Source organism: Castor canadensis, chromosome 12 (genome assembly GCF_047511655.1).
Source record: "Castor canadensis chromosome 12, mCasCan1.hap1v2, whole genome shotgun sequence".
NCBI classification, from domain to species: Eukaryota; Metazoa; Chordata; class Mammalia; order Rodentia; family Castoridae; genus Castor; species Castor canadensis.
In genome coordinates, this window is record NC_133397.1 from 56,240,274 (window position 1) to 56,312,362 (window position 72,089).

At 43.2% G+C, this 72,089-nt stretch overlaps 1 protein-coding gene and 1 non-coding gene across 2 annotated transcripts; one reads left to right on the forward strand and one right to left on the reverse strand.

Annotated features, from left to right (window-relative positions):
- Window positions 1-19,671: 19,671 nt before the first annotated feature.
- LOC141415117 (U1 spliceosomal RNA) lies at window positions 19,672-19,833 on the reverse strand. The gene has a single exon (XR_012440142.1). It is a non-coding gene; the product is annotated as a U1 spliceosomal RNA (small nuclear RNA).
- A 1,705-nt stretch (window positions 19,834-21,538) lies between these two features.
- Window positions 21,539-49,765, forward strand: Slc1a4 (solute carrier family 1 member 4). Its single transcript, XM_020161668.2, has 8 exons — window positions 21,539-22,335; window positions 32,244-32,286; window positions 34,014-34,076; window positions 38,649-38,815; window positions 43,707-43,940; window positions 44,340-44,534; window positions 45,096-45,230; window positions 47,078-49,765. Exons 1-8 carry the CDS (start codon window positions 21,815-21,817, stop codon window positions 47,310-47,312), a joined length of 1,593 nt encoding a protein of 530 aa, XP_020017257.2. The 5' UTR covers window positions 21,539-21,814; the 3' UTR covers window positions 47,313-49,765.
- The last annotated feature ends 22,324 nt before the right edge of the window (window positions 49,766-72,089 follow it).

Here is a 72,089-nt window from a genome sequence, read left to right on the forward strand (position 1 = left end):
CCCAAGCCCAGCACTGCCTTGTTTTCTCTCATTTGGAGAAGGGATGTGATGTGCAATGTAATTTGTAAAACTGAGGTTTACTTTTTCTTAAAGTCCTAAAACTTAACAAGAAATTCAAATCATTTGGAAGTATCTTACCTACTGTCTTGACATCTTAAATAAAACAAAAGAAACCTATCCAATATGACCTTCCTTCCTTCCTTCCTCCCTCCCTCCCTCTCTCTCTCTGAAGTGCTGGGGATGAAACCCAGGGCCTCATGCATGCTAGTGCACTCTGTCACTGAGCCGCACCCCCAGCTCAGGGTGAGATGTCTGAAGAGACACTTGCTCAGCTTGGAGGCGTGCCAGCTCCAGGTTTGCCAGGCAGCTGCCCATCTTCCTGATGAATTTCACTTCCTAATGTAGGAAGGGGCACTCCAGGAAGTCACAGAGATGGGGGTCTGTGTGGATAGCACCCAGGGTGGGAACCAAAAGGGCCTGGTTCCAGTTCCTCTGCAGAGCTTAGTGGCTTCCTTAGTTTAGGCTTGACTTCACTCATCTTGAGACGGCTTCTGCACGTGCTGGAAGAGGATGCGTCTCCCCACGATGACATACTGATGTTGCATCTTCAAGATCCACCCAGCACTCTCGGGTTTCTCCAAGAAGTAGTGAGGCAAGTGGAGGGGGCAATAGTGGAGACTGCCTCAGACTCCAGTTACACCTGTCCTTTTAGACGTCTGTGAAGTAGTTTTGATCTCCATGCAATGCATTTGCCAGCCATCTTTCAGGATGACTTTAAAGTGATAAGATGCGGGGTGCTGGTGGCTCACGCCTTTAATCATAGCTACTCAGGAGGCAGAGATCAGGAGGATCGAAGTTTGACGCCAGCCCAGGAATATAGTTCACAAAACCCTATCTGGAAAAAAAACCATCACAAAAAAGGGCTGGTGGAATGGCTCAAGGTGTACGCCCTGAGTTCAAACCACAGTACCACAAAAATAAATAAATATATAAATAGAAAAAAATAAATTGATAAGATGCCTATAAACCATCAGACCCTTCCTTCCTTCCTTCTTTTTCTTTTCTTTTCTTTTTTTTTTTTTTTCAGGTCTCACTATGTAGCCCATGCTGGCCTCAAACTTGCAATCCTCCTGCCTCAGCCTCCCAAGTACTGAGTTAACAGTTGTGTATACTACCACACCCAGCTCTGTTAGATATTCTTTTTTTTTTTTTTCTGGTGGTACTGGGAATTGAACCCAGGGCCTCACATATACTCCGAAAGTGATTCTACCACTTGAGCCATGCCTCCAGGCCTTTTACTTTTAGGGTCTTTTTGTTGTTATTGTTCCAGAAGGATCTCAAGTTTTTCCCAAGTTTGGACTCAGACCACAATCCTCCTATCTTCACCTCCTGAGTAGCTGGGATTACAGGTGTGCATACCACCATGTCTGGCTGACACTTTCTAACTTGCTATTTTTATCCAATTTGGTGCAGGTGAGAAAACCAGATAACTTATCTTGGAACTGTATCAAAACTTGAAACAACAGATTCTTACGCAATGCGCACTAAATGCCAGGAAGCACTCCAAGCACATTTGTGTATCATTTCAGCCTTCCCAGAACCCTCAGAGTGTGGGTGACTAGGCCCATTTCGCAGACAAGGAACCCAGGCATAGAGAGAGCTACTGCTAATTACTGTTTTTATTTTAAAGAATCAACAACCGAACCAAAGTAATTAAAAAAAAACCTAGTAATTCCATTTAAACCAAAGTCATAAACCACTATATAACTGAAAAACCACTTGAAAGAGTCCCCAGGTCCCTAAATATAACTGGATAAAGTTTGGAGAGCTGTCCTCTGTTTTGGTTTCTTTTGTTTTGTTTTGTTATTAGAGGTTGAACCCAGGGCCTCCACTTAAACTACACCCCCTGTTCCCCCCACAAGCTGTCATATCTTTAACAAATACTCTTTGTTGTTCACCCAACAACAGCTCCTTCCCCACCCTCACCTAGCACTTTCCCTGTCACTTGGTTTTGTTCCCTTCCTGCCAGTGACCATGTTCTGATGCTCTTTAAGGGAAGCAGGGGGTACTTATTGATTCACCTGAATCAATCTTAGCTGGCTCATTCCTGGGTTCTGAGTGATGTTTTAGACATGAATATGATAGGAGCAAATGAGATATGAGAGAAGTCTCCAAAGGTGTATCTGGAAAGACTTTCCTCACTTGCAAAAAGGAACAAGTGATAGGGCCATTTCCCTTTTCTCTCCTGGAATTGCCATTCCATGAGCATGTGATGCTGTAGCTATCTTGTTAACCATGAGGCAACAAGCTTGAGAACAGGGGCCAATCACTGAGCGTGGCAGAGCAGAAAGTTGGAGAGAACCGGGGTCCTTAATGGTGTCAGTGAAATGCTGAGCTAAGCCTGGGACCTCCTTCACCTCCATATTTCTTGTTATGCGAGACAATAATTTAAAATCCTATCTTAGAGCAATCTGTAATGGCTTTTCTGTGTCTTTATGATAAGAGTAGTCCTGACCCATACTCAACATCCCAAAGAAAGATGTCTTTCAAGGGTAATTCTGAAAAATTTCCTGGCACAGAATATAATGTTCTTGATCTAATCATTCCCCAGAAAATTGGTTCATTCTCCTACATTATATTTCAAAATTAGATAAAACCTACATCCCAGCAGATTCATTTCAAGTTTGAAAGTTTGTAAACATCATTGGGACTGAGATGCAGGGCTGGAGACCCTTTGTGCTGCTGTCAGCAAACTGTTTTCAAAACCAAAGTTCACGAGCTAGAATAAATGAGAGAGAAGTGACAGGTGAGACACAGGGCAGTTCTATTAACGGAGGCAGGTGACTAAGCAGCAAATTAGAACTGAGGCTGTGCCTCCAAGGGCCGCTTTGCTTATGTATAGGTTTATTTGTCTACTCAAAAGCCATTATATTATAAAATCTTACCAGCAAAGGGAAAACGAGTTGAGAACTGAGGGCTTACGTAACTCTTTTAAAAGCAACAGGGAACATTGTAACTGTCAAAAAGAGTAGGCTGGGTTAATTAAAAAGTATATTAGTGAGATGACTCATCCAAAGGGTGAGCATTTCCATAAAAAGTGTTCATGTGTTAATACGGAAAGATGTGCAAGATATAGTAAGTGAAAACATGGAGAAGAATCTGTACCATAGGGACAGCCAAGGGTTTTCCAAGGATGGAAGATGTTCTGGCATGCAGGGCTTTCAGTTTTAAGACCTGAAAAAGTCCACCCCAAAGGGAACAAAATGGTCACCGAGGTAGTAAGATTCCGTTTCTACAATAACAAAAATATGTACTGTGCCAATTAAGATGTTTTCAACTGCAAAGCACAGAAAACCCAGGCTTGTTTGACTTAAACAATGAGGACATTTGCCATCGTGCCCTTACAGGAAGCACACCTTCCACATGCCACCTTGGTTTTTTGGCTCATTCCCTCATGAACAGGTAACTTGGGTGGCTTCCAGATCTGGTTCAGAAAAAATACCCAGTAGAGGACAAAGGGCCTGGGGATGTGCGGGGCTGTCCCAGAAGCCCCGGCTCACTTACTCTCCAGCCTCATTGGTCAGAATCGACTCGTGTATCCTGTTGACGTGGCACAAGAAATAGCAAGAGTTTCCTGAACAAAATGGGATTAATTTGAAAAGAACAAGGATGGAGCTGAGTGGTAGAGCACTTGCTTAACATGTGTGAGGCCCTGGTTTCCACGCCCAGCATGCAAAACAAAACACACAAGGGTGGATGTTGTGTACATAGCTGACAATGTCTTCTATTTATATTTTTACATATTAAAATATGTGTGTAATGAATAACTACAAGAATATAAATTAGACTCATTGTTTTCTGTGAGAATAGGCTTGTGCTAGCTAAGATATAAATTTTGTGATTTTTTTCATATCTTTACAATAAGTTTGTTTCACTTTTGTAAGTGATAGGCACTATTTCTACATTTTAAAATGGAGTCAGAATTGAGCACAGGAAAAGAGGATTCATTTCCTTCAGGATGTAGACCAACATTGGTAAAAAGAGTAAAAATTTTGTGATCGTGGCAGGGGCAGGACATCAGCCAAAAACCCAGGCCCAAGCCCACACTGAGGGATAGAAATACTTGCTATCTGGGCCTGTATTCCCAGCACTTGGGGGTCGGGAGGACCATGAGTTCAAGGCCATCTTGGACTTCATAGTGCACTGTGAGGACCCTGTCCTGAGAGGAAGGAGGGAAGGAAGGAAAGTAAGAAGAAGGGAGGGAGGGGGAGGAAGGAAGACAGGCTTTCTGAAGTACTTCTTTTGTCATTATTGAGTTAGATCAAGTGCTGTTAAAAACGAGGTGAGGATGCCAAAACGATGAAGCAGATACTAAAAAGGTTCCGATTAATAAGTTTTCTTTCTTATTTCCAGAAGAGCTATTCAGGAAGTGCACAAAGTGTTACTATTTATTCGTTTGGAACTTGAAGGTGAAAATTAGGAGTCCTCAATAGGGTTTTTCATTATTGATAAGCTATTGGTAGTATGTAGAGCACAGGGTCCTCTCCAGGCGGCTCTATATTTTGTCATCATGTCCTTAGGCGCCCAGTGCCTCTGACAGTTTCTCAGACTTTCCTTGTTTTTCATGACCTTGAGAGCTTTGAACACGGAGTCTGTATTTTGCAGGATGCCCCTCCGTTGGAACTGATCTGCTGTTCCACTCATGACTAAGCAGGAATTATAAGGGCTGGGGAGGGAAATCATAAAAGCAAGGTGCTGCTCTTACTGTATTTTATCAAGGTCCATACGCATTATCATCATGATTCAGCACTACTGATGGTGACCTTTCAGCGTTTGTGTAGATTCAGCCATTCTTCACATACTGATACTTGAGGTCTCTCTGCTTTGCATGTCAGGATAAAATCCTGGGGCTCAGGGGTAGAAGGGTGCTTAGTGTGCATGAGGCCCAGCACGGTCTTGTCCAATTCCAAATGTGCAGACAATTCGGAAGAGTGATGCGTGACCTTCACACTGGCCCACCCTGGGCATGGGAGGAGAGTGTAGGGTGGAGAGCAATCAGGAGGATCTGCCCACTTCTGCCACATGCCAAACCCCCAAGGGACACTTGCCAAGAGCCAAGGATGGCTGCTAAGCAGGGCCAAATGCCCAGTCCTCTTCCTGTTCACCAGCAATGACATTTCGTGGTGACAGCATGGATTTTTTAGCTCCCTATCTCCAGCCAGTGCCTTCCTGTGGATGGTGACTCACTCCCCAGCACGCAGCAGCTGGGATGTGCAGGAAGGCTGGGCCAGAACGTGAAGGAAAGAGAAAATGAGGACTTAGATCTGAAGAGTTCCCCAGAAAATCTCTAACCCTACAACACAGCAAGGCTTCACTTAGATTCTTCCTTGCACTATCCAAACATATCATGGCTAAGGATTCAAATTCTTTTTTTTTTTCCTTGAATGGAATTAGGATTTGGAACAGGCTTTTTGTTTGGTGGGTTTTGATTTTGGGTTTTTGGTACTGGCCTTTCAAGCTGGCGTCTTGAGGCTCCTAGGTAAACTCTATCACTTGAGCCACACTACTACTCTTTTTTTTTTTTTTTAAGTTTGTTTTTCATATAGGGTCTTGTGATTTTGCCCAGCCCAACCTCAGACTACAACCTTCCTATCTCTGCCTCCTGAGTAGCTGGGATTATAGGTGTGTACCACCATACCCAGCTGTATACCACCATACCCAGCTGTATTTTTCTTTATTCAAACATACTATCCTATTCAAGTTACTGAAATACACCATCCAAAATAATAACAAAAGTTTATTCTATGGTTATTATTTTAGTCAACATTTATTAAGCATTTTACAATGCATCAGAAACTGTTTATGCTTAGCTCATTTGATTCTCAGCAACACTATGGGACTGACTGTTGGCCATATTTTGTAGACGATAAAACAAGGCCCAGAATGGTTACATAACTTGCCTGACATCACACAGCTAATATGTGTCAGAGAAAAGCATAAACATGTCTGACTCCTCACTCCATATTGTTGCACTGTTTAACAAATCACTATTTATACTATAGCATTCAAAAAACAACTGTGCTACTGGTACACTGGCTGATGAACCACCACACCACACAGCTACTCATCAATAAACCAGTACCATAGCACACTATCCATCCTACTGAGCAGTGCAGTCAACATTACACCATCCTGCCACACTGTCCAACAAACCTGCATATCATACCTACAGTGAACAATGCACCCAGCAACTTGCAAAGTGCTGAGTATAGAAGAATGAGTGAAATACATCCCAGCAAAAAGGATCTCACTATTGGTTCATTTATCCCCAAGAGCAGGGGACCTAGCCATCCCTCATGACCACGAGCAGACTCAGGGCTGTTTTGAGGAAACCTCTGGTCAAAATAAAGAACTTGAGCCTGTGGTGACTTTGAGGACAAAGGAAATGGCATGAAACATGATCATAATCCAAAATAACCAACAATCTGGGCACTGGTGTCTCACCAGCTAATACTAGCTACTCAGGAGGCAGAGATCAGGAGGACTGTAGTTCGAAGCTAGCCTGAGGCAAATAGTACTTGAGAACCTGTCTCGAAAAACCCAAGTGATAGAGTGTCTGCCTAGCAAAACCTAGCAAGCATGAGGCCCTGAGTTCAAGCACCAGTACTGCAATAAAAAAAATTTTTTAAAATACTTAATAATTTGCTCACTCTCAACCCATCAGAACAAAAAAGAAAAAAATCCAACTCAGATGAATCAAAACAATGATAGCTATAGACAACCAGGAGGGACTGAACATTAGTTCTAAGAAAGCCTCCAGAAATAGAGCAGCAAGTGTCAAAGGGACACTTGCATCCCTACAGGGTCACCAAGGTGCCCTTCCTACACCATCATGAGGAGGAGCAGAAGGAGGAGGATCATTGGTGGGTCTGCACCATCCATGCAGTGCTCCACATACAGAAAAGAACACTAGATGTTATTCCTGTTTTCATTAATATCAAATTAGCTTGAAGCCAAAAAACCTATTTTTTCTAAAGCTTTTAGGCTCAACATACAGATTTTATTTATTTATAGATCTAGCAATTTTCTTGTATAAAAATCAAAACAGCTCAGTTTCCTTTTCTTTTAAAATTTATTCTCAATAAGCTTATAAATTTGATAATTTTTCCCTAAACATTTTATACATTTATAAACTTATTAAATTCCTTTAGAGATTTCAAACCACAGGCATAAATATAACATGTCTGAATTCTCTTAAGAATTTCAAACATCAAAAGCAGAATTATAAATCTAGCAAGAAAAACCTTCCTAGTTATTCAGGCGACTCATAAATCTTAGAAAGCAGATTTGCAAATTTAATAAATAAACTAGATTATTTTAAATCACTTAAAGCATCACAAAGAAAAAACATGAGCAGCATAAAAATTCAGAAACTTGTTTTTGCACTTATATAAGCAGAATTTACACCAAGCCATCAATGCTATTGATTCATTACTTTATTCTGGAGTTATCAATTTCTTGGATAACCAAGGGGAATAGAATTGTCATTTTAAGCTTGTTATATCAACTGAGTTTAGGAACTCCAGAACTCATTATCTCTCGCCTCATTTCCTGTTTAACTCAATCAGTCCTACAGACTTAAATACCACCTCTAAGTGGTAGAGCACATGCCTAGCAAGCATGAGGCCCTGAGTTCAAACCCCAGTACCGCCAATATATATATAAAAAACCAATATAAAAAAACCAATATAAAAAAGGACTGGTAGAGTACCTCAAGTGGCAGAGCACCTGCTAGCAAGTGAGTACAAACCCTAGTACCACCACAAATAAAAATAAATACCACCTATGTGCCAATATTCCCTACTGTACTGCTCCATGTCCAGGAGGAGTTAGTATGATTGACGTGTATTTCAGGCCTTCCTTTCCCAGGCACATAGTAGAACTGCACTTCCTCATATCCTTGAGGTTCACTGTGGCCAAAGAAACGTGGGTAGAAGTTTTGGCCACTTCACAATGACCATATCTCCTTGCTGGTATAAGATGCCAGCACTTTTCTTTCTCTTGCTGTATCAATAGTCCATGTAGCAAAGCCTCTCTTAGTCTGCATGCCAGAGGAAAAATAAGGTGGAGAACCCTACACATTACAAGCTTTGAGTTAATCCAGTGAAATATTGTGATTGTTACTGCAGTCCAGCCTCACTCATCCTGACTAACACTTATCAGCACACACCTCTCTCCTCACCTCTTAAAACAGATTTCAAGTGCAAACTCATCATCTCCACTCAGATGACTAAACAGAAATTTTGAATAATAACAGGCTTGTGGCTGAAATTCTATCCTCCTTAAAAAAATCCTTACTCTACTCAACCCCCCCATCTCAGCTAAATATCATTTTCATTTTCTGATTGCTCAAGCCTAAGATATTATAGTCATCCTTGTCTCTTGTCTCCTCCTCTCACATCCTAGAGGATTGAATATAGGATGTCAGACAAACTGACCCAAAACTCTGCACTAGTTCTACATTTCACTCACAGTAAAATGCCAAGTCTTTACAATACCTACAAGGTCTCTCTAGCCACAGCTCCTATTATTCTGTCCTTTCTTCTTTTTTCTCCAACCACACTGGCCTCCTTGCTATTCCTTGAACCCACCCAACACAATTCCAAGTTAGAGCTTCTGCTCTAGCTGTTCTCGGTGTTTGAAATATTCTTTCCCCAGGTATCAATTTGCTTCACCTACTCATTTCCTGCAAGGTTTTGCTCAAATCTTGCTTCCACAATACGACTTATTCCAAGGCCCAATTTAAGGCTGCAAACTTTTCATCTCAGGACCTCCTACTCTAGTTTTAATTCCTTCTTCTTTCTTTTTTTTTTTTTAAAATAGCATTTACCTCTCTGACCTACAACATGACCTATTTCTTTATTAGGTTCATGGCATACTGACCTCTCTTAGGTAAAATATAAGCTCTACACATATAGACATTTTTGTTTATTTCCCATTATTGTATTTCAGGGGCCTAGAAGAGTTCATGTAATAGTACTTAATAAACATTTATTGAAATCATTTGTTGAGTTAATGAATACATGAATTACTATTTGGGCCTGGGACATAGGATGGTCCCAAGTAAGTATTTGTTGGTTTAAACTGAATTGTTACTGCCTGATTTCTATTGTTGGCAGTTTAGTATATTAACATAGAATATTTTCTATAAACATTATTGGAAACTTATAATTGCCTCTCCTTTAGTGACCTATATTTTAGTTGCTTCTTTGAGTACTGTTTATACTCATGTTTTTGCACAGAAATACTTGGGTTTTTTATTTTTAATGCTGAAGTTGTCACGATTTGGCCAGCAGGAGTCTCAGAGACCTTTGCTTCTCACAATAAGATGTTCTAATCCATTCGTACTTTCTCTGATCATACAGTCGAGCTCATTGCCCTGCTTCCATTAAGAAGACTATCAAAGACCAATGTTAGCTGCTGTAGGGATCCATATCAGATTGTTCCCTGGTTATGGTGAAGACATCATCACTCCTAGACTGCTATATTGACAGAGAGATGTATTTTAAAGAGGTTTCACTATCAGGGTTCACTTGGGAAAATAGAAATTATGCTAGGAATTTCCAACTGAAGAGATATAATACAGGTAATTGATTACAAAGGTGTTAAGAGTCAGGATTGGTGGCTCATGTCTGTAATCCCAAAACTCAAGAGGCTAAGGAAGAAGGATTGTGAGTTTGAGACCAGCCCAGGCTACAAAAAGAGACCCTGTCTCAAAAAACCCAGATCAAAACAAAATAAACAAAAAACAAAAGGTGTTAGGTATGAGGGACAAAGTGAAAAGGGAATGCCTAGGAGAGCAGCTACCACCTCTAGGACTGGGGAGCAAAAGGAAAGAAGTGGTATGAATAGAACTGGGACTTCAGAGGGCAAGTTCTGTAGGGCTGATGCTCAGAAATCTCCCCACATATGTAGCACTTCAGCCCTCAGTGTGACTTGGGTTGCTGAGGAAGGTGTGTGTATACACCACATTTTGTTTATCCTTTCACCTGTCAATGGCCACCTCAGTTGCTTCCTCCTTTTGGCTATTATAAATAATGTTACTAGAACAAGTTTGCTATAATTTAATGATCCCCTGCACCATGCTCCTGCCAAAATTCATGTGTTAAACTAAATCCCTAAACTCAAATGTTAATGCTATTTGGATATGGGGCCTTTGGGAGGTAATTAGCATTAGATGAGATCATGAAGGTGAAGTCTCTATAATGGCATTAGTTGCCTTGTAAGTAGATGAAGAGGGACCTGACTTGCTCTGTCTCCCTTCTGCCATGTTGTCATTCAGGACAGAGGCCTTTGCTAGATGCTAGCCAGGTGTTGGTGCCATGCTCTTAGACTTCCCAACCTCCAGAATTGAATCATGAGCTAAATAAAGTTCTATACTTTATAAACTACCTGGTCTTAGGTATTTTGTTATAGCAACAAAATGGACTAAGAGAATGGGAGTGCATTTCTCTTCTCTCTTATAGTCCTTACATAACTTTTTAACCCTCTTTATAGTAGTGGTCCTTCACCACGTCAGATTTAGCACTTTCTTTCATTCCAAAATGAAATTCATAGGCTAGGAGCATGGTTCATGTGGTAGAGTGTTTGCCTATCAAGCACAAGGTCCTGAGTTCAAACCCCAGCACTGCCTCCAAAAAGTCAAAATGAAATTCATAACTAATATTGCTTACCTACCACATAATTTCAAGAAAATCAACATAAGCAAATGATATGTGTTTCATTGTAAATGCCTGGGAATGATCACACAGGGGAACACAAGGAAATAGTCAAATGTTTGCATATTGCACTTGGTGAACACACCCACAAATGTAGACTGTCTCTGGAACACAGTACTGATGATTCCAATACCAAAAGTAATGTTGCTTGGTAGAATAATTTCCTGAAACCAACACTTAAAAAGTTTGAAATAAAGCAACCTTTCTTTAATGCCCACAGAAATTGTAGTCTTAGAAATTACATTATTTACTTATTTACATTGGGCAAAATATTCAAAATTCCTATGTAAAACAAAATAAGGTTCTCAGCTTAGATAATTTAGAGCACATAATTCCCCTTATAGATATCATATATAGCATTAGAAATGCTATATATGAGAGTAGGGCACAAGAAGATTGGTTGTTCAGGACAGTCTTATGCAACACAGTTCATGCCCTCTGTAAACCTGTAGCATCCACCCTCAATCATGATAGTCAAGAAATGCCCCGGACATTTCCAAAATGTCCCCTAGGAGGCAGTACTGCCTACAGGAAGCATGGCTGTTCTACAGGAAGCAGACACATGCCTGTGCCAGTCAAATCTTACAAAAAAAAAAAAAAAATGCTGTGTAACTGTGACAGCCATGGGAAAGCACCCTGCAGGCTTATTAGTCAAGCTGACTAATTAGTGTACTTTGAGGGCCATGCCAAGTGTGTGACAATGCCATGCCTCCCTCAAGTTGCCCCCAGCCAGTGACTGAGCATGACAGAGATCCTAAGGCACACATTTCCTAGGAGGCTCAGGCTCCTTGGACAGCTGACTTTGGCCCAAGGCTCTGCAACAACTTAGCTGCCCTTTCTTCTGCAGTCCAGGATGGTTTCCCTCAGCCTCCTTCCTAGTTTCCTACACTGGGGCAGACTCTCAGTGCCTTCTGACAGCTCTACTAACCCAAGGCTCCCTCCCATTTTCTCTCACATAAGTATTTTCCCCTGGCAAAATCTTTGTACACTTTAAGTTGAACAAACACAGTACCAAAAAGCCACAAAACCTCTATGGCATACAATAAGAAGTGATTATTGCTCATGTTTTGATGCTTCATGGTTTGGGAGTAGAAATTCGACAGCTCTGCTGATCTTGGCTGGGCCTTACTCCCATATCTGGAGGTAGACTACATGGTATTTGACTTAGGATGACTGGGGGACTCAGCTGATCTCTACAGAAGTGATCTGGGATCACCAGGACTGGTCTGGTCTCATGGCAATGGCACAGGAACAAAGGACAAGCCAGTATGTAAGCCTGTTTGAAACTTTTGTCTGCCTCTAGTCAAGTGCACTGTTGGCCAGAGAAAATCAAGTGGCAGTGCCCAGAGTCAGAGCTGGAAGGCCAGAAAAGTAATATGACTAAGGGTTAGGACATTGGAGCCAGAAAAACTGGACTATTTTTGTAATCTATCACAATGTTCATGTATTTTTCTTATAAGTGATGAACTGTTCTTCCTCAATTTTAAAAAATCATAGTCACCTTTAATTTTTCTATGGTCACTATACTAACATTTTTGATAGAAAGGAAGTCTAAAATGCAGTATATTTACCAAAAGACTCTGCATCATGAATTATTTAAACTGGAGAGGACTTTCATTGTAGTCACTGGTGAGTTAAAGCCATTTTCTCCTCTGCTTAGTGATTCAGGGCCATGACTGCCTGTGACAAAGATTAGATCAGTTAAAGAGAGCAAAGAATATGTTTTCTTGGTATGTCAGAATGATTTATTGAACATTCAAACTCCTTCCACACAAAAGTACAGAAACCTAGGACAGTCTCATTTTTTAAATAAATTTAAATAAATTCAGTCATCCCTATGATAACATCACTTACTTGTAGGCTAACATTCTTTCTTAAGTGGGAGAAAAATCTGTTGTGTTCCAAGTTGGTAGCCAGGAATTACCTGTAATCCTAGTCCCACCCATGGCTGTGGGCACTGTGTATAAGCATCATTTGCCATGTGTGAGATAGCAGAAAGTAAGTGGAGCACTACAGTAGAAGCCCACAGTTTGCTCCAGCTTCTATAATTCATACAAGTCTGATAAGGCTCCTCAACTCTGCAGTGCCACAAAATCAAAAGGGAATTTTTTTGGCCTGCCATCTCTTCTTGTAAAAAAAATTATATATATATATATAATTTTTACAAAGACTCCAGGGTTGAACCTTGGAATCTGTCCTTTTCAAACTCTTTCTAGATGACTTTGATAAGAGTCAAGTTGAGGACCACTGGGCTCTACTCCTAAGGAGTTCTTGTCTTCTCAGGAGTCCTTGTCTATTTCCCCAAATATACTTTAATCTACTTCAGTGAATTCTTGAGCTGAGCACAATAAATTCTTGTGAGATCTGTAACTTATTCTAATTGATATCCATTTCTTCTCTATTCTATCCATCCCATCCTTGCTCCAATACCACCTACTACTCATCTCTTAGCCTTGCACTTAGAAAGACTTGCTTTGCCAGACTTTAAAGGACTGGTCCTAGACCTGACTTTCGACCTCTGTTTTAATTGTAAATTCTGTTTATCTATTACCTTTACAAATACTTCTGAAGAATGGAGTGGGAGGGAAGGAAGGATTGGCTTGCTGAAAGACAGGTTCCCATGCTCTGCTCTAGGCTCAGGAACATGCATTTTAACAAGCACCCAAGTCTTCCTTTCTCATGTGGGTTTTTTTATTTTATTCTGTTTATGCTAGGGATTGAACTCAAGAGCTTGCATGTGCTAGGGCAGTGCTCTATCACTGAGCTATATCTCCAGCCCTAAGTAGTTCTTTTCTCTATTTTTGTATTAACTGTGTAGGCCTTGTAAAGTGGTTTGGTCTCAATAAGCAATTTCATGAACTGCTAGTTGTACTGTTGAATTGAATTCTTACTTTTCCAAAGTGTTGCCCACAAAACCTAGACACCGAACTTACTTACATTTCCGTCATTGGACTCATCTCTTTCAATGTACCTATTTCACCTATTTCTTCTCTAAGAAGAAAACATGGGCTAAAATATTTCAGCCAGTCTCTGAAACCATAGGAACAAACCTCTTATGCTTTATTGGCCTTTTGCTCCCACTCTGACCAAATTCCCTGCGGAGTATTGACTCAGATTGTTTATCTGCGTCTGAACCTGACCTTTTGGTTCTAGAGGCATCTTTATGCCCCCCTCTCCCCTGTCTTTCTCTTTCTTTTCTATTTTTGGTGAATAGAGATAATATTGAGAGGACCCTAAAGGGAGAACTACAGATTACATACAGATTACAGATTACACCAGTACTTTGATGCCAGTATGTACTAGGTTGTGCACCATAGAATATAAAGAATTTATTTATTATTTTGGATTTTCACTTTGCTTGCTCTGTATGATAGTCTGATGTATTTTTAAAAAATCCAAAATATTCTCTTTTGAAACCATACTGTACTTCTTACAAAGCTGTTTTGCTGACATGGAAAGAACTAAACTGGGGGAGGGGTAAGATAAAAATCTAAAATGACCTTTTAAATATAATTGCTAATTAAACCATCTGATGTCTCTTAGTAAAGGCAAGGAGTGCTTTAGAATCCAAATATGCCTGTAATAAAGGATTTACTTTTCTGTATTCTGTTTACTCATGGTGGAAAATAATTCCTAACATGTGATTCCCGTATTGTTTCTAGGGACTATAGTGAAATAATGTAGAAAATCTGGAATGGTCATCAGCTGTGAAAATGGAATTGGGATAATCTCTCACCATGAGGCCAGTATGTGGGCATGATGCAGACTATTCCCAGATACATGAGTATATTGTGCTGGGGGTGTGGCTCAGTGGTACAGCACTTCCCTAGCCTGGGGAGGCCCTGACTTCAATCCACAGCACTGCAAAATAAAGGAAGAAAGGGACAGAGGGAGGGAGGGAGGGAAGGAAGGAAGGAAGGAAGGAAGGAAGGAAGGAAGGAAGGAAGGAAGGAAGGAAGGAAGGAAGGAGGGAGGGAAGGAAGGAAGGAAGGAAAGAAGGGTTGGTATTGGGAATGACAATCACTTTGACAAAGTAGGAGTAACATCCATAGCTGTTTGAAGTTGGTTCAAGGGTTCTTTCTTGTCTTCGCTGGGTTTAGGAACAAGCTCATGAGACACAAAGAGTGCACACACAGGTAGATTTATTAGAGATAGAAAAGGCTGTAGCTAAAGTAGTGCAGTTCCCTGCAGTAACAGCAGAGGGGTTCTTTTATCTTTTGAAAGAAGGAGGAAATAGAGATTTTTCTTCTTCCCCTGTATATGTGGCCAGCAACTATCAGCATCCTATCAGTGGCAACATCCTGTTTTTTGCTCTGGTGCCTTTCCTGGGGCCCACTTGTGAAACAGTTCGACTGGTTTCAGGAAGTGCAACAATAAAAATCGCCCCCGTTCTCATTCTGCTGAGACCCAACATAGCCATTGCTTTACTGAGGGAAACTGATTCTTCTGCATGATGGGTCATGCAGTCATGCTTTTAAGAACATGACTATTTAATACTGTTCTGGGTGTGGTGATACATGCCTGTAATTCCAGCACTTAGAAGGCAGAGGCAGAAGGATTAAAACAACAACAAAGCCAAGAATGTGACTAAATGGTGCCAAAGGAACTTTCTTTTTTAAAAAGAGAAAATGAATATCTCCCCAATCCCACTCCCACAACTCCCAGCCCCTGGTAACAACCATTATACTCTATTTCAATAAATTAGACATTTTTTATTTATTTTTTTTCATTTTTCTTTTATTATTCATATGTATGTGCATACAAGGCTTGGGTCATTTCTCCCCCCTGCCCCCACCCCCTTCCTTACCACCCACTCCACCCCCTCACTCTCCCTCCCCCTCAATACCCAGCAGAAACTATTTTGCCCTTATTTCTAATTTTGTTGTAGAGAGAGTATAAGCAATAATAGGAAGGAACAAGGGTTTTTGCTGGTTGAGATAAGGATAGCTATACAGGGCATTGACTCACATTGATTTCCTGTGCGTGGGTGTTACCTTCTAGGTTAATTCTTTTTGATCTAACCTTTTCTCTAGTTCCTGTTCCCCTTTTCCTATTGGCCTCAGTTGCTTTAAGGTATCTGCTTTAGTTTCTCTGCGTTAAGGGCAACAAATGCTAGCTAGTTACCTATCCTCACCCCTTCCTTGTGTGCTCTCGCTTTTATCATGTGCTTATAGTCCAATCCCCTTGTTGTGTTTGCCCTTGATCTAATGTCCAAATATGAGGGAGAACATACGATTTTTGTAGACATTTTTTAGATGCCACATATAAGTGAGATCATGCAGTACTTGTTTTTCTATGTCTGGCTTATTTCATTTAGCATAATATCCTCTAGGCTCATCCAGGTTGTTGCAAATTATAAGGTTTCCTTTTTTTTTTTTTTTTTTAAAGCTAAATCTAACTAGTATTCTTTTGGGTATGTAACCACATTTTCTTTATCCATTGATTCACTGATGAACACTTAAATTGCTTCTGTATCTTGGCTAGTGCTGCAATGAATGTGGGAGTGCAATGTCTCTTTAACATTCTGAGTTCAAGTCCTTTGAATATATAGTCAGTGGTAGAATTGCTAGATAATATAGCAGTTCTGCTTTTAATTTTTTTTTTTTTTTGTAGTCTCTGGCCTACCACATATAAATGCTTAAGCAGGGATGTTACTGTGGATTAAAGATGGCTGAAAATCCTTTGCTACTCCCCCATTGAGTGGTGGAGTTTAATTTTCCTTCTTCAAATTTGGGCTGGTATGCTGGGGACATGGTTCAAGTGGTAAAGTTCCCACACAGCAGGTTCAAGGCCATGAGTTCAAACTCCAGTACTGCATTGGTCTGCCTTCAGTGACTTTCTTGACTAACAGAATGTAAAAGAAAACATGTTCTAGATCAAAAGTCCTGCAGCTTCAGCCTAGACTTCTAAGAACACTTACTTCAGGGAAGACCATCATTACAAAAGAGGTTGGCTTACCTGTGATTACCAGGCTGTAAGGAGGCCCAAGCTAGCTACATTGAGACAGAAAAATGACCAGCCAGCAGCAGTGTTCCAGTCATTCTAGCCCAGGTACCAGTCATGAAATGAAAGCGCCACCTTGAGTATTCAGCTTCAGTATATCTGACGTAGGACAGAACGGAGGGTCCTACAGCATAGCCAGAACCAAGGTTGCAGGCACATGACCCCAGCTGAGCTGTTTCCAACCTTCCTAGCTGTTGAGTCATCTCAGCTAGGCCTTTGGTCACCATGGGGCAGAAACATTCCAATATGCTGTCTGAAACTCTGGCCTACAAAATCATGAACAAAGAAAATAACTGTTGTTTTGTGCCATTATGTGTTGGTGCGGTGGTTGTTTTATGTCAGTACAAAAAATTATGGGCAAGTAGAGCTGGAGCAAGGGGGATTCAGAAAGACTGTGGGAGGGAAAAACGGATGTCCTTTAGGCTAGGGGCATAGTTCAAGTGGCAGAGCACTTGTCTAGCAAGCACGAGGCCTTGGGTTCAAATCCCATTATGGGTGGGGGAAGTCTATGGGAGGACTGTGTTATCTGAACTGGGTCTGGATAAGGCAAGGTGAAGGAAGAGAAGAAGAAAGAAAAAGTGGGACTAGCACACAGTCTCATTTTTGTTGCATAGAGGGTCCAAGGCTGACGAATAAAATGAGGTTGTGAATGCCAGGGTGAGGAACACACTTAGAGTTATCATATTATTGTTGTACTGGGGGTTACATTGTGATATTTACAAAAGTACTTACAATACATCTTAGTTAAATTCACCCCTTCCACCAGTCTCCTTTATCCTCCCTCCTATTCTTAGAATAGTTTCAACGGTGTCATTTTTCCATTTTCATACATGAGTACATATTTCCACCATATTCTCCCTTCTAAACCCTTTTCTTACATCCCATGCCCCTCCTACTGGTACTAACCCCTAGACAGGACCTGTTTTGTCTTCTTGTTCTCCATTTTTGAAAAAAGAGACATTTTTATTCTTTTTCATTTTTATTTAATTCATATGTGCATACAATGTTTGGGTCATTTCTCCCCCCTTCCCCCACTCCCTCCCTTCCCCCACCCCCACCCCCTCACTCTTTCCCCCTAACCCCTCACTACCGGCAGAAACTATTTTGCCCTTATTTCTAATTTTGTTGAAGAGAGAGTATAAGCAATAATAGGAAGGACCAAGGGTTTTTGCTAGTTGAGATAAGGATAGCTATACAGGGAGTTGACTCACATTGATTTCCTGTGCATGTGTGTCACCTTTTAGGTTAATTCGTCTTGATCTAACCTTTTCTCTAGTTCCTGGTCCCCTTTTCCTATTGGCCTCAGTTGCTTTAAGGTATCTGCTTTAGTTTCTCTGCATTGAGGACAACAAATGCTATCTAGTTTTTTAGGTGTCTTACCTATCCTCATATCTCCCTTGTGTGCTCTTGCTTTATCATGTGATCAAAGTCCAATCCCCTGGTTGTGTTTGCCCTTGATCTAATGTCCACATATGAGGGAGAACATACGATTTTTGGTCTTTTGGGCCAGGCTAACCTCACTCAGAATGATGTTCTCCAATTCCATCCATTTACCAGCGAATGATAACATTTCGTTCTTCTTCGTGACTGCATAAAATTCCATTGTGTATAGATACCACATTTTCTTAATCCATTCGTCAGTACTGGGGCATCTTGGCTGTTTCCATAACTTGGCTATTGTGAATAGTGCTGCAATAAACATGAGTGTGCAGGTGCCTCTGGAGTAACTGAGTCACATTCTTTTGGGTATATCCCCAAGAGTGGTATTGCTGGATCATATGGTAAATCAATGTTTAGCTTTTTAAGTAGCCTCCAAACTTTTTTCCAGTGGTTGTACTAGTTTACATTCCCACCAGCAGTGTAAGAGGGTTCCTTTTTCCCTGCATCCTCGCCAACACCTGTTGGTGGTGGTGTTGCTGATGATGGCTATTCTAACAGGGGTGAGGTGGAATCTTAGTGTGCTTTTAATTTGCATTTCCTTTATTGCTAGAGATGGTGAGCATTTTTTCATGTGTTTTTTGGCCATTTGAATTTCTTCTTTTGAGAAAGTTTTTAGTTCACTTGCCCATTTCTTTATTGGTTCATTAATTTTGGGAGAATTTAGTTTTTTAAGTTCCCTATATATTCTGGTTATCAGTCCTTTGTCTGATGTGTAGCTGGCAAATATTTTCTCCCACTCTGAGGGGGGTCTCTTCAGTTTAGAGACCATTTCTGAAAAAGAGACAGTTTTGTTTAAGATCACTATACAGGGAGTTTCATGATGAATTGGTTCATCCCCTCCATTTTTCTCCTTTCTGCTTTAGTCCCCTTCTAATGGTGATTTCAACAGGTTTAAAAATTCTATATTCAGTCTTGTATAGACAGTACATCAATCATATTCACCTCCTTTACTTCCTTCTTTTACCCTCCTTGTCCCATTAGTGCCCTCCCCTTAGCATGATCTGTTTTTCATTCCTCTCCTTCATTGTTTTGGTGTCTGAGAAACAGTCACAATTCTGTGGGAGTCAATGAAAACTTTTGAAGAAGAAGTGATACGAAGGACTTGTTCTCTAATACCAATCTTGTATGCTTTTTTAAAAATTAATTTAATTTTATTTTATATTTGAGACAGGGTCTCACTGGCCTTGAGCTCATGATCCTCCTGCCTCCTCCTGAGTGGCACCACGTGCAGCTCTTCTATGCTTCTTTAGTAACATCGGCTTCAATTTTTAGCTGGGTGTGTGCCTTGCAGAATAAAGATTGAGTCTCTTCTCATAAAGGAAATAATGTAGGCAATTCTTAGGAAGTATTCTTAGAGGGAACTTGCATGCCCATGTTGCTCCTTCTCTTTTCCTGGATGATTATTCTGGGACAACCAAGACAAGATACAGGTGGGAAGACTGATTAGGAGAACATTCCCCTCCCTTCCCCCAAATGCACTACCACAGACCATGCAGTTGGGTTTCCCATATTTGGGGAAATCACAGGGGTCAACACTTCTGGAGTGCAATGGATAAGCCTCTCCTTGGAAAACCACTAGTGTGATCAAGGTATACCCCTGCCAGGTAAGTGTGCATTCCAATAGTCCAGATACGAAGTGAGGAAATAAGAACTGGCAGGGTGGTAGCAGTGGGAATGGAGAAGAGGGATGTGTGATAAATATTGCGAAAGGAGTGTCTATGGGACTTGCCAACTGATCAGACGAAAGTAGACTCAAAGGTCACTTTAAAATTTCACACAGAGGTGACTGGGCCATCTGTGACAGAAACAGGGGAGTCAGATGGAAGAGCAGACTTGAGGAAGGCAACCATGAATCTGGTTTTGAATACGTTGAGCTGAGATGCAGGCTGCCCGCGTGGAGATGTAAAGCAGGCTGCCGGAAGTCGTTTTTGGAGCAGGATTTGTCTTTTGCATAAAAGAGGTAGTTGAAGCGAAGGGAGGAGCTGATGGGCAAACAGAGCATGCGTCTGTGGGAATCACTTGCTCAGAGACATAAACCGCGTTCTGGTAAACCAGATTAAAAATACGTACAGTTCTTCACCTGATGCATCTTCCCACCTCCCACCAAAACCCCGTACAAGCTCCAGCCAGTAGCTGACTGGCGTCAAACAATTCAGAGTCTCGAGATTTGGACAGCTCCTTAAAGTTGCTTAGGAAGGCATCTTGATTTGCACAAATATCTGTCATGACATGTTTTAGGATCAGTTTTTCTGCAAGAGGTAAATTGCCTTCCTCCTTAATTTAGGTTAGTTAGGGAAGACTTCCCTTCCTCGGACTTCTGACAGTAACAACTGTTTTTGAAAGCAGAATGAGAAAACAGAAAAATAAATATGCCACTGTAAAACGATTCTGCAAAGGTTTCCCTTATATCTGCCGTGGCCAGAGCAGATATTGAATACAGATGAAAGAAAAAGGAACTCAATGGAACGTGAATAAGGAATCACCTTGCAGGCTGACCAAAGCGCAGGACCGGGGCAGGGGGAGGAAGAGGTTACAATCCAGTGACTTGGGTTTCAGCTGAGGTTACCTGGCAGAAACGCAACTGCAAGTGGTGGCCTGAGGGCTCCGGTTCTCCCGGAAGAGTTTGCGTCTTCTGCCCGCCTACCGCAGACAGCGGCCGGCCGGGCGACCGAGGGACCCTCAGGGCAGCCCCCAGGCACGAGCCCCAGGGCGCACGATGGCGCGGCCCGGCGCTGGATTTGGCGTCCACACGAGTCCCCTTATGGCTAGAGCTTCGCTGTAGCCCTTTATGAGCGTGTGATAACGGCTTTCCTCATCCACCCGTCCGTCCCTCCATCCACCTTTCTCGCCAGGGCCTGTGCAGGGCACCATGGCGCGCTTTACCGCCCTGGACTTAACGGGGGTCACGCGCGGGGCGAAAGCACCAACCCTGGAGGGAACCCCTTTCCTCCCTCGGCCCCCTGGATATAGAACGCCCCGGCGTTCCACATTCTCTAGGCTCTCGGACTCCGAGAGCCCTGGTCCCGGCTGGCCCAGAGAGGCCCCGGCGGGCGCCGACGAACCCAGGGCCTTTCCTCAGGCCGCACCTCCGGCGGTGGCCAGGAACCGGCTTCTGTTAGCAGGCCGGCGGCCTCCCGCCGCTCCACCGGAGAGGCCCAGCCAGGCCGCTCCCCCCGCCCACCACTGGACACCAGGGGCAGAAGGACGCCTCGCGCCCGCGGCAGGACTCCCGCGCTCTGATTGGCCAAAGGCCCTGGGGGGGCGGGGCGACGGGTGGGACGTGGGCGGGCCCCGGAAGATTTTGCTCCCGCCCTCCTCTCTCTGTTTCCTCCAGCTCGCCTTTCTCGTTGCATCATCTCCAGCCCGCGACTGCTCTGAGAAGTCTGGGCGCGGCACGATCCCCTCTGCCCAGGACCCCCCAACCCAGTTTCTTCACCTCTCCTCGCCCTTCTCCATTCTGCTGCTGCACTGGGTTGGAAGACCCCCGCGATCGGTTCCCAGAATCTGCGAGGCATAGCTCGCAGCTCAGCCCGATCCATTCATTGGGAGCCCGTCTCCACTCAGAACTCGAGTTTGGAGCGGCGGGCAACGCCATGGAGAAGAGCAGCGAGACCAACGGCTACCTCGACGGCGGCGCCCAGGCGGGGCCTGTGGCGGGGTCGGGCGCACCCGGAACAGCTGAGGGACGCGCGCGGCGTTGCGCTGGCTTCCTGAGGCGCCACGTGCTGGTGCTGCTCACCGTGTCTGGGGTTCTAGCGGGCGCCGGGCTGGGCGCGGCGCTGCGCCAGTTCCAGCTGAGCCGCACGCAGGTCACCTACCTGGCCTTTCCCGGAGAGATGCTGCTCCGCATGCTGCGCATGATCATCCTGCCGCTGGTGGTCTGCAGCCTGGTGTCCGGCGCCGCCTCTCTGGACGCCAGCTCCCTCGGGCGTCTGGGTGGCATCGCCGTCGCCTACTTTGGTCTCACCACGCTGAGTGCGTCGGCGCTCGCCGTCGCTTTGGCGTTCATCATTAAGCCAGGGTCCGGCGCTCAGACCAGTGACCTGGGACTGGAAGAGTCGGGACCTCCACCGGTCCCCAAAGAGACGGTGGACTCTTTTCTCGATCTGATCAGGTAATGCTCTCCATCTCGCCAGAGGCGCAGTGGGAGACGCCAACTCTCTAATGCCGTGTAATGCGAGTTGGTATATCCTAAAGTTAATTCGTGGTTGGGTGCTAGTGACCTTTAGCGTTTTGTCAATATCAAAATAATGTCTGGAGTCTTTGCATGTTGACCACATTATTTGCAAGCAACTAGGGCGCACTGATCAGTGTCAAAGAACAGGGCTGTATCTTTTAGCAAGAACCAGTCTGTTAGGTGTGGGTGTCTGACATCCCATCTGAACTTTACTCCTTACACTCTCTGGTTGCCCTCACTAGTTTAAAAAAAAAAAAAAAATTCCCAGGGCCGGATATCTCCATTATCTCTCCTCAGTGCCCCAAAGCTTCTGGGACCATTGGTTCATTTTGCCTGTAGGGCCCTAGAGCTTGCAATCTGTTGCCTTTTCTGATTCCTTCCTTGAGCTGCAAAGGAAGCAGCAGTTTCTGGAGAGTTATAGATGGACCCAAGGATAATAGGGCTGAAGTTAATTGTGTGAGGCCCATTGCCCAGAAATATGACTCTTGGAGGCTTGGGAGGGGTTACTGTCCACTCTGCCACTCTGGTCAATCACTACAGAGTATTGTGAGTTTCAAGGGGCTTTCTTCCTGGGAAGGTGTGAGTTCTAGAGGGTTGGAAGAGAGACACATCTTCACTCAGCTTTGCTTGCTTTTTGTGGTTCTTAGAAGTTGCATGACATCCCTTGAGATGATATGATGCAGTAGTTTCCAAAGGCTCACCTCTCTTGGTTTCGTCATTAATCCAAAGTTCACAGATGGGGAAACAGCAAACTGCAGACGTTTACCGATCTAGCCAGGCTCATTTGAGTGAGGAGTCCAGCTGGCTCCCTTTCCTGCTTTCTGCTAATTCTAGATTCTGAGCTTTGGAGGTAGTTTTGTCTTGAGTCACTGAGGCAGAGCTCTCATTGCTGAGACTGTGAAAAACACCAAACTCTGGGCAAAGTGACTTGGCTTTCTCCTGTTTCCATTTCTCCATGTGGAAAATGTGATGACTGTCTGTCACTTAAGAAAGATTGTTCACCCAAAATAACAAAAAACAAAAATCCAGGACATCTCTATTGAAAAAATCAAAACAAAAACAAAATTCTGATGAGGATTGGCAAAAGGGCAGGTAGGGATGGCCTTTAAGGACTTTGATGGGCTCATAGTTTTTGTTCTGTCTGGCTGCTTAGTATTTGGAGTCTTCCAAGACTTTTAAAGTTTGAGAACTTTTAGGTGGGTATGGGAAAAAAAAGTCTGCTGAAGTTGAGAGCACCTTTGGCTTATGTTCAGGTATCAGTTTTTGCAGGGAGGGAGGCAATGATGGGGGCCCAAAGACTCCTTCTTGCAGATATCTGTGGCCAGGGAGGGAGTATTGTTGTCAGCTCTGCCTTACTAGTGATCACTCGCCAGGAGTCATAATAGTGTTCTTCTGTCTCCGAAAGAGGGACTGGCCAAAACCTGGGGGCAGGGGCTGATAGGGGAGCATACCTCTTTACCACCAGCCCCAGGAAGGACCTCTTGTTTCCTGGTTTGGTTTTAGATCCAAGCCCCTTCAGCTCTTGTTTCTGAAGTGAATGGTAACCCAGTGTCACGGCTTAGAGGTCAGTGTAGGTACAATTTCTCAGTGACTTGGGCCACACCTGCATGGGATTGCTAAAAGAGTCTTTGCCCTGGCTTGCTACGATAGATAGTGTTTCATCATGCTCCCAACTGCCAGCTTCATTTAATCCAGCAGCTCACGGATAAAGGCAGGGCACAGGTGGTATGATGCTATTTTACAGCTGAGAAAACTGAGACAGAGAAATTTAGTGATTTGCTCAAGGTCATGGAGTGACTTATCAAAAGAGGGATTAGGAGAACTGGGTTTTCTGCCCCACAGTTCAGGCTCTATTTCTCCTGTTCTCTTCACAAGTCAATGTATTACAGGAATGATGTCACGTTCCTGGTCTAGTGTCACTGTCTGAGAAATGTTTGCTTTGGACCAAAAGAGGAACCAGGTAAGCTACACCTAGGTCAGGGTAGATGCCTGCTTCCTCCAGCCAGGCAGTTAGGCTGGGTCCCTTAAGAGACAGAGAGTATGCATGCACCTGGTCAGGTTAGGTTTCATGGTGAGTGGCTTGTGAGAGCAAACCAAGGTTTAAGCCTCCTGGAAGTGCTTCCTGGATCTGGGGATTTTCTGGGCCCATTTTTAATAATTGCTTCCTTCAACAGAACCTCATGGATACCAATTTTATGTGACCGTTGGCATGTTCTTTGGCACAGGCAGGGCCCAGTCCTTTATGCCTGTGGGCATGTAAATGAAACGAGACTGCCAGTACACGCCTCAATTATCCTCCTGGCCCTTGCCTGGTAACTGCCCAGAACTCAAACACCTGGATGAGTAAGGAAGCCTCTGATGAGTTGGCAGTAATTGACACCAAGGCTTTGTGTACAAGTCTATACCCTTTCCTGGTGGTGGAGTGCCTTAGAACTCCCTGAGTCTGTCTGCCATGATTGCTAATTTGTATTTTAAAGATGGAACTACAAGTCAGATAGGGATGAAGCTAATAGGTATTCATTGTTTGTGTTTTTTCTTAAGTTTAATTCAGAATTGTTATTAGTGAATGGTTGATTTCTTAACACACAATGGATTAGATATAACAAAGTAGAATGAGGAGCTGGGGTGAGGAGCTGGTATTAGAAGCACAGAGAAAACAGTGGCGGATAGCAACTGGCAAGTGAGAGAATTCATCTTCTGAGTAGCCCATAGCTCCATCCCTGGGAACCTGGAATTGTACAGAGCTTCCTGAACTCTTCCTGAACTCCAAATGACTGGCTTATGAGTTCTCATCCAAAATGAAATGGGTCAGGCACCAAATAACAGAAACAGGTTATTGGGAAACTAATCATTGTGGAGCTTTTTTCTTTTTGGTTTTTGGTGTTTTTGAAACAGGTTCTCTCTATGTAGTCCAGGCTGGCCTCGAACTCATGATCTCTCCTGAGTGCTGGGATCATAAGTATGAGCTGTCACACCCAGCCAGTGTGGAGCATATCCATAACTTTCCATTCCTTGGTTTTCTCATCTTCATAATAGAAATCATGATAGTACTTACCTGTTTTAAGAATTAAATGTGTTATGTCTATAAACGTCTAACCCAATGCATGTTTCATTTTAATATAAATGGAACATACAACAATAAATGAGGTTACATGGGAAGAAAAGGATTGGTTAGCCGGGCGCTGGTGGCTGACACATGTAATACTAGCTGCTCAGGAGGCACAGATCAGGAAGATCATGGTTTGAAGCCAGCTTGGGCAAACAGTTTGTGAGACCCTATCTCAAAAAACCCATCACAAAAAAGAGCTGGTGGAATGGCTCAAGGTGTAGGCCCTGAGTTCAAACTCCAGTACCACCAAAAAAAAAAAAAAAAGGATAACTGGAAGCTAAGGTAGTCTTTAGCAGTATTGGGAATCAAATAGTGTCCGAAGAAGTGAACAGTTACTATGTTATGGACTAATAGAATTGCACAGTGGGAAATTTGGAAAATGGTGAAAAGTAAATGTGGGGCAGAAATCCTCATAATCCTCCCTGAGTTTCCAGTTTCTTTTTCCCTTGTCTTAATTTTGGGATCCAAAATTGATCTGTTTTCTTCCATTGTGAATGGAAAGGATGGAGGCAACTGGCTTCTAACATTCCTTTGGGCCCTAATGTTTGTAATTTTCAAGTAGAGAACTGGATGCTTAACTACAAAGGAGGAAGGCAGGGACATGACAGCTCAGAGCAACTGTCCTGCAATCATGTAGCAGGGCGCTGCCATGTATGTCGTGGACACAATTAGATTTTGTTTGTTAGTGACCGTTGCTTCTACCATCCAGGAGAATAACTGAGTAGTACTAAAAAAGGCATACACCCAGGGAGGCCCCCTGGATTGTGAATAAGAGCAGGCACTAAAGCCAGCCCCTGGATTTAAATCTCAGCTCTAGCTAAGGGCTTGACTCAAGTGGTATAGCACCTGCCTAGCAAGCAAAGGCCCTGAGTTCAAATCCCAGCATTAAAAAAAAAAACACAAAAAAATCCCACCTCTACCACTTACTAGCTGTAGTAGACAAATTATTCAGCCTTCCCTGTGCCTCAGTTTCCTTATCTGTGAAATGAGAATAATAGTAATACCTACTTCCTAGAATGTGAGTTCATGTGGGAGTGCCTTGCTGATGTTCTAATGTGTCCCTGTCTCAGAGAAAGCTGAGGGCTCAGAATGAGTGCTGTGCTTAGCTGTATTTTCCCAAAGGCCTCCAGGGGTCCAACTCTAGCCTTTCTGGCTAGAATCTAAAATTGGGATGTAGGCCTTAAAAAGAAGATACACACATCCTCAGAGTGTGAGCCTCCTGCCCACAGCCCTTCCTTGGCTTCCAGCCTTGTAGGAAGTACCAAGATCTGAAGGGAGACTTCCTTATTAACTGGTTTCTGAAACAATAAACACTAGAGCTAATACATATTTGCAGGTATATATACCATGCCATATCCTGTTCTGGAGTCTTTGAAATTTTCATAGATTTAGTAAAGAATTTTTAACTCAAAAGGAAATACTTTTAGAACAAAGAGAATATGTGTAAGCAAAAGCAGTTTTACATTCTTCTCATATAGAATAGGGAAATGCTTACCACCCTTGATAGTAGGATCAGAAGAACAAACATCGCCACATGTATACAAAAGAAATGTTTTGAAGTTTTTCACACTGAGCTGTGGGAATCTGGACAGCACCCCCAACAGAGTTCTGCATTTGTGAATCCAACCACACCTCATACCTGTTTTCCTTCTCGTTTTAAGTAATGCATCCAAAGATTCTTACAGTACTGGAAAGGTTTGTCCATTCACTCTGTCCCAGTTTGGTCTGACTTGAATCTCTGGATTTAATAGTATAGCTCTTATTGTTTTCACACATCTTTTACTTTGACCTGCAATAAGAAATGTATTATACATTATGACGTCTATACACGTATACCCCTCACCCACACATATACCAACTGAAACAATAAGTGTGATACATGTTGACATTTTCCAGTTTGTCTGATGTGTTTCATCTTTTATAAGATGCTGGTTAAAGCCAATAAATTAAGGTTGGAGATGAAGCTTTGTAGTGGAGCACTTGCCTAGCATATACAAGGCCCTGGGTTTGATCCCCACAACTAGGAGGGTGGGGAGCCAATAAATTGATTTTGTGGCCTACTCATGTTTGAGACACTTTGCTTTGACACATAAAGTGGTATTGGATAAATCAGGATCAGACAACAGAAAGGACATATTTTCAACCTTAAATAAGATGAACTCCCAGGTTAGAAACACCTAATGCAGCCAGGCACTGGTGACTCACACATGTAATCCTAACTACTCAGGTAGTGGAGATTGGGAGGGTTGTAGTTCCAGGCCAGTCTGGGCAAAAAAAGTTCCTGAAACCCCATCTCAATAGAAAAGAGCTCGGATGTGATGGCATGCACCTGTCATCCCAGCTACAGCAGGAAGCACAAATAGGAGGATGGCAGTCCAGGCCAGCCCTCTTCAAAAAGCAAGACTCTATCTCCAAAATAACCAAAGCAGAAAGGGCTGAAGGGACTGCTCAATGGTAGAGCATCCACATGGCAAGTGTGAAGCACTGAGTTCAAACCCCGGTACCACAAAAACAAAAAAGAAATGCTATAACACCAGGAAGATGGAGGGATGTGCAGAGGCAAGCCTTGGAAGACCACGTGGTCCTGACTTCCAGGCTGGATCTCAGACTGCACATCTGTGGTGTCCAGTACGGATGTACACTAGCCACATGGCTACCATTGGACAGCATAAATGCAAACATTTCTATTGGACAGGGCTGGGCTAGGTGGAGCATAATGGGAGATGGATCAGCTTCATGAATCTGGGTCTTGTGATCTTCATGTGCTGCGTGAATCACCTCTAGAACCCCTTCCAGCTCATTTTACAAGCCCACCAAGTTACTGTGTGGATGTTAGCAGTTGGGAAAAGTGCCTGAAGACAGAGCTTTGTGGGAACAATGCTGGCCTGCTGAGCAGCTGATCCTGGAGTCCAGGAAAACTTGGAGTAGGGGAAAGCCAGGGCTCACCACAGGGTCTGTGTGGGAAAGCCAAAGGACAGTCAGAGAAATGTTGTGCTTTCCTCCTGTCACCTCAGTTCCGCCCCTGGGAAGTATCCCTGCTTCTGGGCTGTGGCAACCAGGGAACCAAACGAAAGGAAGAGAAGTTTTTTGGGTGCCTGAGAGTCAGCATACTGTCCCCAGATGACTCTTCCTGCAGTGGCCAATCTGGAGGGGCAACTTGATTACATTGAGATTAGTAAAGCACATCTCTAAGTGTGTCTGTGAGGGCATTTAGAGATGATTAGATCTTTGACCTAATGCATGGTTTTTATCTCTTGAGTTCAAAAATTTTGTGGGAGGCTGAGATTGGGAGTTCAAGGCCATCCTGGGCAAAAAGTTTTTGAGCCCCCATCTCAACAAATGACTGGATACAATGGCATATGCCGTCATCTCAGTGATGGTAGGAAGTGTAGACTAGGAGGATTACAGTTCAGGCAGGCTGCCCAGGAAAAAGTGAGTCTCTACCTCAAAAACAACCACAGCAAAAGGGCTGGTATGGCTCAAGCAGTAGAGCACCTACCTAGCAAGTGTGTAGCTCTGAGTTCGAACTCTAGTACTGCCCTCCCCCCATCCCCATAAAAAAAGGACTTGAGGTATGACTCAAAGGGTAGAGTGCCTGCTTTGCAAGCACAAAGCCTCAGGTTCAAAACCCAGTCCCACCAAAAAAATTTAAATGGACTATTGGGAGGTGGTAGAACAATGGAAGGTGGGGGCCTGGGACACAGAGGGTTTATCTTCCCTGGCCCCTTCCTGGAACCGCTCCACTCTACTTCCTATCTACCATGTTGTGAACTACTCCACCTTTCCCTTCCCACCATGCGGGGCTGAACCTTTTGAAACTTGAGCTAAATAGTTAATTCCTCCCTTTGAGTTGTTTTCTCAGGTATTTTGGTCACCGTTTTGAGAAGCTAAAGCACACACCTTCCAGAGGATTGACAGCTGTGCTGTAATCTAAGTAGAGTTCTGTCATCCTTTTGAGCATATATATTTTTTGGTTGAAGACTCTCCTTGACAGTTATGAGTCTATCTTTTTTTACTCTTTAAGCGAGTTTGAGGGACTTACATATAGTGAAAGGCACTTCTGTTAAGTGTACAGGTCAGTGAGTTTTGAGAAATGGGTAAGTCCTGGAGCTACCAACACAAGCCACTGAATGTTTCCCTGCCCGTCACTCTTCCCAGCATTCTCTGTCCTTCACCCCTGGCGTGGGCAGCTCGTGTGTTTTTTATAACATCAGTTAGGTTTTCTTTTTCTAGAGTTTCATATTGATGGAGTCATTCAGTACGCCCTTTCCTTTGGCTTCTTTTGCTCAGCACAGTGTTGTCAAGATAATCCATATTGTCATTTATATCAGTAGATGATGGTCCCTCCTTATTGCCAAGTGATAGTCCACAGTATGGGTTTGTCACCATCATCTGATTTATCAGCTAAACATTCCTTTTTTAATGTTCAGGTTTATTTCTTCATCTGTGATGGACATTTGGGTTTGGTGCTATTATGCATTAAAGCTCCCTTTTGTAGGCATATATCTTCATTTTCTTGGGTAAGTATTTAGTAATAGAACTGCTAGGTTATATAGCAAATGTATGTTTAACTTTATCAAGAGGTGCCAAAATACATTGTGTTCTTCTCAAGAACTTGATTTTTTTGGCAGGAGTTGCCATTTTGCCCGTAGTCTTGTCTGTATCCTCTGTTTCTGTTGGATCTTGTAGACCATCTGAAAATAAGTTCTGGGTCAGGGACCATTCTGGGTGACATGGGACTCAAAAAATAGGCAGGACAGAGAAGGGTTTAAACAGGGTTGTACTCATTGGAAGACAGTCAGTTGCCAGGCGGTGGAGAAAGGCCGTGCTTGTATCTATTGAGGTAACAGCTAATCCCTGAAAGATGTAAGGTATTTGCAGGAGAAATTGTTCCCCTTGGGGAAGGTGGAGGTTTCCTAACTTCCCTGTCCTCACAAAGACAACCCTGCTGGGTCTGGGAACCGGTGAGAGTTGTCAAGTGCTGATTGTAGGAGGGAAACATTGGCACGAGGCTCTTTCTGTTTCTGACTAGGCTAGCAAATGGAAATGAAGTACCAAACCTAGGCCAGAAGATTGAGGTGGATAAGAAAGTCATTTTATAATAGAAGTAATAAGCAAATACTGTTACTGTTCACCTGTATACCAGAGACTAGCCAATGCAAGTGCATATACTTGTGCTAAGAATCAAACTTCTTATCAGAATTTTGCAACAGTTAATTCAGCCAAAGATCACCATTTTTCTTTTTCTTTTTGGTGGTACTGGGGCTAGGGTTTAAACTCAGGGCCTCATGCTTGCTAGGCCCTCTACCATTTGAGCCACTCCACCAGCACCATTTTTCTTAAATATAAGTGTATGCTTGCTGGTATTTATATAGTTGCTAGGTAAGCAACCTAACAACAGAAATAAGAATCAGTGGGTAAGTCTTTTGTCCCTCCGGATTTCTTCTTCTTCTTTCAGGAAGTATGTAGGAAAAATGGACTGTTAGTTGGAATATAACTTCTTGTATGTCAAGCCCAGTAGCCTATATAGAATTTGGCTTAAAGGAGAACATCGATAAAAACTGTTTGTATGAATAGATTTTTGGATTCATTCAGTTCTGTTGCCCTTTTTCATAACAAATGCTTTATAATATCCTTCATCCTAAAATGAAATTCATAAATGGAATTTACCTACACACATAATTTCAAAACATCAAAATGACTTAACTAATATGAAAGACAAAGAAAAATAATTATCATAGAAATAATGCATTTCAGTCCATAAATGCTTTATTTTTTTTTTCCCAAGGGAGGAAGGATTTATTTTGATTCATAGTTTCAGAGGTTTCAGTCCATGATTGGTTGGCTCCATTGCCATAAATGCTTTAAAACAAAGAAGTTGGATGCTTGTTCCTGAATTCAGAAGTACAGCTGGGCATGGTGGTACATGCTTGTAATCTCAGCACTCGGGAGGCTAAGGCAGAAGGATTGCAAGTTAAAGGCCAGCCTCAGCTACATAGCAAATTCCTGGCCTACCTGGGCTACAACAACACCCTGTTTTAAAAAAAAAGGACAGGGGAGGTGAGGTTGTGGCTCAGTTGAGAAGCACTTGCCTGGCATGTGCAAGGCCCTGGGTTCCATTCCCAGTGTGACACACACAACCACTGCTAATGAATTAGCCATAAATGTGGACTGATACTTAATACCGAGGTGAGGCACTAGGACTCATACCCTATAATTTGCCATTGGTGGTGTGATTTTCCAGGAAGACAACAGTTCTTGGAAACTTTCTGAATAAAACAAATCATTGTCCCATAATTTACAAAGTCATTGCTTTCTGGAAAACTGAGTTCATAAGAGTACAGGCTCAAGTCGTATTCTTTAAGATTCTGGTTTTGGAGTTAGTCCAGGCTCAGGTAACTGTAAATAAGGTCTTTATCTGTAGACATATCCTGCAGGACGTGGAAACCATAAGGGCTTTGAGACAGTTCATTGTCCAGGGCATTGCTGTACTTGTCAGGACAAAGTCTTAGACCTGGCACTCCCCCTCCAACTTTCTTTCAATTATTGCAACAATTGAGGGGGAGCAGTGGAGGCACTTGGTGGGGGCTTAGGTCGGACGGAGGGCTACAGTGTGCTGGGGAAGGAGGGAGAGACAGCACAGAGTTAGGTAGGCTGTTAGGATGGGGCACTGCAAAGCAGATAGTTTGTAAATCAAGTTTTAAGAGTCCTGATGAAATGTTTTCTTTTCCAACAGAAACCTATTTCCCTCCAATCTTGTGGCTGCAGCATTTCGTACGGTAAGGCTAGAGTCTTTGCCAATATGTGAAACCTTGATACAAGAGTTGTATAAATTACTGCTGTGGAGTTAGGTAAGGTAGAGCAGGAAGAATGGTGTCATTAACAAAACTTGGTAACATTGACCCAAGCTTTTATAGATGGACACCTGGAATAAAAGAAAAATGAAACAAATAAAATGTTCTAAAGTATCCCCATGGCTCCCAAATACTTTTTCATCGCCTAGGAAATACCCTCAAATCACATTTTAGGTATATCTTAAATAGTGTGGAATTAAAAAAAAAATACACCTTTTTTTCCGATTATAAAAGTAATATGTGCTCATGGCAAAAAATAAAAGTATAAAAAACAAAACTCACCCATAGTCAATACCTAGTGACTATGGCACCCATTATTAACATTTTGGTATACATCTTTCAGAGATCTTTTTGCTATGCATGTATGTATGTTTTAAAAATCAGTCTGCTACACATGTTGTAAGTATGTACACATCCTACTTCATAACCTATTCTTTAAGGGCAGTATAGCATAATTATTTTCCCATGTAGGTAAATCCTTCTGCATAATGTTAATGACAAGAATACACTATTATAAGAGTGTAACATAACTTTCTTCCATCTGTCTTCTATTGATGGACATTCAGGGTGCTTTTCCTTTTCCCCTTAATAGCAATGAGCAATAAACACCCCTGAGGCCATTCTTCACACAGAGAAGAGATATAAGGTCTAGATGAGATAGTCTCATCTGATTGCCTTTTATAAGCAAAGACTTTTTAATTTCTATTTATAGCTGTCATTTTTTTTAATCTTCATATAAGCACAGGAGTGACTTATATGTAATGTGAGATAGGAGAAAAAAATAGATTTATGGGGCTTTCAGTACCTGTCATAAAGGAGATTGGGGTGGATATGTATCCCTGCCACCCTTGATCATGGACAAGTGAAGCTGGACACTTCTGCCTCTTTGAAACCTTCGTAAGTCAAAGCCAAGAGAAGCCAGAGCTTACCAAAGTCAGGCACAAAGCATGCTCCTCCTGACAGTTCTGAAGCCAGGTGCCCTTTGTGAGGTGAGGAAGGACTGGGCTCTAACAGATTCCACTCAGTAGCTTGGACCACCACAGGAGATACCTGTGGGCACCTTGCAGATCTGTAAGAAGTCAGCCAACTGTAGGACCAAGGCTGGACAGATGTCTTGTTTCTGATAGGTGAGTCTCCAGGAAGACTCAGCCGACAGCTGCCATCTTGCCTCATGTCCCTTGCTTTACAAGTTGGAGGCTTTAGCCAGACTAGAAATGGATGCTAATGACAGTCACGCTCAGATAAATTCTGCAACATAGTGGGACGTAAATGAATGAATGAAAACAAAGTGACAGATTGGGAAGTGAACTTTGGCATTGTAGAAATAGTACCAAGGGTCTTCAAATAACATGAACTACCAGCTGCTGGAGACAGCAAACTACCAGCAAGAAATTATGCATCTTCTCCAACTCATTGCCCAAGGAACAGACAGAAATTCTCTGTTTTTCCTTGGATCCTTTTATAATCCAGAGGCCTCTTGAAGGACAGGCTGCCTTGGTCTTAATGTAACTTTTGTACAGTTCACAGAGGCCCTCGTCAGGCCAGCCGAGTGAGGCATGTCCAGAGCACTCAGTGTGAATAGCACCAGACGTTCCTCTGGATGGGTCTTCACCTGGGCATTAATGGTGCTTTTTCCTTCCTCTTCATCACAGTATGCAACTGATTACAAAGTGATGCTCCATAATAACAGCTTTGGAAATGTGACCTCTGAAAAGGTAAAGCTCTTTACAAGATTACTTTAAAAAAAAAAGTATATAAAGCAAATAATGTTACTTAATTAAGGGACATAGGTGATAGCCTAATTTCTTAGTAGGGTTGTAATCATTGTAGTTTGAATGGACTATATAAAGCCTATAAGTTATGTTTGCTTAGATTATTTACCAATATGGCCAAACGCCACACTTGTAGTACTGGAATCCTTGGAGAATCACCCTTTCTACTAGCCTGAAATGTAATCAAAAGGTGATTTGAAATACCCCTACACAAATACTTTTAAAAATCAAAATAATGTACAGTAAAACAATCCATATTTCACTATGTAAGTACACAATTATACTAGAAAACCTAAGGAAGTTTTTGGATATTTGCATCTACTCGGAATGAATAAATTAGGATTTAAAAGTGGTGAGACTGCACTGGGCTCAGTGTCATGCACCTATAGTCCCAGCTACTCGGGAGGCTGAGGCAGAAGGATCACTTGAGCCCAGTGGTTCAGCCCTAGGAAACATCGCAACACCCTGTCTCTAAGTTTAAAATAAGATAAATAAGATAGTAGCATTTTCCCTTGAGAAAGGACTAAATAAATATTTTTGTATCTGTATACAAAATCACCCTGATTACCACAGCTACGACTGTAGATGGTATACTAGCATTTTGGACTTGGATATTAGCATTTTGTCTTGGTGACACAGTTTTCTAAATGGCAAATAACACTTGGTAAAGTTCAGAACAAAACAGAATTTTCTTTGAGTTTTACATCAACTCAATATCCTTGGAAAGTCCAATGTATATTAAAACCATGCAGTAAAAACTATTTATGGAGGCTGGAGATGTGGTTCAAGCGTTTGAGTGCCTGCCTAGCAAGCACAAAGCCCTGAGTTCAAACCCCAGTACTGCCACCAAAAAAAAAAAAAAAAAAGCTGGCAGACTGGCTCAAGCAGTAAAAGTACCTGCCTAGCAAGCATGAGACCCTGAGTTCAAACCCTAGTGCCTCCAAAAAGGAAAAAAAACTCAAAAAGCTAATTATGGATATGATGGAGTTAACACTCTCCTTTGACATGTCATTTGAACCTCAGGACAGTCTGATCGGGTAGGATTTATTATCCCCACTACAAATTACTTGAAATAATGGTCTTGTGAGGTTAACCAAGCCTATTCGAAACCAGGCATGAAGGAGAAATCTGAGCATACTGCTTCTCTCTGCATACCTTCGGGTTTTGGCAAACACGGCATTCAGTGACTGCCCTGATTTCCCCACTGGAAATGCTGACCTCCCCTTTAATCCAGGAATGCCGAAGTTAGGCTTCAGGAGAGAAGTGGTATGCCCTTACAGTTCCAAGCTATCCTAAATCCTGTAAGATTATATAAAGACATATCAGAAATCATCCTTGTGCCCAAGGAATCAGAGTGAGAAGTCAAGGACCCAGAGGCTGAAGCACAAATGGAAAGGCCCCTGCCCTATGGCTGTCTTCCAAGCCTGTTCTCATCCCATGTAATGATTTACTTCAGATAACACACCTCCTAGGCTTTCATTGAATTATTAATTTGGTGATTTATTTGGCAACCACCGTGTGCCCTTCCTGGGTGCCAGACTACATGTAATATTCTACAGAGACAAAGTCCTGCTTTGCAGAACTCACATGCTAGAGGAGGGAGCATATAATAAATAAATATCATCCAGAGATATATGCTGAGGAAAAGGGTGAAACAGACAGAGAAAGGGAGGGAGTGTGTGGACTAGGGACTGGTGGTGGGTGGGTGGTCGGGGGGCCTTCTGATAAGGTGAAGGAGGAGATATGAGGAGACCTGGAGAAAGAGATTCGGGCACTGGAAACAGAATGTGCAAAGGCACACCAGCAAGAGGCACAGCTCAGGATGCTACTCTGACTGTAGCACTGCTTACCTCTATTCTCCTAACCCCACCCAATGCCAAGTTCACTAAGATGTATTACAGCCCAGCTGCAACCTGCTCTAAACCCACCTGTCACCAGCCTTCTCTAAGAAAGGAGTCATTTCATTTGAAAAGTTACTGTCATTGCCCCAAATCAGAAAATCAATTCCTTATCTGGAATCACCCAACCTCACACACCTTACCTTGGCATTGCAAACCTTCTAAAACCAGCATTTGATTAGTAGATGAATTCTCTGCTTGCATTCTTTTTTTTTTTTTTTCACCATTAAAATCTGCCTTTATTTTACATAAAACAGTTAAGCTCCATACTCTCTTCCCAAAAGTCCACATACTTTCAGGATGTTTGGCTTTGTTACCTGTAAAATTTAGGTATTGGTATTTAACCAATCTAAAAGAAGACAATAGAAAAAGATCAGTCAGAACTTAATTAACTTAGATAGCCTGCATTGATTTTTGACCCTCAATTCCAGTTAGGACTCAGGGCATAGACAAAAGAAATGAGTGGACAACCTCAAGGTCAATGCCAGGTGCTAGCCATGCAACCCATAGAATCCTGGCGGTGTTGGCTTCCCTAGTGACCCCTACAAGCTAGCAGTAGAGGAGGCATTAAAATCCAACTCTGTCTCACAGCTCATTAACCTGTAGCCCTGCTGCTTTAATAGACTGGGTCCCGGGAAAGGATGGCGATGTTCAGAAGCACTGTTGTCTGGGATTCCAATTACCTTGTGAGAAGAACACAACAGATAAAGCGAGCCTAGAATATCACCACGGAATGTGCATTAAAATAATATTAATAGCTATTCTTGTTTGCTTTTCATTTGCCAGAGATAATCTAAGTATTTTCCATATAGTAGCATTTAATCTTCATAACAGTAATATACCAGCTATGGTTTTATCTCACCGTGTAGATGGGGAACTGAGGCACAGGGAGATTAAGAAACTTACCTAAACTCACACAGCTAGGAAGTAGTGGAGGTCAGACTCCAAAGCCATTGCTTCTTAATTATTATTACTGCTACTCCTCTGTAAGTGATACAGATGTTACTGACAGATGTGTAGAGGTGTATACACAACACAAAAGCACTGCGGGTGGTGACATCATCCTGCAGATCGCTTTTCTATTAGATTTGACATGTCTCGTGATGAAATGTTGGAAGAGGATGAAAAAGCTCCCCCATCCATTTTTATGATAAATTTGAATTCTCGGCCCTTGCTATATTTCATGTGAATCATACCCAGCACCTCCATGTCTCCAGTTAATTTGGATATTAGAAAAGTGTGTGGAAAGCAGATTTGTGGTCATTTTGAATACCATTTACCATGGGCCAGGCTCTAGCCTTCATGGTAGAGCTGGAAGGAACTAGGGGCCTCTGGGATTATTCAGCCTCGTGATTGTCATGTTGTGTGACAGGGCAGTCATGGGAAAGAGGACATACTTCTGCCTTTTCCCCAGCCCACACGCGAACCCCTCACCTAGGGCTGAGGGGCTCCAAGTTCTACCAAGTTTTCTTTAAAGGAATAATTCTACTTAAAAAGTATTTGAGAGCTACTAACTAGGTCTAGTTCACTTCATCTCACAGATACAGAACCTGAATCTAAGAGAAGTCAGTTAATATCCAGGCCAGTACTGGAACTCAGGTCTATGGCAAGAACACATTTTCTAGTCTGACCATGTTGTGTGTTTTCTGGTCAGTACTTCATGAAAGGTGTATTGTTGGGAATAAAATGCTTGTCCCCTCCATGCTTGCAGCAGGGAGATTCAGCATTGCTGAAAAACATCAATGATCCATTATGTCTGCACATTTTAAATCAGGGATTTAGGAAAGAGCATCTGAAAAAAGCCCTTGTTGATCCTGAAATTTGTGAGCGAGGAGGTCCCTATAAGAGCCTAACAATAGAAATGTGTTGACATTTAGGAGGCAAACTTACAGTCCTTTAGTCTTGAGCTGAAGGAAGTCTTTACCAGCCAGCTCTTCTTTTACAAGCATCCCTTTGGAGAGCTGGATGTAGTGGTACATTCCTGTAATCCCATCTATGGGGGGAGGTAGAGATCAGAAAGATAGCAGTTTGAGACCAACCTGGGCAAAAAGTTAGTGAGACCTCCCCATCTCAATCAACAAGCTGGGCATGGCGATTCACACCTATAATTCCAGCTACTGGAAGGCACAGGTGGGAGGATCACAGACTGAGACCAACCTATATGAAAAATAACTAAAGCATTAAAAGGGCTGGGGACCTGGCTCAAGTGACAGAGCACCTGCCTAGCATGTGTGAGGCCTTGGATTCAATCCCCGTACTAAAAAAAGGAAAGGAGAGGGGTGAGAGCAGGGGGCGGAAAGCAATCTATTGAAATGGTTGTCTAATCCCTGCTGGAATACATCTAGTGACACAGAACTCACCACTTCCTATCTTAACCTATGCCATTTTTAGACCTCGTTCAGAGTTAGTGACTAGGTGAAATTTTTATTTGCTGACTTTCTGTTTCTTCAGACTCCATATTCTCTTAAGTGTTCTACCCCTTTGTTCATCACCTCAATAAAGGTTAAAGAAAATACAAGTATTTTATTATTCTGGACACAGTGTTTCAGATGCCAAGCCAACACCCCCCAAATCTGCACTCCCCTGTGGTGACCCTTCTCCCTCCTGTGATCTGCAGACCCCCATTCCCTCCGAGATTGAAGGGATGAACATCTTAGGGCTGGTTCTTTTTGCCCTGGTGTTGGGAGTGGCCCTAAAGAAGCTCGGCACTGAGGGAGAAGAGCTCATCCGCTTCTTCAATTCCTTCAACGAAGCGACCATGGTGCTGGTGTCGTGGATTATGTGGTGAGTGTCACCCACCACCTCATTTCCCTCCCATTTCGCCTGACATCCAGGAAAAGATCTGACTTTGCACTCCAGGTTACCTTGTGGGCTTCCTGGCCCAGTGCTCTATTCGTGGTTGGTGCATCGCCCCCGAGTCTTGGTACAGGGAGGGATGGAGGTAGACATGGCTTCTCCTCTTGTCTAGGACCTCAGAGAGTTGGGTGTGCGCCATAGCTGCCAGTCACCTCTGTGGTGTCCACACTGACCCCTGGGAAATTGCATTTCTAGGCTCCCACTCTAAGCCCATTTCATCCTGGAAAGCAACCATTACTTTCTATCTGCTGCATAAAGTAAGGTTCATTCATCCTAAAATGATGCTTCTAGAAGAGTCCTCAATAGTTTTTCCACAACATGAAGGATAAACCCATCTCCACTCCAAAACTTGGGACACTCTAAGTAAACTTTTAATTCATGAATGTTTATTTGTGTAATACCAATGAAAGGATTGCTCAGTAATAATCCCTAGACTGATTCCCAGTGAGAAAGTAAAGATTTGATAGGACACCTGTGGTATTTCAGCCAAGCCAGACCTCTGCAACTTTTAGCTTCTACCAGTTCGTTATTGAGGACCAGTTTGTGCTTTCATGCCCAAAGTATTCCCTTACTGTCAACCCTTGAAGATCCAGAACTTTTCTTTCTCCATTGGCATTGGGTGTCACTGGACTTCGTTTTTGAAACTTAGGTGAGAGGCCAAGTCTAGACCCCCTTTGTAACGTTCCGCTTACTCCATCGGAAAATTCCACCACCTGATTCTGTCATTGGCTGTTCTGGTGTCTTTGGAGAGGAAAAAGGTTTTTCATCAGATGGAAAGTTCTTTTCTTAGCTTGTTTTTTGAGTCTAAAATCCTCCCAAAGTTTGAACTAAAGAAAATCCTCTGCACGAAAGTGATAATCCTAGGTTAGAACATTTGTTTTCAGTCTGGAAATCAGTGCAGTGGTTCAGTCAGTCTGAGGTCCTGGTTACATAAGCAGGTGTTCAGTGAAGCAGAGCTTGCAGAATGTCTAACCGCAATGGATACCTACTGCCCAGAAAGTGCAGGAGATGCACAATTAGAGGGTTTTGTAAATGTGTTGCCAAAATGAATAGGAGAGGGGGTGGGGAACAGGGTTTGAAATCAGGGCCTTGAGCTTGCTAGGCAGGCACTCTACCATTTGAACCATGCCAGCCCTGAAGGGTTTTGTTTGGTTTTTTTGGTTTTTAAGACTGAGTCTCACTGTATAATCCAGGATGGCCTAAAACAAAAGAGCCTTGGAAGGTGGAAGCAGGAGGATTGAGTTTAAGGCCACTCTGTGCTACATAGTGAGTTCCACATCAGCCTGGGCTACATAGAATACCTTGTCTCAAAACACAACAAAGAGATAAAAAAATAACCCCAAACAAAAACAACTGGAGCTCCTGCCTATTTACCCTGCTATTCACAGAAATCGCCTCTAGATAGACAAAACATAGGGTCACCCATATAATCTATTGCAATAACACTGCTCTGCCATTAGAGGTAAAAGCAATCATGAACAGTTCAGAAACAAATGAGTGTGACAGTGTTCCAATAAAACTTTATTTAGTGCCTGGTACTGGTGGCTCATGCCTATAATCTTAGCTATTCAGGAGGCAGAGATCAGGAGGATTATGGATTGGAACCAGCCCCAGGCAAATAGTTCAGGAGACCCTATCTCAAAAATACTCAACACAAAAATGGGCTGGCATGGCTCAAGTGGTAGAGTGCCTGCCTAGCAAGCTTGAGGCCCTGAGTTCAAACTCCAGTACTGCCCAAAAGAAAAAAAAAAAAAACTTTATTTAAAAATTCTACCAACTCCTAGGTTAAACTAACTATGCAGGGAAGGTGAAAAGGAAAAAAAAAAAAGGAATCCTCTAAAAATATTAGAAGGTTGGATGCCCAACCTCATTAGAAATCAGGGAAATGATTTTTTTTTGTTTTAATCAGTCATTGATAAGGCTGAGGACAAAGTTTTTCAACCATGTCACTGTCATGTGTGGGATGTTTAGCTGCATCCTGGCCTCTACCAATTAGATGCCACTAGTACCATGCCTCCAAAATTGTGACAACTAGCTGGGTGTCATTGCACATACCTATAATCCTAGCTACTTAGGAAGTAGAGATAGAGAGGAATGTGGTACAGGGCCAGCTCAAGCAAAATGTTAATGAGACCCCCATCTCAACTAATAAGCTGAGCACGGTGGTGTGCACATGCCATCCCAACTATGTGGGAGGCATAGGTAGGAAGATCATGGTCCAGGCTGGCCTGGGCAAAATAAACCCAAAAAAAGAGAACAGATCCTACCTGAAAAATAACTAAAAGCAAAAAGGGCTGGGGGAGTGGCTCAAGTGGTAGAGCGCCTGCCTAGCAACCTTGTGATCCTGAGTTCAAACCCCAGTACCACCAAAAGAAAAAAAAAAAAAGTTGTGATAATCAAAACCAACTCCCAGACATCTCCAAAATCCCTGGGCACACTGAACACTGGTGCAGGAGAAGGAGGATTCCCCTGACCACTGGTGGGAATGGGACTTGGAACAGCCACTCTGAAGAACACTTCAGCTGGATCCACTGAAATTTAGAATATTGGTTATCCCCATAACCCAGCACTTCCACTTCTTTGTGTCCCTTTGTGTGGGCACAAAGAGGCACAGAGGTAAGTTTGCAATGGTGTTTGTGCTGACGAAAGCCTGGCGACAGTTTAAATGTCTGCCCTTGGTATTTCCATTCTGAAGAAACATTTTAAAATAATGAGCTAAAGGTAGAAACAATGCAAATGTAGATGGAGGCAGCTGGTGGAGTAGCTCAAGGGTTAGAGCTCCTGTCTAACAAGCATGAGACTCTGAGTTCAAACCCAGTACCACCAAAAACAAAATAAACTTTGAGTAGACAGGTGGATAAATACAATGTAGTCTGCATAAAATGGAATAATATTCAGCCTCAAAAAGGAAGGAAATTCTAAAACATGCTACGACATGTTGAATACTTTATGCTAAGTGAAATAAGCCAGCCACAAAAGGAACAAGTAATGGCTGTGGCTCCCACCTGTAACCATAGTTACTTGGAAGGCTGAGATCAGGAGGATCTCGGTTTGAGGCCATCCCGGGAAAATAGTTCAAGAGACTCCGTCTCCAAAATAACTAGAGCAAAATGAACTTGGAGGTGTGGCTCAAGCAGTAGTGCATCTGCTTTGCAAGTGCAAAGCCCTGAGTTCAAACTTCATTCCCACCAAAAAAAAAAGGATAAGTAATGTATGATTGTACTTTTCTACTTTTGTGTACCTACAATAATCAAATTCACAGACAAGTGTCTATGATAATAGTAGTTACCAGGAGCACACAGAAGGGAAAATTAGGGGGAGAGTTACTATTTAATGAGTACAGAGTTTCATGTTCTAGAGATGGGAGGTGGTAATGGGGCCCAGCAATGGTATTGTACTTAATGTCATTCATTGAGTTGTCCACCTAAAAATGGTTAAAATTGTAACTTAGGTATATTTCACCACAATGAAAAAAAAAAGAATGGGGTAGCTTTCTAAGCACTCATAGGAAAAGAGCCCAAAGGCATAGTGTAAACGTGCAAATTTAAATACATTCCTACATTATGTAAATTCATAGGAAGTAGAAGCAATTGTCTGAGAAGGGCTCTGGCTTGAGGATGGTGCCTACAGAGGAATTTAGTCTAATCTTTAACATTTTATTTTTTTTATAGTACTAGGAATGGAGCCCAGGACCTTTTGCACGCTAGGTAAACACTTAACCACTGAGCTATATCTCCAGCCCACATTTTAATTTTTTGAAGGGAGAATATGATGATGGGGTTTAAAATGAATGACACTGCTTATTATATCTCTAGAAAGAAAACTTAAGCTAGGGACATTGGTGTCTCCTCTGGGTGCTTGTGGAGGCAGATATGACAGAGACTTTCACACTGTTCACCCTATTGTATCCCTTGCAATTTGAACTGTGAGACATAATCACCTACATAATTAAAACTTACAAATTGAGTCAATAATTATAAACTTCCTGAATTGATATTAAATTCAAAACAACTGACTTGTTGTTTTGTAGCTCCCACGAGCCATTCCTGCCTTTAAAAAAATCTTCACGTTCTGGCAGTGTTCTCACAGTGTCATTGTTAATGACTTTTTCCCACGGGATCATGTTTTCCAAACCACAAAGAATGTACAACTTCACACAAATCCCAGCTTTGTATCTCAGCAATTCTGTGAAGTAGATGTTAGTATTTCGTGTTTCTAAGTTCTCAGAACAAGCCTGAGCAAAGCCAAAGTCAAGTTCGTAGTCCCATGGCCTATGAACTTGATTTCCATGCCTTTCTGCCTGGGAGCCCCTGTATTGGTAGTACTCATCTGTTAAGAACATATGTGGAGCTGGTGTATTGGCTCAAGTGATAGAACACCTGTCTAGCAGGTGCAAAGCCCTGAGCTCAACCCTGAATACTGGGGGAAAAAAAAATAGAGGAAGAACATATGTAGAGTTGAGCATAATGTAATCCCAGCACTCAGGAGTCTGAGGCAGGAGAATCTCGAGTTCAAGGCCAGCCTGGGTTACACAGTGAGACCCTGTCTCAAAAAAACAAAAAAAAAAAAACATAAAAGAATGTCTTTGTCTGAGTTCAAGTGTACTCACCCAGAGTGAATAATTGCCTTCGTTTTGACCAGTCTCACATCCTATAAAATGGGGTGATCTACCTCGATCCTTTTCTGTGGTCAGGGTTATCATTGGGCAAGGTGAAGAATGGCCCTGCTGAAAGTCCTTGTATTCTGTCTTGGGAAGGGCTAGCATCTCCCAGTCCCTGCTCACCACTGTCCTGATCAGTGCCCTCTGCTTGTTCCCTAGGTACGTACCTGTGGGCATCACGTTTTTGGTCGGAAGCAAGATTGTGGAGATGAAGAACGTCATCGAGCTGGTGACCAGCCTCGGGAAATACATCTTTGCATCTATATTGGGCCATATTATTCATGGAGGAATTGTTCTGCCGCTTGTTTATTTTGTTTTCACACGAAAAAACCCATTCACATTCCTCATGGGCCTCCTCACACCATTTGCAACAGCATTTGCTACCTGCTCAAGGTGAGTGGGCTTCAGGTGCCCTTTGCTACTCTGAGCCATGTCACTGGAACTGAGTGAGCACTGTGGAGCTGGTGTGGAACATCCAGTTCTTCATCCTCTTGGGAACATCTTGTGCTGAGGCAATGTGTAGTTCTTGAGAAATTTCTAACAGGTGAATGCAAGTAAATAGTACAGCTGGGAAATCCTGGGAGTCGTATTTTGAATACTTTGAGTGTTGACAAAGCCTCCTGTTGTCCCAGAAACCTTGAAACAATTCTGCTTTTTCCCTTTATTTCATGGAAGGAAAGCCACAGACTAAGATGGGGCTGATTGCTCTGATCCAGGTCTGAGATGAGTAACATATTAGCCTGGTCAGGAGGACCATGCTTATGGTTGGTTGGTTGTTTTTTCCATTTCTAGCTCAGCAACCCTTCCTTCTATGATAAAGTGCATTGAAGAAAACAATGGTGTCGACAAGAGGATCAGCAGGTTTATTCTCCCCATCGGGGCCACTGTGAACATGGACGGAGCAGCTATCTTCCAATGCGTGGCTGCAGTGTTCATTGCACAGCTCAACAACGTGACGCTGAATGCAGGACAGATTTTCACAATTCTGTAAGCTCATTATTCTTTCCCTCATCTTTGAGCCTGGCTCAAAACTTGAGTCTGGTGATTTCCTTTGAAAAACCAATCTCAACTATGACTCACTCTCTCATTTGTGAAGTGATGAAGACGGTGTGGACTCATTACAGTTGTTCCTCAATATCTTGAGGGCATTGGTTCCAAGGATCCCCCCGCCACATACAAATATTCTAGTCCCATATATCAAATGGGTAGTATTTCCCGTATACTTTAAATCATCTCTAGATTGCTTGTAACACAATGTAAATGCTGTGTAAATACTCACTATACTATATTGTGTAAGGAATAATGACTAGAAAAGTCTGTACATGTTCAGTACGGATGCAACTTTTTAAAATATTTTTGATCCGTGATCAGTTAAGTGCCTGGATGCAGAACCTGAGGATATGGTGGGATGACTGTGCTTAAGAAGAGGGGACCATCTAGCTCCTTAGCCCCCAGAACCTACGGGGGGTCATGGTTTCATTTCTGTGCTATGGCTACATTTCCTACATGCTCTGTATTAATGGCTGGCCCTGCTTTGCCATCCTCTAGAGTGACGGCCACAGCATCTAGTGTTGGGGCAGCAGGTGTGCCAGCTGGAGGGGTTCTCACTATCGCCATCATCCTGGAGGCCATTGGGCTGCCCACTCAAGACCTCTCTCTGATCCTGGCTGTGGACTGGATTGTGTAAGTAGCAAGTTCTAAAAACACTGTAAAAAACAAAGTCTCGTTAAGTTCCCTAGGAGCATGACACTCTGCTAGGTCTGGGGCATACAGAGAAACTTAAAACACCCTTATCTTGTAAAGGAGCCTGTAGTTAAGCTGGCAGAGCCAGATTTAGAGCTAGGAAAAGTTAAGCAATGTGAGTCAAGCGCCCTGAACATCCATGAATGTCTGTGAGGTGCTGCTGCTGAGAACTTGATTGTAGCATTCAGTAAAGTAAGGGTCCTAAGAATGGGCCCAGGAGACACAAGCGCCTAAGGAGGTGTTGGCTGCACAGAGTAATACATGATTTGAGCTGTACTCCTTCAGGACTGGCTGTCCCTGGTTTAGATACATCTGAGGAGTGATTTCTGTGTACGGGGAGAAGGTTGGTCCTGCTAATATAAGCGACTAGGGTTGGGCTCAGGCTTAAGAAGTGGAGTTAGGCAAGGGGGTGAGCCAGACCGCCGGCCAGGGCTCCTATAAAGCCACAAAAGACTTTCTATATGTTGATTCCTGGAGTCTCTTGTTATCTTTGGCAGGTGTAATAATACCTATTGTGTAGGGAAGGTCACCTGAGGTAGTGATGAAGAACAGCAGAGCGTATGGGTAAGAAAATGAGCCCTGGAACCCAGGCGCCTGGGTTCAAGTCCTAGCTTGCTTTGCCAGGTAATAGTTGTGTGATGTGAACTGTTCTGTGCTCTGCTCTGCTCATCTGTAAAGTGAGAGCCTTCATAGAAGCTGCGCCTCAATAGTGAAGACTAGATGAGTCAGCACAGGCACAGAGTCCTGGACACACAGGAAAGTATTTAGTAAACATTAGGGAAAAAAAGACATACCTGCCAGGCTAGTCACAGCCAGGTGCCTGAATCCACGTTCAGGCACTTGGATCTGCCCTTGGTGGTTGAGAATGGTAGACCTTCTAGTTTTAAGAGTCTACTCAGAACCCTGAGGGCTCCTCTGAGAAATGACAGTGAAACATCCAACCAAGACTCCTGTTGTCTGAACGCCTCATTGGAGGGAACTCCAGCTCTGAGCTGGCGACTTGAACAGGACCAGAACAGGTCAGAGGCCCACTTCCTTCCTCCCCCAGATGCTTCTGTACATGAAGAAAGGACATCTCATAGGTGCTTAGCGGAGAAGGGAAATAGGGGCTCCACTGACTGTCCAGCACAGACCCGTGGTCACATAAGCCCTCTAGCCACCCATGGCCTTCAGTCCCACAGCCATGGCATCAGCCTTCCAAAGTCCTTTTTCTCCCCTTGCTTCAAAATGGACACAGTACCTTCTCCAAGCTCCAGGGAAAGAGGGTTGATATTGGGCCAACCTGTGGCAACTAAGCTTCAGGAAAGAATGGTGTGATTTTTCTGTGAGGCAGTGCTTGCAATAGCCATGGAATCACAGGAGACTGGTTTCCAGAAGTGAAGCAGGGCTGAAATGAGGAAGCCAAGGGGAAGCACAGCTGGACACCAAACTGTGTCTACTCTATCCTCCTAATCAATGGAGTGTTACATGATGGTGTCCTTTGTATATAAAAGACATGCATAGAAAGGTGGCTGGGAGGGGCTGGATCCCAATCTTTACCTTCTTTGCATCCTTATACCTCTTTTCCCTAAGTAAGAAAAGCCCTCTACAATGAGGATCTGTTACTTTTAAAAGAATAAAGAAAATGTTTGAAGAAAATCAGTTTAGACCAAGTCCCTTAGCACCATGTCCCCCAGGAAAGAAGGTCCCTGAAATCACAACTTTCCGGCCTGTGACAGGGCTGGCTCCCCTCCAGCTCCTGGTGTTAGCGACCGAGTATAACTTCTGCCCTTTTCTTTCCCTGCCAGGGACAGGACCACCACCGTGGTGAATGTGGAAGGGGATGCCTTGGGTGCAGGTATCCTCCACCACCTGAACCAGAAGTCAACGAAGAAAGACGAGCAGGAGCTGAGCGAGGTGAAGGTGGAAGCTATCCCCAACTGCAAGTCTGAGGAGGAGACATCGCCTCTGATGGCACACCACAACCCTGCTGGCCCTGTGGCCAGTGCCTCAGAACTAGAGTCCAAGGAGTCGGTGCTATAATGGGGCTGGGCTGAGGACTGGCCCACCAGTGCTGGCATCCCCCCCATTAGCCAGCCCCATTAGACTTTGAGTCTCCCGAGCAATGCTTTGACCCAATCACCGTGTTGAGGATGACTTCTTGGCACAGGCATTGGGCTCCCCAGCGGAAACTGGTTACCGAGGACCAGGACACTGACATTTGGCTTGATGCAAGTCCAGGCACAGCTGTGAGGGCTTAGTTTGGAAATACCTCAAGCTGCCGGCTTGGGAAGATTTGGGGCTTGCAGGAGTCTGTGGGTAAAACTTGGAAAAACACAGATGTATTCTTCATTGTCCTCTGTCAGCTCTGCACCAGGTGCTTTCTGGGCACACTGAGGGGTTTTATGGTCACCTGTCACGTCACCTCCTGAACATCAGTAATTGGAGAAATTCTCAAATTCTTAGCTTTGGTTAGAATTTGCTGAGCTGGGACTCGGGTATTTAAAGAATTATGCCCCAACTAGTCACGTGGCTTCTGGGACACCAGAGGCCCTGCCTAAGTGTTGTTAGAAATACTCCAGGTGGTGTCCCACTGCGGGGGCTTGGTCAGTACTAGTAACTAAACCACTTAAGTTCTGAGGTCAAAGAAAGGAGAGGGAATGGGGGGAAAGCAAACTTAGACAAACACACAAGTATCCCCATTCCTTCCCTATCCGGTGGTACTTTTCTGCTTCTGAGGCCTGAACCTCTAACAGTGCTTCATCTTTTCTCCATCCATTCTGATTTGGCAATAGGCTGGGTGCATGGGGTGGAGTGGGGAGGTCTCTAGGGAGATGTTTTATGGTCATCACAGTCACAGCCCACGTTGGTTTATCAATCTAGTATAATTTGTCTAGGCACTCCGTCAAGTGCTGCATGGCAGCAGAAACAAAATTTAAAAAACCAAGCTCCCTTCAAAATAAATTCATGCACTAATTGGGTTGGGATGCCCTGTTCCCAGGTCCCCTGGTTTGGGCTGATTTCCACAGATGTGGACTCCTGGCCTGCCAGTGCATTTAAGTGTCACTGAAGTGGTCCACTTTCCTCCAGTACCTGGCACCTCAGTGTTAGTCTAGCAGAAGGGAGCTCTTAGAGAGACCTCAGAGTCTGCTGTCTTAGTGAGTCTGTTGGTGTGTTCATGGTGTGACCCAAAGGCAAGTCCTAACACTGATGTCACCTGCCTCTTACCTACCTCAGAGGGATCTGGTGAGGCATGCTGCAAATCCGTGGAAAGGACCACGTGCTTCTTAGTGTTACCTAAGTGACAGCTTTCTCTGTAAGGCTGCCTCCTGGTAAGGGCCACTGTCCTGAGCAGGGCTGTGTCCTCTGTACTTCAGAACTTTCACTATACTGCTCGTTCTCCATGTGGAGTCTTTCCATAGCATCCAATGCAGCCTCTTCCTGACGCCCTTCCACCACATTTCTGAGAATCTGACTTTGCTGTAACCTCCAGGCCTGGGCACTGCTTCTGCCATGCCACCCACAACAGGCAATGAAACTCCCCAAATGCTTAGCCTTGTTCATTCTCTTGTTTCCCCTGTTGTGTGTCACCTGGACCCACAGACAGGGAAATGCCTTTACGATAAATGTGCCATTGCCCTAAGAATAGTCAGATGGGACAGAGACCATTTTAAAACAGAGAGGCCTGTGCCTGAGTAGAAGGGGTGGGGAAACGTGAGACATAGAACTGACCTGGCCAGTGGGAAGACCCAGCTGGGCTCTCTTTAAACCAACTGGGCCCTACTCCCGCCGCTAGGAGTGGCTGGGAACTGAACAGAGAGGTGCCTAGAACCTTCTACCCCTGGCCAGAGCTTGTCACTAATACCTTCTGTTTTTAAAGCAGAAACAATCACATGGTTGGTTTCCAAACTGCAAATGGACCTTCCCTGTTTTTCATGTTTCAGTAAATCTTTTGCTTCTGTGTATGTATTTGTGTACACACTGATGTATATTTACACTTACATGTTTATGCATGGTTTTGGATCTGATTCAAACCAAGTTTGAATTTGGTTAGAGGAGAGCTAAACTACAAGCCATGTGTCTTTGGCATCCTGCTTTCCTGTTTCTAAAGGGGACTCTTACAAAGTGTGGACATCAGAGCTAGACGGTGAGACCCTTTGGTCAACTCTCATGTCCCAACCTGGTCTGTGCTAAGCAGAGTGCTGTCATGGTCTAGAGAAGGGTGCTTCTGTGTGACATGCAGATGACCCTCCCATTGGAGGCTGGAAGAGGGAGAAGGTGCTGTGTCTCCCTTGATTTGCATACTCTTGAGTAGTCAGGACCAAGGGTAACTGGGAAAAATTCCATTGTGATTGTCTGAAATGTCTCCCCTGCCATTCTCTTTCTAACATTTGTCATAAATACTATCATCTCTGATGTTTTATACATATGACAACTTGCCTTAAAATGTAGCACAGTCCTCAAAAATGAATACAGTCATTCTATTGGGACCTGCCTGTTCTTGACTCCTGTCTTGTGTTTGAAGAGGTGCTGACTGACAGAGGTATTGCTCTTCTAGAGATGACCTGGAGTGACTGAATGGAGTTTTTGTTGCTCCTTCCAACCAAAATCCCTGAGGCAGGGTCAGCTTGCTCAGGTGGGCAGGGCTTTTTGGGGCCTGGTGTCACTGATCCTTCTGTGACAGTCAAGTGTGAACCTCAAGCTGCACATGGGCTTCCCACTCCACGTAGGGCCTTTGAAAAAAGTGTGTGGTTTCCCACATCCACTAGTCTTGTCAGACCAACTAGGTTGGCAGGCCTTCCTAAGCTTGTATGGTAAGCCAAGTACCAAGTCAGAGTTTACAATAAAAAAGGTCCCAGGCCACAGAATTACTGGGAAAGTTCCTACCATGGTTGCCACCACAGCTGGCCAGTTCTTTTATGTAATCTTGTTTATAATGATACCATATTAGGGACTCCAATTAGGGACTCAAAGCCTCTTGTGATGGGATTACCCTGTAAACTCACACTAGAAGCCGTGGTTTCTCAACTCTAGGGCTCTGAGGAAACAGACGCTTGTTCTGACCTGGACATTTTCAGCTCTTCATGTATCACGGAAATTCATTTTCTTTTCTGGGCATGGTACAGAGCATACAAGAGGTATCAGGCCTGGTGGGAGCTTAAATAAGTTGAGTTCTGCCCTGGAGTGGGGCTGCCTCATTCTCTGCTGTGGAGAGCCTTTGGGGGTTGGGGTTAGCATCAATGATTCAGGTTTCCAAGGTAGCCACATCAGAGCAGCCATTGCACACCCTCACACTGCCTCTGCCCAGGTGACTGGGAAGAACACTGCTCTGTTTTTTGTTTTTTGTGGTGCTGGAGTTTGAACTTAGGGCCTTGCACTTGATTCACACCCCCAGCCCTCAAATTTAAAATGGGGACAGTAGCTGCAGCAGTAATGTAGACTCCTGTGAGGACTAGATGAGTGTACACAGTAAGTGCTGGGGAAAGCCCCTGGCACATGAAATGTGCTATAGATTGGACTGTCAAATCAGACACTAGCTGGAAACAAGTGTCATAAGTGTGTTTGGTCCCTTTGCCCCTTGGAGAGACAGAGGGGAAGACCCGCCTTATCTTGGGGACCCCTCTGCTCATTCGTGCCTGAGTAGTGCAGGAATGGATCTCTTTCTAACACTGAGTTCTAAACACACTTGGACAACTGCCTTATAAGCACCTGCTACGATGCACTTGAATGTCTTATTCATAAAAGAAGCTTTCTGCTCAGGCCATGACTCAAGTGGTAAGACCACCTGCCTAGCAAGTGCGAGCGAGGCCCTGAGTTCAAATCCCAGTACCACCAAAAAAGATTCTTTTTCTTTAAAGCCAGGTGTGGTGGTGCATACCTGCAATCCCAGCAACTAGGGAGGCGAAGGCAGGAGTATCTTGACATCGAGGTAGCCCAAACAATGTTAGAGTCCTTGCCCAACATGTGCAAGACCTTGGGTCTTACAGTACCACAAATAAAATAAATACATACAGACATAAAAAAGCTTTTCACTCATGATTGCCTTTCTTCAGTTATATCCTTCCAAATGACAACCCAGGCTGCAGACACACAGTGTCTTCCAGACAGGGACTTGTTCTCCTGGCCCTCACTCAGCCCTTGTCCATAACTCAGGGAAGGCAAAGACAGGAGTGAGTGTCAGGTTCTGCTCTGTCCTTGGCTTGGGGCATTCAGTGAGTGAGGGAGTACATAAGAGGGAAAATCTTAAATCGTTTGAAATGAAATTTCTCCTTTCAAAGGAAGATAGCCACAAGTTTTCACTGGTGCTTCACCTTCTCAGAGAGTTGAAACTGAGCATCCTAAAACTTCTCAAGTCAGATTCTCAAACCCTAATTATTTGTTTTAGGAGTTGTGTTACCCTATTTTCTGTTGCTAATAACACAATACTACAGTCTGGGTATTTTTTTAAGGGAGGTTATTTGGGCTTATGGTTCTGGAGGTCCAAGGTCAAGGGCTTAAGTCTTGGCTGGCAAAGTCCTTAGGTGCTCTAAGGCATCACATGTCAGAGACAGGGAGTAAACGCTGTGTGTGTGTGTGTGTGTGTGTGTGTGTGTGTGTCTTAAGATTATCTGGAGTGGGCTGGAGGCATGATTCAAAGGGTATGGTAGAGCATCAGACTAGCAATCAGAAGTCCTGAGTTCAAACCCCAGTATGACCAAAAAACCCAAAATGAAAAAATGATTTGGAAAAAGACATCAGGCTGAGATGATCTTGGGATCCCTAGGGAAGTTTGGACAGGTAAACTTCATGGGGTCAGGGTACAACCATGCCCACACTCTGCCATTAGGGGAAAGAAAAAGCCACGCAGAAAGCTCAGAAACACTCCTTCTTTTCAAAAAACGGCTTCAGGATGTCCTCAGGGCAGTAAGATTCAGTGTCTCTTAACTCTTTAATAATTGGGATATAATCCATATACCATAAAACTCACCCCTTGAAAGCACACAGCTGAGCAGTTTTTAGTACATTCGCAAGATGGGGTGACAATCACAGCAAGCTAATTCCAGATTTTCTTCACCTCCAAAACAAGCCCAGGACTCTTGGCAAGCCCTAATCTACCTTCTGTCTCTCTGGATGTGCCTGCAACCATAACATCTTTTCCTTTTATACATGTATCCCAGGTAAAGATAATGTTCAAAATGTGACCACTGCCCTCCTCCCAGATACACCCTGTTCTCCCCACACAAAAGGGAGGTCCTATAACAGAAGATCCCCTAAATCACCAAATATAGGTGCAATCATTTTATTTATTTTTTTTGGCGGCATTGAGGTTTGAACTCAGGGCCTCATGCTAGCTAGGCAGGTACACTTACCATTTGAGCCACTCCACCAGCACGTGCAATCATTTCAAAAAAAGGATTCATGGTTAATGGATCAATTAGCACACTTAATTAGAAGAGCTGTTTGACGAAGCCGGCGTGACTGCCGAAGGTCTGAGTGTCTGGAGCACACGGGAAGGTAAGGTGCTCTGGACCCAGGGAACTGATGCTCACACTGGCGCAGCTGCCACACCGTGTGGTCCAGGGGGCACAATTCCCATTGTGTTCTGTGTGGCCAACACTCGCGGAATTGTGCAGTGTGCAGCCTTCACGGCCGTGCGTGGCAGCTCTGGACAGTGGAGGAGAGTAGCCATAAAAAGGTCTGACTCACATGCATGTGAAGCATGGTGACCACATCTGCCCTGGAAAGCTGGTGCAGGTGGTTTTTCCTTTTAACAGGTGTGGGCTGAAGCGTCTCAGAGACAACAGGATTCTGGTAAGAAGGAACTTTCTCTTTTTTTTTTTTTAATTAAATTAGCAAAGTTTACTTAATTTTTATTTTTATTTCTTTTATTCATATGTGCATACAATGTTTGGGTCATTTCTCCCTCTCCCCCCACACCCTCTCACTACCAGGCAGAAACTATTTTGCCCTTATTTCTAATTTTGTTGAAGAGAGAGTATAAGCAGTAATAGGAAGGAACAAGGGTTTTTGCTGGTTGAGATAAGGATAGCTATACAGGGCATTGACTCACATTGATTTCCTGTGTGTGTGTGTTACTTTCTAGGTTAATTCTTCTTGATCTAACCTTTTCTCTAGTTCCTGGTCCCCTACTCCTATTGGCCTCTGTTGCTTTAAAGTTTCTGCATTAGTTCCTTTGCATTGAGGACATCAAATGCTATCTTGATTTTTTTTTTTTTTAGTTTCTTACCTATCCTCATACCTCCCTTGTGTGCTCTTGCTTTATCATGTGCTCAAAGTCCAATCCCATTGTTGTGTTTGCTCTAGATCTAAAGTCTGCATATGAGGAAGAACATATGATTTTTGTTCTTTTGGGCCAGGCTAACCTCACTCAGAATGATGTTCTCCAATTCCATCCATTTACCAGCGAATGATAACATTTTGTTCTTCTTCATGGCCGCATAAAATTCCATTGTGTATAGATACCACATTTTCTTAATCCATTCGTCAGTGGTGGGGCATCTTAGCTGTTTCCATAACTTGACTATTGTGAATAGTGCTGCAATAAACATGGGTGTGCAGGTGCCTCTGGAGTAACCTGTGTCACAGTCTTTTGGGTATATCCCTAAGAGTGGTATTGCTGGATCAAATGGTAGATCTATGTTTAGATTTTTAAGAAGCCTCCAAATTTTATTCCAGAGTGGTTGTATTAGTTTACATTCCCACCAGCAGTGTAAGAGGGTTCCTTTTTTCCCACATCCTCACCAACACCTGTTGTTCGTGGTGTTGCTAATGATGGCTATTCTAACAGGAGTGAGGTGGAATCTTAGTGTGGTTTTGATTTGCATTTCCTTTATTGCTAGAGATGGTGAGCGTTTTTTCATGTGTTTTTTGGCCATTTGAATTTCTTCTTTTGAGAAAGTTCTGTTTAGTTCACTTGCCCATTTCTTTATTGGTTCACTAATTTTGGGCAAGTTTAGGTTTTTGAGTTCCCTATATATTCTGGTTATCAGTCCTTTGTCTGATGTATAGTTGGCAAATATTTTCTCCCACTCTGTGGGTGTTCTCTTCAGTTTAGAGACCATTTCTTTAGATGAGCAGAAGCTTATTAGTTTTATGAAGTCCCATTTATCTATGCTATCTCTTAGTTGCTGAGCTGCTGGGGTTCCATTGAGAAAGTTCTTACCTATACCTACTAACTCCAGAGTATTTCCTACTCTTTCTTGTATCAACTTTAGAGTTTGGGGTCTGATATTAAGATCCTTGATCCATTTTGAGTTAATATTGGTATAGGGTGATATACATGGATCTAGTTTCAGTTTTTTGCAGACTGCTAACCAGTTTTCCCAGCAGTTTTTGTTGAAGAGGCTGCTATTTCTCCATCATATATTTTTAGCTCCTTTGTCAAAGACAAGTTGGTTATAGTTGTGTGGGTTCATATCTGGGTCCTCTATTCTGTTCCACTGGTCTTCATGTCTGTTTTTGTGCCAGTACCATGCTGTTTTTATTGCTATTGCTTTGTAATATAGTTTGAAGTCGGGTATTGTGATGCCTCCAGCATTGTTCTTTTGACTGAGTATTGACTTGGCTATTCGTGGCCTCTTGTGTTTCCAAATAAATTTAACAGGAGATTTTTCTTCATTTTGCTGGGGTCTAGATCTGAGTATCTGTTTTCTTCATTTCCCTCTGGTTCCTGTACTATTTTTTTGCTTTGGGGAAACTGGTTTCTCTGTTTTTTCTGTCTTTCTGTCATTGCCCTGGGTGTTGTTATTGTCCCTGTACTATGTGCAATTAAGTATTTTCTAGCTTGTAATAATAACAATGGTGATATTTAGAATGGAAGGGTGAGAGGAGATGGAAAGCAAAGAAGTTAAAGAAAAAGGGAAAAACAAATGAACAAGTAGAAAAAAACAAAAACAAACAACAAAAAAGTTTCAAAGATATAAACAGGGAGAGATAGTGTACTAACCAACAATAAGCGGAACAGGCATTAGAGAGACAGAGGATTGAAAATAAAAAGTAAAAAAAATAAAAATAAAAATAAAAAATTAATAAATGAAAAAAATTTTTTTAAATAAATATAAAAAAAGATCAAGTTCAGTGTTAATAATTTTGGTGTTCATCCCTCAGCCTCCAATCCTGGAGATGGTGTCTCAGAAGTAATTCTGTCATTGTCTCATCAAAGGGGAAAAAAACTAAAACAAAACAAACAACACAACACAAAACAAAAAAAAATCCCACCAAGTGTCCCAACTTCAAATGCAATACAGTTTCAGTAAGTTTTTCAGCTTGCAGATGTAGTTCGGTTGTTGTCTTATCAAAGGAAGAGAGAAAAAAAACAGTCTGGAGACAGTTCTGAAAATGGTATTTGCAGCTGTGGCTTGCCTGCCTGCTGCTGTCAGCCTGCTGTTGTTGGAGGCGTTGTTTATGCAGATCTCTGGGGTGAGCTTAGCACTCACCTGGCCCTGCAGGCTTTGTTTGCTCAGATTTCTCCTGTGCGTGAGCCTCTGCTACAAGCTTTCCCCTTTCCAAGCACTGGGAAAGGTGACACTGCACCCTCGTTCTCAGGCCTGTGTGTTTATTTACCGTTCAGGTGGGGAAGTGGGTCTTCCCCCCCTCCTGTGGAGTTTTCCTCCCTCCACCACTTTTACAAGCTTTCTCGCTCCTGTTTGCTAGGCGTGTGCCACCACTCCTACCTTCTCCAGCCGGCTTGTTTATTTACAGTTCTGTGAGGGATTCCCCTCCCCCACTCTTAGGCATTCAGGGCGCCCCGCTCTCCTTGCTATGTGTCTTTTTTGTTGTTATTGCTTATTATTCAGTTTCTCTTTTTTCCTTGCATGGGGGTCAGTCTGTCCAGGGGGCTATGCTGATCTGGACCAGGGTTGTCTGTGGGAGTACCGCATACGGCTTAGCTCACCTTGTGGTTTGCATCTTCCCAAGCTGTCTGGGCGCTGCCGTCTGGTGGCGGCAAGGGAGCCCTCCTGGTTTCTCCGTTTAACGTGAAGTGGAGATGCTCTGCGCAGGCTGGAGGTGTGGAGGGGTCAAAGTTTTGCCTCTTCTTGGTGGTTTTTCCTGTAAGGTGTATCTCCAGTGTCTCTCCAAGAATTTACTTTAGGAGGCATGCTTTCCGCTTCCTCCCTCTAGCTGCCATCTTTGAATCCCCTAATGGTAGATTTTTCAATCTCTTTAATGAACGTCATTGGAATTTTGATGGGAATTGCATTAAACATGTAGATTACTTTTGGGGGTATAGACATTTTTACTATGTTGATTCTACCAATCCATGAGCATGGGAGAGCTCTCCACTTTCTATAGTCTTCCTCAATCTCTTTCTTCAGAAGTTTATAGTTTTCCTTGTAGAGGTCTTTCACATCTTTTGTTAGGTTTACACCTAGGTATTTGATTTTTTTTGAGGCTATTATAAATGGAATGGTTTTCATATATTCTTTTTTCAGTTTGTTCATTATTAGTGCATAGAAATGCTAATGATTTTTGTATGTTGATTTTATATCCTGCTACCTTGCTATAGCTATTGATGATGTCTAGGAGCTTTTGAGTAGAGTTTTTTGGGTCTTTAAGGTATAGGATCATGTCATCTGCAAATAGGGATATTTTGACAGTTTCTTTACCTATTTGTATTCTTTTATTCCTTCTTCTTGCCTAATTGCTCTGGCTAGGAATTCCAGTACTATGTTGAATAAGAGTGGAGATAGTGGGCATCCTTGTCTGGTTCCTGATTTTAGAGGGAATGGTTGCAGTTTTTCTCTGTTAAGTATAATGCTGGCTGTAGGTTTGTTATATATAGCTTTTATAATGTTGAGGTACTTTCAGAAGGAATTTTCTTAATCAGCGTCACTACGCAGGTGGATTAGCGGAGGACTCAGGCAGCAGGCCTGGCATTGGTGAACCTTGTTTTTGGGTTTTTGTTTTTGTTTTTTTGAGTCAGGGTTTCACTATATAGCCCAGGCTGACCTTGAACGCACAGTCTTCCTGCCTTAGCCTCCTGAGTGCTGGGATTACATGTGTGTACCACCACACAGGCTCAATTTACATTTTTGTTGTTGTTTGAGCCAGGGTTTCACTATGTAGCCCTGGCTGACCTCAAATTCATGATCCTCCTGTCTTTAGTGCTGAGATTACAGATGTGCACCACCATGCCCAGTTTTCATTGTACCTTTTATCTCTCTGTTCCTCAGAGCACCTGAGTTGGCTAGCTAGCTTGCTCACATGCTTTCTCACCTCCAGCCAATCACAGCTGGATGTGGTAGTGCACACCTGTAATCCCACTACTTAGGAGGCAGAGATTAGGAGGATCTTGGTTTGAAGTGAGCCTGGACCAAAAAAAAAAAGTTAGTGAGATTCCCCATCTCAATAAAAAAGCTGGGCATAATCCTAGCTATATAGTAGGTGTGGGTGTGGGTTATACTCTGAGACTAGCCTGGGCAGAAATCTCAAAACCTTATCTTTAAAAAAAAAAAAAAAAAAGACAATCTCCTGACAAAAGACCAAAGGGTTACTCCCTAAGATCTCATGAGAAGTAGAACACTTCATTCAGTCATTCCAGAAACATAGCCCAACAATAGCCAGACCTGAAAGGGGGCAGATTCTGATGAGTGCAGTATTGTCTAGGGATTATTCTACTTATTCCTGGTTGAAACCCAGCAGCACTGATCTACAAAGTCGGGGGTCAGTGGAACAGCCTCTTTCTGGTAGAGGAAAAGGGTACTGATTGACAGGACAAGCAGGGTCTCTAAAGTGCTAGCAAGGTTCTCTGTCTTGGCCTGGATGGGTCTTTGCTTTGTTGGTAACTCATTGTATTATGTACTCTCCCGAAAGTGAGAACACGTGGCAGGTGGGGGGGACTGCAATTAGAATTAGGACCTTATAGAAGATCTTTCTCTCTGTTATGGCTACCAGGTGACATCTCCTGACCTATTAAATACCCATGATCTATTAAAAATTCTCTCAGCTAATTACACCTCAGTCATCTAGAGCAAAGGTCAGCAAAGTATGCTCCACAGGCCAAATCCAGCCACTGCCTGTGTTTATGTGGCCTGTGGGCACCGAGCCCCAGAGACCAAACCTGACACCTCTCTCACCATGTGAGGACTGACTGACTCATGAGGTGCAGTCCTCACAGAGTCTAGGACCCACCATGCTTTTATTGGCCTATGAAAATATCTTCATGTATTTTAAAATTAGGAAAAAAATATAATCTAGCCTTACTATATTTGCCTGTATACCAACACACTTACAAATTAAAAAAAATTTTTTTATGGAGGAATGGCCTGTGAATTCAAATGTCAAGGGCCCTCCAAAGCCATATGCAACCCTGACCCCTGTTTCCGACCCTCCTCCCAGCACCAGCCTCCCTAGTTGGTGGCTGTGCTTTGTCTTAGCCAGGGCCCCTGCCCTATCTACATGTTGGGGACTACACTGTTGTGCTAGGGCAAGCAGTCACTCCCAGTCCAAGAATCAGCAGTGTGGCACATTCACCTTGTTTCTGGCTGGTGGTCCAAATCAAGCCCCAGCCCCACCACCACCATGCATGTGTTCTCTGTCGCACTGATGGCAACTGGTATCAAGCATGGCCCATCATAGGCAAATGGACCATGGTGGGCAGGGCAGAAGTTTTCTCCTTTGTCATATAAGAACCTTCCTGATAGCTTTTATTTTTGCCTCTTGCCCAGAAAGCCTAATTAATTCGTTATCTGGTCCTCTGTGGAAAAAGCGTGCCAGCACATACTACAAAGAAGGTATTTCCCCACACTCCTGACTGTTTGCCACTGCTATTTTTTACTGTGGCTTGAACCCAGGACCTCATACTTGCTAGGCAAGTGCTCTTCCGCTGAAGCCACTCCTCCAGTCCTATTTTGGGTAGTTTCAAGATAGGGTCTCTTGAACAATTTCAATTTCTTCCCATTTTTTTTTAGTGGCACTGGGGTTTGAACTCAGGGCCTAATGCTTGCTGGGGAGGCTCCCTTACTGCTTGAGCCCTCTGCCAGCCTCTTTTGAACTATTTGCCTCAGGCTGGCCTCCAACCACAATCTTCCAGAGCTCTGCTTCCTGAATAGCTAAGATTATAGGCATGAGTCACTGGTGCTAATTTTTTTCTTTCTTCTAGATATGCAAAATTAAACATGCAGGGAACCCCCATGAACTGTTTACAAGTTGCAACTCAATTCTAGTTTTCAGTTTTGTTTGTTTAAGAGACAGGGTCTCAGCCAGGCTAGTGGCTCACATCTATAATCCTAGCTACTTGGGAGGCTAAGATAGAAAGGATTGTGGTTCAAGGCCAGACTAGGCAAATAGTTTGAGAGTCACCCAATTTCCAAACTAACAAGAGCAAAATGGACTGAAGTTGTGGTTCAAACAGTAGAGCATCTACTTTGCAAGTGCAAAGCCCTAAGTTCAAACCTCAGTCCCACTGAGAGAGAGAGAGAGAGAGAGAGAAAGAGAGAGAGGGAGGAATGTCTCACTATGTTGCCCAAGCTGGCTCCACATTTTTGGGATTAAGTGATTCTCCTGCCTCAGCCTTCCAAATAGCTGTGACTACAGGCACATGCCACTGCACCTGGCCTTCAGCAATTTTTCAGATAACTTTATTGAAATATAATTCAGGTACCATACCATTTAAAATGCATGATTCAATTATTTTAGTATACCAGAGTTGTACAAACAATACCATAATAAATTTTAGAACGTTTTCATCACCTTCAAAAGAAACTCCATATTCATTAACAGTTACCCTCCATTCTGCCCCTTCTCAACCCCCTACAGCCCTAGACAATCACTTTCTCCTTTTTATCTCTATAGATTGGTCTATAATTTATGACTGGCTTCTTTCATTTTATATATATAATTGCATGTATTAGCCTTTTTTGCCAAGGAATATTCCATTTATAGCACGTTTTACTTATTTGATAGTTGTTTCCATTCTGGGCTGTTTTGAATGATTGTCATCAAATACTTGTAGTCGACTTTCTTGTGTGGACATATGTTTTAATTTCTTTTGCGCATACATCTTGGTCATATACCTAGGTTTAAGTTTCTCATGGGTGGATAAATCCATACAAGTCTACCTAGGGGTGGCTTCCTGGATCATGAGGTAGCTCCATGTTTAACCTTTTGAGGACCTGCCATACTGTTTTCCACAGTGGAGATTTTTGTTGTTTTGTTTTGGGCAGTACAGGGGCTTGAACTCAAGGCCTCACTCTTGCTAGGCAGGCACTTTACCACTTGAGCTACACCTTGAGCTTGTTTTCCACAGTGGCTGCACCATTCTACTTTCCCATGAGCTGTGTGTGAGGTTCTGACTTCTTCAGTCCTCACCACTGCTTTGATTCTAGCCATAAGGTGGTGTTTCCCAGTGATACTGACTCAAATTTTCCCGACACCTGACGAGGAGAGTATCTCTCTTCAATGCTCTTCTTGGACATTTGTGTATCTTCTTTGCTCAGCAATTTTTATAACCCTGTTGTCATATGCATGGTCAGGATTATTAAAGTAATTTTTTTCTTGAATTGAAGTTGTATTTTCTTGTGATTTAAGCAGAGGGGGTTTTTTTTGGAGGGGGGGGGTTTCTTTTACCAGTTCTGTGTAAGCTGGTTGTAGATGTGAAGTTCCTTTCTCTGTAGTAGTCAGAATTAAGTCTTTGAAATCATGAGCTTATCCCTGGCAAACCTGAATTTCTAATTCTGAAATCAGTGTTGTTTTGACTTCTGGGAGGGGACAGCAAACTTCTCATTTCATGTTGAATTGTTAATGTTTCATTACGCAGCCAGATAATCTCTGTCCATCGATAGGAAGTGCCTGACAAAGATTCCACACTCCAGAAAAAAGATCCCAATTCCTTCAGGGGTGGCCCAGTCCTGAAACTGTTAGGTCACTTGCCTTATAACATGATAGCACACAATAAATATTTGTGGCACAAGTGGAGAAATGAGACAGAGAATCTGCCCCCCAGGTCATTCAGAAGATGCCAACGGGCAGCTTCAATCTAACAGCAGAAATGCGGGGGTGGGTTTCTGTTATCAGTTTTGTTCTCAACAAAATGCACCCTTTTCTACAGAATGAGGGACTGTAACTCTGGCAGTACAGTATGTGATGACGACAGACACACTCACCGCTGTGCAGGGAGCACCTTGCCTAAACTACATACGCGGGCCCCTCCACACACGACGGTGGTCCTATGTCAGGGCCTCTTCTGCAATACATTGCTAGATGAGTCGTCCAGAAAGCCCTGAACTGAGCAATTTCCACTTCACTGGTGGGCACTGAAGGACAGGACACACAAGACACCTAATATAAGAAAAACACAGTAAACAGCTAAAATCCTTTCCTGGAAGCCCAACCCTACATAAGAACCCAAATCCACTCTGTCTCTGAGAGTGAGAGCCAGGGACAAAAGCAGACCTATCTTGAGAAGATCTGTGGTCTGGCGGGAACGTGACAATTATCTCTGGGTACCAGCATCACTTTATAAGTACAGGAGGTAGGAAGAAGTTACAAATTGATGGGGAAGCTTAAAAATCCTTAAAGAACTGAAGAATAGTACTGTCACTCATTTCTAATGTTTTATAGCATTTGGCTCCATGCAAAATCCCTTCTGTTTCCTTCCGGACAACATGGTGAAGGGTCACTGCACCCTGCAGCTATGCAGCTCAGGCTTACCTCGAACTCCAGATTTTCCTGCCATGGCCTCCTGAGTGCTGGGATTACAGGCGTACACCATGGCATCTGGCTCCACAGTAACATTTTTCTTGCCAGTGGTTCCCAACCCTGGCTATGTAATAGACAACTCTGGAACCTTTGAGAAAATCTCCATGCCCAGGCCATACCCTAAACCAAAGAAACAAAATTTCCAGGGCTGGGACCCAAGCACCAAAACTTTAAAAGCTACCCCAGATTCCAGTGTGCGGCCCAGGTTGAGAATGGCCAGGTGAGTGGTGCTATGAATGGCCCTAGAACTCTGCATTTCACAAGCTCTCTGATGATTCTTGGGCAGAACCAAGAACCACAGACCTAGATGCTTTACCATCTATGGGCGCTCCAGGTTCATGTTCATGGTCTTTGCTAGAAAACTCTTTTCCAGGCAGTTCCCCCAAAGCCTCTACCTAGAGTGGCCATGGATGAGCTCATTTGCACTCTGGCTGCCAAGGAGGGGATCTTTTCCCGAGACAAGACTGCAATGCAATTCATACCCTGGCTTTTATCATGTGCACAATTATAGAATTATCATTTTCATTTTTTATCTTTTGACTGCACATGGTTCCATTGAGAATCAAAGAGTCAGTCTAGCAGTGGCCCTGCACGGTGAGAGAAAGCACTGAGTTCAAACCCCAGTATTGCCCAGAAAAACGAACAAACAAACAAACAAGAATCAAAATATTCTCAACCTTATTTTGTCCAGAAGCGTCCAAATTATTTATTATTATTATCTTTTTTCATGGTACTGAAGTTTGAACTCAGGGCTTCATGCTTGCTAGATAAACATTCTACCTCTTGAGCCATGCCCCCAACACAAACCTGAATTCTTTCTGGAGAACCAGTCTTTGAGAAGCTCCCCTCCTGCCACAGAGGCTAACTAGAAAATCCTATGTGTTTACATTGTGTTAAAGCCTCAAAGAACACCGTGAAAAGAGAAGAAAAGGCCATATTCCAGGGAAGAATGGGGCAGAGTAGAGAGCTCTAACCACTGCTTCTCAAAGTCTCACCAATGTCACTAGCCACTCACAAAGGCCCTGGTCTCAATTGGTCTGGGCTTGGGCCTGGCTATTGGCGTTTTACAAAAAGAAGTTCCAGGTGATCCTAACGTGTAGCCAAGGCTGCAAACCATGGAGCCTTTACACTTTACGGCCTTTCCTTAGCACAGGTGTCTTCCGTCACTGACCACTAGTGCTATTTACTTGTGGCAGTGTCAGGTGACTTCGAACAACTTTGTGGTCACATTTCCTGCCACCTGTCCTTTGTACAATGAAACTGTACCACAGTTTGTATTGTTCTATGCAAAGCTGACAGTGGTATTTACGTGAGAAATTAGAGTATTGAAGAAAGAATAGACTTAGCATGGATTTTTCTTTATAATGTCCACCAGACAGTATGGCAAGTGTTAGCATAAGCTTCTGGCCCCCCAAGGGTGCTGGTGGTGGGCTGCACTCTGAGCTCTGATCCATGCACACCTGTGGTTTGTTCTTTCTTTTAAGTCCTGTGTGTTGATGTGTTTACTTCTCCATGATGTTTGTGTTTTCATGGGAACAGCTATCAAGAAAAAAAAAAATGCATGTGGCCCAAAAGTGCCAAGGAAGCATGTCAGGCTGATGTCCAAATGAACTCCTCCAAAGAACTGGATGGGGAAACTCAGGGGAAAAACTGGCAGTCGGATGGGCTGTGCAGGAACCCCTCAGCTGATAAACATCAAGGCAGATGAGGCAGGAGTCTAAAGTGTGAGCTAGAACTAGAAGAGGGTGTAGCAGGACACTTATCTCAATTCGAAGAGATTTGGAGAGAATGGTGTCAAGACATATCCTCTCAGGCTCATGCCATGTGTCTCTGATTTGGGTAGAGTGGTCTCTTGGTAAGGGTTCCAAGTAGCAGGCAACAGAATCCACTAGTTAACAAAAGCAGGAAGCAGTGATGACAGGGTATTGCTAAGGAGCACAGAACTGTGAAGGATAGCAGGCTGGTGGGTTACTAAGAGCCAGGAACAGCATAGCTAAGAGTTCTGAGTTCTAAAAGGGATGTTCTAGTGTCAGCTCCACTGCTGCCTATGCCCACAGTCCACACCTGTGACATTAGGAAGCACACAGTGGAATCTCCCAGAGACACTCCAGCGGGACTCCCAGTGTAGCCCTGCCCAAAAATGTCCACCTTTGGACATGTACCTTCTGAGTTTTATACATGAGCCACTGTTTGACAGACACGCAAGGCAGACTGGGAAAGGGGTCTCAGGTTTCAACCTTTATAGCTCAGGATGGCACACCTGATGGGACTTAGAATGGGTCTTGAGTGCCAATGTGCAGTGTCTGCTACCACTCCTATTTGCAGGGCACCTCCCCCTCTTCTAGACAACATCTGAACTCCCCTGAATGCCTGGCATGTGACAAATGCAGACTTGTGTGGGTGTGGTAGAGCACCTACTTAGCAAGAGTGAGGCCCTGAGTTCAAAACCCAGTCCTGCCAAAAAAACATGCAGACTTGTGAATGATGAACGAGTACCTCAAACCTTAGCACGGTGAGGCTGACAACCAGTGCCTCTGTTTCTGCATCATCACCATCTTTGTTGGGCAATATTCGTTTTACAGATCTTTGAATATTCTATTGCACTTGACCTTGCTCTCTCTCTCTCTCTCTTTCTCAAATGAGTGGAAGACAAATGACAGTACTGATACTTACAATGAGAAGCGTAGGCCTCGTCAATTTATAAACTGACACAAAGATTGAAATTGCCACTGGTACCCAAAGCAGTTGCCCTACCGCCTCAATGAGACTGTCTTTGAGAAACAAAAAGATCTCTCTTTGCTCAAAACTTTTTTATTAGCACATATTACTTGTGCAGGGGCTTTCATTGTGACGTTTCCAAATATGGTTACGATGTACCTTGGTTAGATTCACCCCCTCTGTCATTCTCCCTCATCCCCCTCTTAAAACCATTTCAACAGGTGCCGTTGTTCTAGTTTCACACAAATATATAAGTACAGCGATGATATTTGCCCTCTTTCACTCTCTGTTCACACTCCCCCCCACATTAGAACCCAACGATGAACAGGACCTGTTTGACATTCCTATCCTTCATTTTTTTAAAGTATACATTCATTGTTCAGAGGTTCTGCCATTGCATTTCACACACTAATATATTGTACTTTAACCAGATTAGCCCCCTTTCTTACTCTTTCTTTCCCTAATCCCTTTTCCCCCTATTATTCAACAGCTTTCAGTGTATTTTGTTATGCCATGGAAAATGGCATATGTAAATAATATGTTTCAGAACCAGGCATAATGGTCCATGCTTGTAATCCCAGCTCCTTGGGAAGATGAGGTAGGAGGATTGAGAGTGTGAGGCCAGCCTGGGCAAAGTTAGCAAGACTCTATCTCAGAAACAATAAAAAAACAAGCCTGGCACTGGTGGCTCACACCTGTAATCCTAGCTACTCAAGAGGCAGAGATCAGGAGGATGGTGATTCAAAGCCAGCCTGGGCAAAGAGTTCACAAGACCCTATCTTGAAAAAACCCTTCACACACACACACACACACACACACACACACACTAAGACTGGTGGAATAGCTCAAGGTGTAGGCCCTAAGTTCAAACTCTGGTACTGCAAAAAAAATTGAAAGGGTTGGGGGCATGGCTTAAGTAGTAGAGTACTTGCCTAGCATGTACCAAGCCCTAGGTTCAATCCTCAGTACCATAAGAGGAAAAAAAAAAAAGAATATATTTCAACTGCTAAGACTGTTATTGGAGAATGTAGCTCAAGGACTGTGTCATCAGGAATTTGAGTCTTCATTTGTCTTTCTGGGAGTGGAAGGCTATTGTTAACTTTTGTACAGTCTCACTTAGATGCATTTTCCAGACTACATTAGCACATGGGATTGAGCTCAGGGGCAGGTGGAGTGGATCAAGTGGTAGAGCGCCTGACTAGCAAGTGCAAGGCCACGAATTCAAACCCCAGTACCACCAAAAATAAAAATCACAACACATGGAATTTGGGCTCACTCTGCAGAGGAAGAGAAGCTGGAGAATGGGTGTGGAGGTAAGAGGGGGACCTGTAGGGTGAATCCACTCACGTTGCTCCCTGGGGTCAGCAGGGAGTGTCCCCAGTCTGTAAGGCACATACCCACTGGGGAGTGGGTATTTGTCCTTTGACTAAAATGAAATCTTTCATTTCTTGACATAATGACTTTAATTTTTTCTTATTTTTTCTAGTACCGGGGATTGAACCTAGGGCTTGTGCATCCTAGGCAAATGCTATATCCCTAATGCTTTGGAGGTGTTTGTGCTCACTTTGTTTCTAGATATGGCCTCACTAGGTAGTCCAGGCTGGCCTCAAACTCATGATTCTCCTGCCTCAGCCTCCCAGCTGCTGGGATGACAGCTAGGCACCACCATGCGCAGCTTCCCCAGCCTTTTAAAAGTTTTTATTTTGATACAGGATATTGCTAAATTGCCCAGGCTGGCCTTGAACTGGCTATGTAGCCCAGGTTGAATTTATGATTCTCCTGCCTCAGTCTCCCAAGTAGCTTGGATTATAGCAGTGCACCACCATACCCGGCTCTGCATAAGGCCTTATCTTACAGGTTTACTTTCATTTGTCAGTTCCAACTCAGTGACAGTAGTAACTTCCAGTAGAGCACAAACTCACATTGCTAAGGGAAACACCAACATGTCCCATGAGGCAGCCGGCCTGTTGTGAACCATAATCTACTGGTCTTACAGCTAAATTCACTTTTATTATTTTCTTTTAAGAGATAGAAACACAAGATGCTTTAATTAGGGACCAATGAAGTAATTACTGGAGCTAGGGGGTCACCCTGTGGTTGGGTGTCAAAAAATGAGGTCCAGAGATTTTTTTTATCCATACATTTCTGCAATTACAGTTGTCCCTCTGTGACAAAGACGTAGAGGCTGTTCTTGCTTAAAAGTACTGACTCTTTTTTGTGGTACTGGGGTTTGAACTCAGGGCCTCACCCTTAGTGCTACCACTTGAGTCACAACCCCAGCCCCCAAAGCACTGACTCTTGACTTGGGTCTACAGATACCCAATGGGTAGAGAAAAGCTGAATAAAAAGTATGGCATCTGTCTCCGTCCTGACTGTCCTTTTCTTCTGCAGTCACCTTGGGTTCTAGGATCAACAGTTCTAACGGATAAACATCTTGTGACAAGTCTCAAGTATCCCCCCCCAACACATGCAGCAATGACTTTCTTATCATGACAAGCTCCCCACCTGACCAATCCTGAGGTAATGATCAGCCAGACCACAGTTTGGCCAAGACTGCTTCATTGTGCATAGCATACTTCTTGCTCTGCTTCCCTACAAAATCTCAGTACTCTTGTTAGCATCCTTTCCCAAGACAGGACAGAGAGTGCTGGTCCCCTGTCCTTCCAGTGTAGTTATAATGATTGTAGGTCTCTTCCTGCTTTTCACCACTACTTTTTCCTTTGTGTTTGAGGCAAGTAGTCTGACCTGATTTGTTGAGACCCCTAGAGTCAGGTCCCTGAGCTAGGACTCCAGCAACAGATCCTTATCCGTGGTTTTTTTCTGCCAGGTTTCAATTACCCATGGTCAACCACTGCCCAAGAATATTAAATGGAAGTTTTCAGAAATAAATAATTGTAAGTTGGGTTTTGTTTTATTTATTTATTTATTTATTTTTGAGAAATGGTCTCACTGTGTAGCCCAGGTTGGCCTTGAACTCATGATCCTCCCGCTTCAGCCTCCCAAGTGCTGGGATTACAGGTGTGTACCACAATGTCTGGTCAATGTATAAGTTTTAAATAACTTTTTGTTAACTATATTGCTGTAATTGTTCATTATTATTTATTGTTGGCCTCTTACGGCATCATAGCTATGTATGTATAGGAAAAAATAGCATTTGTGGGGTTAGGTACTATCTGCAGTGTCAAGTCTTAAAACATACCCTTGAGGATGGAGAGAGGCTACTGTAATCTTTTCACCCCAAAAGGCAGACAGTAATGCTATGCCAAAATATGTCAGTATTCTGTTTAGAATGGCCAGTTGGCTTTCCAGGTTACAATCATAAAGCCAAATGCATGCTGGGGACATAGCCAGACCTACTGAGTCAGACACTCTGGAGGTGGGGTCCTACCATCTGAGCTTTGATAGGCCTGCTAGGTGATTCTGCTGCCAGGTGAAGACCAATCCCACTGGTTTAGACCAGCTGGGTAACAGAGCATCTCCCTGCTCTGGGCTAGCAGAACTGCCTGTACTAATTGTAATTGATGGTGATTGCTGTGGAATTCATTCATTTGGCAACCACTACATTTCACTCATTGAACAAACATTCATTGTGTTTAAAGAGCAGCAAGAAGGTGTATGTGATTGGAGAAAAGTGGGACAGAGGGGTAAATGAGTTCTGAGAGGTAGGCAGGAGACCATGATGAGGGAAGGATGTGATCTGTCTTCCTCTAAATCATCACCCCAGAGAACTGACTATGGTGGAAGCAGGAGAGCGGATGAGGGGCAGACACAAAGCTGAGGACTTGGGTTGGGGTATAACAGTGGAGGAATTAAAATGGCTGGATTCTGGGCAGATTTTGAAGGTAGAGTTAACTGGATTTATGGATGAATTGCCTATGAGTTGAGACCAACAGGACTCTAGGCTGACTCAGACTGCGTGCCTAAGAAAAACCATATTTAGTAAGAAACAGTGCGATGTCTACTATACTCGCTCTTAAGACATCCCATGTAAGAACCTTTGTAACTGCCACAATTACCCCCACCCAGCACAACAACTAAAAAAATGTATCTCATATTGTTGAAACTATTCCAAGAATCGGGGGAGGAAGGCTAAAGGAGAATGATGGAGGGGTGAATTCAATTATGATATATTGTATTAACTTTTGTACATCACTGTACCCCCAGTACAACAATATGATAATAAAAAATATATATCATAAAGTTTAGTCCTATTTTAACATAGTTAAAATGTTTTAGGAGGAAAAACCAATTAAATTAAGATTATGGATCATTTTTTACTTCTACCCAATTTACTTAATTCTTTATTTTTGTTTTATTCAAAATATTTTATCTTCTTTTATAAAATTGTGTTTGGATTTCAACAAATAGCATCAAATTTCAAAAATAGTACTTTCATACACTGGTATCTACAATGAAGGTAGGGATTGTATTTAAAGTAATCCGGGGTTATTGTAGATGAGATTATAGGATTATTATAGGATTCTGTTATCAGTTTGGCACTTTTATTCTTCCTTCTGTATAAATTAACAGCAATTATAAATGCTTGCAAACAGACATTTTAATACATAATCGAGCCTGACACCTACTTAGCAGCCAGATTCCTGGCAACCTCAGTCATTTGAAACTCAGGTATGAATCCCCAAGCCACACTCTTAAGGGATGTGTCTAAAATGCAGGTTAATGATTTAACAAGTTTAATTATTTGGTTTTCTCTGGCAGCCACCCAGTCTTCCCAGGTTTAGTCTAATTCAGTAAGTGATTATTGAGTCCTTTCTGTGTGCAGGGCATCCTGTCAGGCTGTGCTGATGCGTGCAAGAGGGAGGGCAAAGAGCGGATTGCAACCCCATAGGGTAGGAGGGGGGTCGCAGCAGACCGGCTGACTGCAGCAAGAAGGGAAGAAGCAGGAAGTTCTCCATCCAGAAAAGACAAAGTCTCTGAGCTTTTGAATTAGTGCTAGTAAGTAACACCAGACAGTTAACTAGCCCCTTCCACTGGACCACAGCCAGGACAACGTCTAAAGGTTCATAGCAATGACTCTGAGTCATGGAATTTTAAAAAGAAGAGAAAACAAGATGTTAGTAACTCATTTTCTTTTTTTAAGTTTTTTTCTTTCTTTTTTATTACTATTGCTGTACTAGGGGTACAGCGACATGTACAAAAGTTCTTATACTATACCACAGTTGAATTCACCCCCTCCATCACTCTCCTTTATCCTCCCTGCCCCCACTCCTGGAAGAGTTTCAACAGGTCTCACTTCCCATTTTCATACACAAGTACGTAATAGCTCCACCATATTCACCCTCCTTCACCCTTTCCTCATATCTTCCTCCCTCCCCGTGGTACCAACCCCTAGACAGGACCTGTTGTATCTTCCGTTTTTGTAAAAAAAAAAAAAAAAGACATTTTTGTTTGTTTTAAGATGTAGCTCAATTTCTCATGGCAGGCAATATATGAGACATTACAGACAAAAGTAATCTTAGAATAGTTTCAATGGTGTCATTGTTCCATTTTCATACATGAGTACATATCGCCACCATACTCTCCCTCCTACACCCTTTCCTTACCCCCTTCCCCTCCCACTGGTACTAACCCCCAGACAGGACCTGTTTTACCTTCCTGTTCTCCATTTTTTAAAAAAGACATTTTTTTTCTTTTGCAGAATCTGCAAATGATAGCTATACAGGGAGTTTCATTATGACATTTCCATGTATATGTGCATTATATCCCAAATTGGTTCATCTCCTGTATTTTTCTCCTTTCTACCTTAGTCCTCTTATAGTGATTTCAATAGATTTAAAAATTCTATATTCATTCTTATATAGAAAGTACATCAACCATATTTACCTTCTTAACTTTCTTCTTTTATCCTTCCTCTGCCCTTAGTGTGTCCTGTTTCGAAGCTTTTTTAAGTTATAAAATAAACAGGTTTTAGGCCAGGTACAGTGGTACATGCCTATAGTCCCAGCACTGGAGAGACAGAGGTAGGAGAATCACTTTAGTTCAGGAGTTCAAAACCAGCCAGGACAATATAGCGTGATCTCATCTCAGTATACATGATAAAGTTACAATTTTTAATAAAAATCAAGATCCGAAGGGGTGAGGGCATGGCTCAAGTGGTAGAGTTCCTTCCTAGCAATCATGAGACCCCCAAGTTCAAATTCCAACACTGTCAAAAATAAAAAAAAGAAAGAAAGGAAGAAAGAAAAAAAACCAAGATCTGAGTTATGTGTGGTGGCACACATCTATAATCCCAGCACTTAGGAGGCTGAGACAGGAGAATCTCCAATCTGAGGCCAGACTTGGCCACACTGGATCTGCAAATGATTGATAATGTCTCCTAGGCCACATGTTCTCCCTCCCCAGACCCTTTAAAAATTTTTCTGGAATGAATTTGTTGAGTTCAGCCGGGCATTTGGCCTAGAGAATTTCCTGCAGTCTGATTACAACTCCATGGTGGCACTGGCTAATATGTTTCTCTTTCCTTTCCTTTGAATTTCTGGAAGTTGCTGGTTGGATTCAGAGGCTCCTTTAGATGCAGGTTCAATGCTTTTGCAAAACTTGTGGGTGGCAATGTGTTTTAGCAGGAGGCTCTTCCAGGCTGGCAGTCTCTCCTTTCGTTATGACAAAGCAGAGCTAGCATCAACCATCATTCTGCAAACAGCGCTTCAAGGGAAAACAGCCTTTAACTACTATTTGTACCCGGCTCCATGGTTCATAGAGAAAAACAAGAGAAATACCTGCATCATTTTCCAAATGATGAGTGGGGCTCCCTAGCATCCTCCAAAAGGGAACATTTCTTTTTAGGAACATTATTAACTTGTAGCTTCAAAAATATTTGATGTGTTTTAATCCCTTGCAGTTTGTATCCTTATTGATGTTGGTATCGTCCAGTCTTTGGCCAGAGGAGGCTTTCAAGTTGGCTCTTGACTCCTTCTGGCATGACCCTAGTCCTCTTTGGAAGCTTCCAGACTCTGATCTGACAAGACCACCCAAGGCTTATCTCCTATATTTCCTGACCAATAACTGGACCTGGTGATTGTTCCAGGACTCCTGGTTTCTTTTAGTGGGAAACAATCATTTGAGACCACAAGGTAGAGGTTTGTGGTGCTCCCTGCTGTAGACTGGCTCATTGTTTCCAGGTCTTTTCCATGGCCAGGGCCAGGGGAGGCATTCTGAACTCATACTGATGGCTCCCATCCAAAATCTGGACTGTGGTGTTATCCATCACCCTTTCTATCTTACATCCATATCCCATTCACTCACTCCCAGAATTCTGGCTTTTCATTGCCTCTGGGAATGGCAGAAATAAAAGGTCACAGACTGCATTGTTTTAGTATACCACAATAGACACCTAACAATAAAAGGATAACAATTCTGCTAGCAAAAATATGATTCTTTGCTTTT

Excerpts from the sequence above, each read along its gene's own strand:
- Slc1a4 (XM_020161668.2), top strand. The coding sequence starts at position 21,815 with ATGGAGAAGAGCAGCGAGACCAACGGCTACCTCGACGGCGGCGCCCAG. Across the intron at positions 32,287-34,013 it reads TGGCTGCAGCATTTCGTACG|TATGCAACTGATTACAAAGT; the intron begins GTAAGGCTAGAG and ends TCTTCATCACAG. Across the intron at positions 44,535-45,095 it reads GGACAGATTTTCACAATTCT|AGTGACGGCCACAGCATCTA; the intron begins GTAAGCTCATTA and ends GCCATCCTCTAG.